The 70,948-nt window shown below is 42.9% G+C and overlaps 1 protein-coding gene and 1 pseudogene across 1 annotated transcript; both read right to left on the bottom strand.

Moving 5' to 3' along the window:
* Positions 1-15,373: 15,373 nt before the first annotated feature.
* On the bottom strand, positions 15,374-39,487 carry LOC130116350 (5-hydroxytryptamine receptor 4-like). The gene is made up of 6 exons (XM_056284268.1): positions 39,398-39,487; positions 38,706-38,861; positions 35,353-35,553; positions 33,861-34,014; positions 29,653-30,332; positions 15,374-15,467 (listed from the first exon to the last, which is right to left on the bottom strand). Exons 1-6 carry the CDS (start codon positions 39,421-39,423, stop codon positions 15,374-15,376), a joined length of 1,311 nt encoding a protein of 436 aa, XP_056140243.1. The 5' UTR covers positions 39,424-39,487.
* LOC130117023 (excitatory amino acid transporter 1-like) lies at positions 36,602-37,859 on the bottom strand (annotated as a pseudogene).
* Positions 39,488-70,948: the final 31,461 nt, after the last annotated feature.

Genomic DNA, 70,948 nt, shown 5'->3' with positions numbered 1-70,948 from the left:
TGGAGGCTCCAGTAATGACACAAAGGTCTCGGTGGCTGTAAATATAGCATGTGGTAAATTCAAGACAATAAATGTTTTTTTATTGTCTTGAATTTACCACATACTGTATTTACAGCCATTGTCTTATATTTTCCGGTGTCTTGTCTTCCGGTGTGGGAAGATGGCTGCGTGAATTCGCGTTTGCAGCGGCCTCACCCACTGCCGGTGTTGGAAGATGGTTGCACGAATTCACATTTATGGCGGCCTCACCCAGTACCGTCCATGCAGTGTCTTTGTCCATGTCTGCTTCTCTATGTTTTGTCTTCGTTTGATGGCTGGGAGAGCTGGTGCTGAATCGGCTGGGACAGCGGGGCAGGCTAGGCTAACTGCTAGCCCATGCAAACCGGCAGTTCCGATAACACGAGGGCGGTCTGGAGGCGGCCTCACCTTGCTTTGACTGTGGTGTTTTTAATGTCGTCGTGAGGAGTGCGGGGAGGTGTGTCGAGGGTGTCTGGCTGGGAGAGCTGGTGCTGGATTGGCTGGGAGAGCTTGGTCTGCTTCGTCCGGTGGGCCCAGGGACCATGGCCCCTGCCTGGAGCTGCACCCAAGGAGGAAAACGCTGAGGACAGTGACAGGATGTGGAAGCAGGGCAGGCTAAGCTAACTGCTAACTCATGCAGACCGGCGGTTCCGACAGTCATCCTGGCTGGCGTTCGTTCTCTTGGACAGTGGGGGGTTTTTTTGGATATATGCATTAGTTTGGATATGTGTGTTCTTGTAGTTTTTGGATGTGTTTTTGTCTTTGTGTTGTACTGCTGTGGACTGGGGGAAACGGCTTTTCGTTTCATTTCATGTACGCAAGTGCATGAAGTTAAATGGCAGATAACGTGTTTCTGGTTCCTGATCATAATCTCTCAATAAACTTTGTGTCCATATGAACTGATTCAGCTTGTGATTTCCTTACCTGGATTATTGAGCATGCATAAAGACATCATAGTCTGAATGTTTCCAGTCTGCACATGCCTTCCTGCCAGGTATAGACACACCAGATACTGGGTCTGGCCAGTTTAGAGGATTTCGCCCCAGGAATCCCATCTATTTGCATCCATCCTTGTTTGAAGTCCAGAGAAAACTCCTCTGCCCGACCACACGGCTCTGGATCTGCCGACCCACTCACTGGTTAAGGTGGCTGCTGTGTTCCTCTCGTTAACCTTAGTCTACAGTATAAGCTACTGCCACCATACCACTGGACCTGCATGGATAAATAAGAAAGTTAAATATTCTTAGAATATTAGCAATTCCTTGGAAAGCCTGCTATGAATAAACCATTCCTGTAGATCTCCGACTACGTTCATCTATGTTCTAACGTTACAGGGGAAAGCCAACGTATTGATCTTACCAAAACGTTCAGCAAGCCCACTCGGTTTATTTCTTAAAGTTAAAAACATGAACGGTTAATCAAACTTTCATAATTTTTAAAGAAAATGTAAGTTCTAAAAAAAAGTTTAAAATGCAGTAACTTCAGTTTCGTAACTTCAGTGTTGTAGTGACATCTAGTGGTGGAAGATAGACAAGTCAACCAGGCTACATTTTCCCAAGGAAATATCCGTGCGTTTGCCTGATGAACTTCATTAAATGTTTAGACTAATGAGAACTGGCGGCGTATAATATGCCCTCTTCACTGGGAGAATCTATCTATCTATCTATCTATCTATCTATCTATCTATCTATCTATCTATCTATCTATCTATCTATCTATCTATCTATCTATCTATCTATCTATCTATCTATCTATCTATCTGTGGGATTTATCACTGGAAAAAAACAATTTATGTGTGGGATATAGTTGAAAACAGTAATTTTCAGAATGAAAGCAGACTTTTTACTGAAAGTCAATCAAACAACACAGCAGTTATCTGTCGTAGAAGTTAACGTGTTTTTCAGAGTGGATGCTTGTGGATTGATCGATGCCTTACTGTAACTGTCTATGAATTGCCACATGTCGTTATAGCAGTTTAAACTTGGTTTGTATAAAAATTAGATTCTTTGCTAAAGTTTTGCCCTTCCTTGCATCGTCCAGCTGATAGATTTGGATGTTTCTTTGTTGTGTGTCTCCCCCCATTTTCTCTCTTGAAAATGAAGGACTGCCTTTGCTGTTTGTTTATGGCTCTTTTGGTTACGGCAGTTCCACTTTCAGGCCCCCGATCCCAGCCATGCCTTCCTCTTAATTTAAACTCGTCGGTGGTGTAATGAATGAAAGATGTTATTATTTTGAAGGTCCTGTCACTTGTTTAAATTGACCTACTCACGGGTGTACGTGCAGTGCGTGTGACGTATACAGGAAGTTAGACGCTCGTGTTATGAAGGTTGTATGTTGAACGAACGCTAGTAAAAGCTACACAGTTAAGAACCTACGAAGTCGGCTCATTCTTGAATTATTCTGTTACGGGTCTAGATAGATCGATGCCATCGGCTATCCACTAGTTTACCTTAGATACACATGACCCGCGCTCAGGAACATGTTACATCACTTTGAATATACTTGGCTGCACTGAGCAACTCGTGTGTGTCATTCTTTATAAGATAGCCTACTGAAACATGGTGCCAGAAGTGGGAGAACTTATTTCTTATTTTACTAGCTCGCATGTTTAAGTTTGTAGGCCTGAGTAGGTCACATGTCGGAGGATTCCGATTCAGAGCAAAGTACTTCTGCTGAAGACGTTGTCACAGAGGAGCTAACGCTAGCATTACCGGCGCCGATAGCATCACATACAATGGCAGCTAACGTGAATATTCCACCACCGTCCCCGATGAGCTTCACAGGCGATTGGAGTGTCAATTGGGACATTTTTCGGGCCGAATATGAAGACTACGTCCTCGTCACGGGCATACTTGGCAAGGACAAGAAAATACAAGCGGCTACTCTAAGAAGTGTGATGGGAAGTGAAAGCAGGCATATTTACCGCCACAATCTGAACCTCTCAGAAGATGATCAAGGGGATCCTGACGCCATACTGAGAGAGTTGGGGAAATACTTCAAGCCAGCAAAAAACACAATATACGAGAGGTACATTTTCGGGAGGTGCAAGCAGGAGGAAGGAGAATCGTTTGATACCTTTGTGACGAGATTGAGGGCAGCAACCTGTGAGTATGGACAGTTGAAAGATGAAATGATCCGTGATAAGATAGTCCTGGGAGTTGCAAGCGAGGCCGTTAGGCGCAGGCTGTTGGGAGAGAAGGATTTGAACATGGTCACAGCTATTGACATGTGTCGCGCAGCAGAGCAAACTGACATCCGTATGAGAGCAATGGAGTTTGCAACAACACCGCAGCCGGAGGCAGTGCATGCCGTTGCTAGGCAACCCAGACAAAACCAATGGAAACAGAGCAATCCACCCAGAACAGCAGGAGATGCAGGCAATTGCAAATATTGTGGCAGCTCGCATTCAAGGGGCAGAGAGCATTGCCCGGCCTTCGGGAAACAATGTAGGTCATGTGGGACACTTAATCACTTTTCTAAAGTGTGCTTAAAGAGCAAAAAGGGGCATGCTGAGGGCAAGGTAAACTGTGTGGAATACACAGAAGAACCCCCAGAGCATAGTAATGATGCAGATGATCTGTACATGTTTGAGTCAGTCGGCGCAGTGCACACCAAAGGAAAGAAGTGGTTTGTGACTCTGAAACTCCATGACAAGCCACAACAATGTCAGCTGGACTCTGGAGCCACCTGCAATGTAATGGGCTTTCAAGACAAGAAAAGGCTGGCCCCAAACACACCTCTCCGCCTGAGTGACACCAGACTGAAGCTGTATTCGGGGGAAACACTGAGCTCTATGGGCACCTTTGAGACTGACTGTACTGTGAGAGGCCAAACACACAAGCTCTCATTCGAAATAGTGAGGACCAGCCAACATCCTCTTCTGTCAGGCTCCACCTGTGAACGCTTAGGGCTCATGCATTTCACAATTCCAGAGGATGTGCTCAAAATGGAACACACACAACCAGGAGCCCTAACTAAAGAACAGCTTATCAACAGATACAGTGACGTGTTCAACTCCCCTGTGGAATCCGTGCCAGGGGAGGTCCATTTTGACCTTGATCCTAGTGTTGCTGCAGTACAGAGTGCCCCTCGCAATGTCCCAATCGCAATGAAAGCAGCAGTCAAAGCCCAGCTGGACAAGTACGAGGCTGACGGCCACCTTGCGCCTGTCACAGATCCTACAGATTGGATCAGCAACATGGTGATTGTTAAAAAACCGGAGAAGCTGAGAATATGCATTGACCCTAAACCATTGAACAAAGCCCTAAAGCGCTCTCACTACATCATGCCTACCTTGGAGGACATTTTGTATAAATTGCCCAAGGCCAGAGTCTTCACGTTAGTGGACGCTCGGGATGCATTCCTGCAATGCAAACTGGACTATGAGAGTAGCCTCATGACCACGTTCTGGACCCCCTGGGGGAGGAAGCGGTGGCTCAAGCTACCATTTGGAGTATCGGTGGCGCCCGAGGTATATCAGCGCAAGCAGCACGAGCTCCTCGCCGGTCTGAAGGGCGTTGAGCCCATTGCAGACGATATCCTGGTCGTCGGCTGTGGGGACACAGACAAGGAGGCTGGGGACGACCACGACGTCAAGCTTGCGGCGTTGATGGAACGCTGCCGCGAGGTCAAGCTTCGCCTCGGCCTGAAGAAGTTGCAGTTCAAGGTGGCTGAGGTGCAGTTTCATGGCCACATTCTCTCATCTGCTGGACTGAAGCCCGATCCAGAGAAGGTGAGAGCCATTATTGACATGCCGAACCCAACAGATGCCAAGGGCGTGCAGCGTCTCATTGGCTTCGCTAACTATTTAGCCAAGTTCATGCCTCATCTATCTACTGTCTGCGAGCCGTTGCGACGCCTGTTGGACAAGGACACACCCTGGCACTGGCTGCCTAAGCACGAGGCGGCGGTTCATGAGCTTAAGGCGCTGGCGACAGCCATGCCCGTCCTGCGCTACTATGATGTAACTAAGCCAATCGCAATCCAGAGCGACGCCAGCCAGAGCGGTCTCGGTTGTTGTCTCATGCAGGAAGGTCAGCCCATCGCATTTGCCTCGAGGGCTCTTACCCCCACCGAAAAAAACTATGCACAAATTGAGAAGGAGTGTCTCAGTATCGTCTTCGCCTGCCAGAGGTTTCACCATTACCTATATGGCCGTGACCCAATCACAGCAGAGACTGACCATAAGCCTCTGATCTCTATTTTCAGCAAGCCACTTCTCAATGCGCCCAAGAGACTCCAGAGCATGCTCATGACTCTGCAGAACTACGACCTGAGGGTAATCTACAAACCAGGCCCAGAGATGTTCATAAGCGACACGCTCAGCAGAGCTACGGCTGGATGCTCCGGCAGAGGGACTGCATATCAGCGACACGCTATCTGCTCTCTGCAACAAGAGCAGGAAGACATACAGCACGTGAACCAGGCAGAGTCCCTGAATGTGACTAACCAGCGGCTGGAACAGATCAGACGACACACCGACAGAGATGAATGCTTACAGGCACTGAAGAACACTGTTCTCGTGGGCTGGCCAGATGTAAAGGAGGAAGCGCCCCTCATCGCTAGGGAGTACTGGCCCTTCAGGGATGAAATCAGTGTGCAGAACGGAGTTCTGTTCCGGGGGCAAAAAGTCATCATCCCAAAGTCACTCCGCCCAGAAATGTTGACGCGCATACATTCAAGTCACATAGGGGGTGATGCATGCTACCGACACGCTCAAGAGACATTGTACTGGCCCAACATGCAGTCAGAGATAAAGGACTTTGTAAGCAGCTGCTCGACCTGCAATGTGTACGCCCACAATCAGCAAAAGGAGACCATGCTCTCTCACGAAGTACCAACCAGGCCATGGCAGGTCTTGAACATGGACCTATTCAGCTTCAGACAGAAAGACTATCTCCTAATAGTCGACCACTATTCCGATTTTTGGGAGATTGAGCTTCTACCCGACATGTCTGCAGAGACAGTCATCAAGCGATGTAAGGCACAGTTCGCCCGACATGGTCAGCCAGAGAAGGTTATTACAGACAACGGCCCTCAGTTCACAGCTCAGTTCACACGGTTCGCTTCTGAGTGGGAATTTGAGCACGTGACCTCCTCTCCCAGACACCCGAAAGCGAATGGCAAGGCCGAGTCGGCCGTGAAGATTGTAAAAAATCTTCTGCGTAAGGCCGCGCATGATGGTGAAGACCCCTGGAAAGCCGTGCTTCACTGGAGGAATACACCTACGGAAAACATGGGCAGCAGCCCAGCACAACGCCTCATGTCCCGCCGGTTGAAGACGTCCATCCCGGCGGCAAGCAAGCTCCTGGAACCAGCTGTTGTCGTGGGCGTCACTGAAAAGCTGCGCCACAGGAAGCAACTCGCCAAATCCTTCTATGACAGATCTGCCCGTGAATTGCCGGCACTTGAAATTGGGGAAGTCGTAGGGATGAAGCCCCTGCCAGGTGATAACACTGGCCGCTGGAGAGTCGGAACTTGTCTCCGCAGGGTTGCGCCGAGGTCTTATCTTGTGGACATTGATGGCTCCCTGTACCGTCGTAACAGGATCGATCTCAGAGTGGCTGAGCCAGCTGCACGAGCCGCGCACGATCCTGTTGAACCCGCTGCGGCACACACACCGGACGGGGATCCAGCTACAGAAACTGTCATTGAGACCCCTCAGGCTGTGTTCGAGCCGGGCCCCATCAGGTCCATGCCCAAGGCGCCATCTACTCCTGTTGGCGCTCCGCGTTCGGATGGACACACTTACACAAGGGTTGGACGGCTGTCTAAACCTCCACTGAAACTCACTATGTAATCTGAATAATGTTGATGGTTGCTATGTGGGAGAGAGGGGGAAAAGAGGAGAAATGTTATCATACGCTACTGTGGTTATTACACTGGTATGGGATATGAAGAGATTTACTGCTGTTGCACTGTTATTGGTTGTTCGTATATGAAAGTAATTTTATTTTGCACTAACTTCATGTGTATGTGTTTATACTTGGAAAAGGAGGATGTTACGGGTCTAGATAGATCGATGCCATCGGCTATCCACTAGTTTACCTTAGATACACATGACCCGCGCTCAGGAACATGTTACATCACTTTGAATATACTTGGCTGCACTGAGCAACTCGTGTGTGTCATTCTTTATACGATAGCCTACTGAAACATATTCTTATGTCAGTAAGATAAGGCGTCTACGGACATTACAGGTGGGTTGCAGACTAAAAATGCACGTTATTTTTATCCTCTAAGCAGTATCCTGCGCTATGGGGTAAAATATTGTAGCGAATTCGGGGGACAACGTAACCACAGGAACTGCCGCGGCCGGGAAGCGAACCCGTATCGCCCGCGCCGCAGGAGACATCGCTAACCGCCCGACTAAAGGGTCAGACCCGCCAGCCAGCGGCCAGCGTGTCTACTTAGCCATGCACGTTACACTAAGATAGGCTTCATTTTTTCTTTAGATAAAATAGTCGTTTTACTCAAGCAGGGAAACACAGTGTGATGTTTAGAATTCAGTGTCGTACCATTATTGTGTTTGAAATGATAACGCCAAGACAAGAGCCCACGAAGCACAGAATAATAATCACACTCGATTTATCAACAAGATTAAATGCAGATATCCATGTGATAAAAAAGACCACAGAAAAAAGGGCCTCTGAATCTTTCTAAAATGTTGGGAGAGAGAAAGAAATGGAGTAGGTATAGATGGAGAGCCTTGATAGAGAGGATGAGAGAAAACCAGAGCAAAATAAGATTTTAAACGGTGTCAACAAACAATCAAACCATAACTACCTCTCTTCCCTAAATGTAATATAGATCTACCCAGGCTTGCTTGTATTTCCGGTATCGTCTTTTAAAGCAAGATGTCTTAAATTACTGGCATTCTTCCATCTCTATTTTTCAAGCTTGGTCATTTGTGGCTTAGTCCTCTGAATCTAATGAAACGTGTTGCCAATAGCATGTGTTGTTGAATTTACAATACTGTGTCTAAGTGCAAAAACCAACCTTTTTATTTCTCAGAGACCAGCAGGCCACGGCATCTCTCCCAAAGTCCAAGATGCCTTCAGAGCTTTTCAAGGCTATTCCTCTTCATAATGTTGATCATTTTTGCATAAAAGAATTATCTAAGTCCATGTGATTCTGTACGCAGGTCATGAGATATTAAGTGATTTGGTACGAATGCACACTGTAATTTGTCACAAGTCGCATGTGTCTGCAGGGCACCATCTCGTGTCACTATCAGCACTCTCCTCCGTCTGCAGCTTGGTTTGAGGCCATCTTGCTTGGCATCTATTTGAAAACAGAACTCAATTTTTGGACTTAAAACACTGCTTCGCATCCCTGTTATCACATTTTCTTTATATGTCTTATAAATCCATATCATTTTGTTACCCCGTTTTAATGTTATATCCCTCTCTCACTAAGATGGGTGACTAATTTTTTTTTTAACGTGGTGATGGTGGTCGTGTGGCTCGGGTCCTGGGCTGTTCCGGGGGCGTCTGGACACTGCTTGGCCTCCTGCTCATCATATTCTTCATATATTTTATAATTCCATTACAATTCTGTTATCCTCTTTCAATGTTGTATTATGTAAATTGTGTAAACACAACATCTATTGCACGTTGTCCATCTTGGGAGAGAGATCCCTCCTCTGTTGCTCTCCCTGAGGATGCTTCTCCCCCTTGTTAAAGGGTTGTTTTATTTTAGGGAGTTGTTCCTTACGCGATGCGAGGGTCTAAGGACAGGTGTTGTGTTGCTGTAAAGCCCACTGAGGCAAATTTGTAATTTGTGATATTGGGCTATATAAACAAAACTGACTTGACTTGAGAAAACTATTTCCTTTACTGAAGTCGTGACCAGCAATCTGAGCATGCATAAACGATGTGCATGCACAAAAACCACGCATACACCATTTCCCACACATAAACTGGTATTCACAAAAACAGAATGTGCTGGTATATTCTTTAGACCATGGAGCGACCTGAGGATGATGTGATGAGGTGGAGATGAACTATGAGGTGAGAAGGAACCTTTTAGTAAAACATTATTTGTTTGGGTTGACCCAGAACCAGCTGCACTGATTGTGTGTGTGTGTGTGTGTGTTTTGTTCACACAGATTTGTAAAATGCCAATCAGAGGCACATTTGTTAAGGTAACACTGATTAATTACTTTTGTGTGATTAATTTTATCATTCGTTTAATTTACATTAAGTCAGGGTCAACGTTTTATTCAGCTGTTGATATTTCATTTTATCCTTAGTTGTGACGCACCTTGTAAAGTCGGTTTCGATATGAGCTCTACAAACTGATCATCAATTACATTGCTTTTTCTTTTTTTTTTTTTTTTATTTTCCCCCGTTTTCTCCCCAAATGTACCCGGCCAATTACCCCACTCTTCCCAGCCGTCCCGGTCCACCCCCTCTGCCGATCCAGGGAGTGCTGCAGACTACCACATGCCTCCTCCGATACATGTGGAGTCACCAGCCACTTCTTTTCACCTGACAGTGAGGAGTTTCACCAGGGGCACGTAGCGCGTGGGAGGATCACGCTATTTCTCCCCGAACAGGCGCCCCGACCAACCAGAGCAGGTACTAGTGCAGCGACCAGGACACATACCCACATCCAGCTTCCCACCCGCAGACGCGGCCAATTGTGTCTGTAGGGACGCCCGACCAAGCTGCAGATAACGCGGGGATTCAAACCGGCGATCCCCATGTAGGTAGGCAACGGAATAGACCGCTACGCTACCCGGACACCATCAATTACAATTCTGAGATATCACTGCTGATGGAGATTCAGTGACAGGTCCATGTGATTAATTAATTATAAAGAGCCGCACAGCCATGCGTCATGGTCCTGGCGAGGATGGCATCTCTGGGGTTGTTGGTGGACCTTGCAAATGTAGCTATATGACACCAACAAGTATTTGGAGATCATTCTGACTTTCTTGATAATGACGATAATTGGCTCATGTGCCACTTTAGGCTTCCAAGGCCTGTTCTCCTTGAGATGTGTGAGGAACTGAGCCGGCTTTAGAGCGCCAGACCCCAAAAAAACATCCAGTTCCTGTCAGTCTTTTGGATCCCTTGCAACAGGGATATTTCAAAAGGAGCTGTCGGACAGATCTGGGATATCTCAGTCAACATTAAGCCATGTCAGGCCCACAGTGTGGGATCGCATTATTAATTTAAGTCGGAGATGCATCAGATTCCCATACGATGCGGGTGGGCAGAATGCCATCAAAACACAATTTGCAGCAATGTCCGGTTTTCCAAACGTGATCGCAGCAGTTGACTGCACACATGTTGTAATAAGGGCTCCTCGGGAGGATGAATATTTGTTTGTGAAGTCAAGTCAAGCCAATTTTATTTGTATAGCTCAATATCACAAATTACAAATTTGCCTCAGTGGGCTTAACAGCAACACAACATCCTGTCCTTAGACCCTCTCATCGGATAAGGAACTCCCTAAAAAAAAAACAACCCTTTAACAGGGAGAAACAATGTCCAGATAATCTGTGAGGCTTTATCACTATCACTGGCAATCCCCCCACTGAGAGGGTCATTATGTACCACAACCTGCACAATCTGGACACTGCCTTTTTCTTGACTACATAATGTCCAGAACGCTGCATTGGCCTTCTGAAGGGAAGGTGCTTGTGCCTTGATGCATCTATCAGTAGATTATTATATAGCCAGAAAAGGTGTGCAAGATTATCCGGGCCTGTGCCGTTTTGCTTAATATGGCGCAAAAGAATGGTGATCCCTTCCCCCCTGAGCACCTATGACCTGATGAGCTCAAACAGTGAATCACATCCTTCTTAATGTGTAGGTTAGTTAAGTTTCAAATGTGTAATTCAAAGCATATAGAAAATAGGCTCCAATACTTACAAAAAAGTGGATTTTTTTTTACCAATTCTTTTAAACTGCTACTTAAATCAGACATAATCTATAACATCATCAGCACCATTGCAACATTGTCGGTTGGGTTTATAAACTCTCTCTGTGACTCCAACGCAGCATCTGTAGGGACACGCACGTGAGGCCGACCTGCAGGGTTAGGTGGTGGCACAGATTGCACACAAGCAATGGAGGCACCCCTGCCATGCACACTGGCACCGGCGGGAGATGCAGCCTCTCATCCATCTTCTGCGTCCCTGCGGAGCCTCGCCCGAGTCTGTTGAACATTTTGATTATTAAAAAAAATTCTGTTGAGCTTAATTTAACCATCTTAAAATAACAACCAGTATACCTTGTTCCATCTGTGCGACTGTGTCTCCCTCCAGGTCATCAACAATTCCATGCAAAGCAACATGTTGATCCACACCAGATAAAGCAGGGGTTGCCTGCCCTCCTCCTCTTGCCTTCACGTTTCCTTTGTGTAGATTGATGTGCTCTTTATGCCTCCCGTTTATAATCTGACCCTTTTTTTTCTGCCAGGGTCCTTTGCTTGGAACGTGCAGAGTTGGTGGTCTCTGTTACTTTTTGCCATTCTATATTTTTGTTTCTGTTTGTGATCCCAGAAGTGAGACCACCAAATACAATATCCTTACTTATTTCAACTTCTCCCTCAAGCTCCTCGAATTCACAATCGGTGAAATTGAAATGGAGGTTCTTTTCATTGCCATGCCTGATAACTTGGGGTGTAAACAGCATTTTTATATGCAAATGATTGATTAATGGCCTGTCTACATCCATTTATTTATGGCTTAGGGTGGGAGTGGAAGTTAGGCTCATGCACGTGCATACACAGTGACCTAGATTTATAAAACAAACCATGCGTACACACAGCTTTTAAAATCTGATGAAAAGAATGTGTATGCATATTGTCTATCTTGTGTGCGCACACAGTTTTAGTCATGAATCTACAGAGTTTTATGCATGTGGCCCCTGGTCTTCCTGTTATGCAGAATCTCATAATATGCAACGCGTCAAATGAGTCAAAGTTGCTATGTGTTACAGCTTGACTTTCCTGAAACATGTCTCTTGTGGTGGCCTGGCGGCCGGGCGGCCTGTCCAGGGTGTCTCCCCGCCTGCCGCCCAGTGACTGCTGGGATAGGCTCCAGCATCCCCGTGACCCTGACAGCAGGATAAGCGGTTCGGATAATGGATGGATGAATGTCTCTTGACTCGTGAGAATGTTAGTATGACTAGTAAATATCAGCAGGGGTTGCTGAATGGTGCTGGTTGAAACAAAGCAAATTACTTATGCCCCCCAACCCCCCTCCCCTTTTTCTGTATTAAAAAAACTGAGCTGTCTTTGTCTTTGCTGTTTGATGCCTTTAACCCGCCACAAAGCACTCAGAGTCATTAGCAAACTAACCAGCAATCACAGCAAAGCATATCAACTGAGAGTGTTCAACATTGGCAGACGTTTGAAAATGTGCTCTGTGCCGGCTACCCTTCTATTTGAATTTAATTTGTCAAGCTTGCTTTGATTTGTTGTAATTTACATCACTGACTGATAAAGGTCCTGATTTAAGCAGGATCACACAGACCCCTTAATTATGCAAACTGGTTCCCAACCAATCCAGCCATTGTGAGATAAATAGAAGGTGCTGTATTACTCGCCTAAGGACAGTATAGACCTTTCCCCAGCTTGCTAGGTAGTCTTTCTCATAGTCTGTTGAAGTTATCTAATATTCTTTGGCAGCCAACTGCAGGTTTCCCCGACTCATAGTGTCGCAGGGTTTGTCCTAGCTGCTGCTTACCATGCCAGCTCAGGCCTAAGCATAGTGTCATTGTTAAAATCCTGCCCCAGTACTTTGTTGCATATCTCTCTCTCTCTCTCTCTCTCTCTCTCTCTCTCTCTCTCTCTCTCTCCCTCCCCCATCCTTCCTGACGCTCTTGCTGCCTAGCTAGTAAGGATTAACATCCAAAAATAAAATAAAAATGAAAAAAATAAGGACCGAAGTTGAAAAAAAATGTTTTTGAATTCCTGTCATTGACGAGTCAGACTCAGTAGACCAGGACTCACTGGATCTAGATCCGACCTGGTGGTCTGTAATGAGGGTCATGAGCAAGAACTTACCTCATCCCACCACATGTCTGATAGAAAATAACTATAACCATGTTTTCATCCAAATGTCAAAAAAAATTTCAAAAAGTAGATAAGCGTTAGAACAAGCATAAAGCATATTATTTAATGTCTTCTTTTTTTTTATTTGGCAATTCGGTTCTGCTTTATTGTTCACAACTTTCAAAACTTGCATGAAAATACTTTGGTGTCAGTTGTTATGACTTAAGTCCTTTGGTGTTTTATAGGATACCCTGCCCAATATACACTACCGTTCAAAAGTTTGGGATCACATTGAAATGTCCATATTTTTGAAGGAAAAGCACTGTACTTTTCAATGAAGATAACTTTAAACTAGTCTTAACTTTAAAGAAATACACTCTATACATTGCTAATGTGGTAAATGACTATTCTAGCTGCAAATGTCTGGTTTTTGGTGCAATATCTACATAGGTGTATAGAGGCCCATTTCAAGCAACTATCACTCCAGTGTTCTAATGGTACAATGTGTTTGCTCATTGGCTCAGAAGGCTAATTGATGATTAGAAAACCCTTGTGCAATCATGTTCACACATCTGAAAACAGTTTAGCTCGTTACAGAAGCTACAAAACTGACCTTCCTTTGAGCAGATTGAGTTTCTGGAGCATCACATTTGTGGGGTCAATTAAACGCTCAAAATGGCCAGAAAAAGAGAACTTTCATCTGAAACTCGACAGTCTATTCTTGTTCTTAGAAATGAAGGCTATTCCATGCGAGAAATTGCTAAGAAATTGAAGATTTCCTACACCGGTGTGTACTACTCCCTTTAGAGGACAGCACAAACAGGCTCTAACCAGAGTAGAAAAAGAAGTGGGAGGCCGCGTTGCACAACTGAGCAAGAAGATAAGTACATTAGAGTCTCTAGTTTGAGAAACAGACGCCTCACAGGTCCCCAACTGGCATCTTCATTAAATAGTACCCGCAAAACACCAGTGTCAACATCTACAGTGAAGAGGCGGCTGCGGGATTCTGGGCTTCAGGGCAGAGTGGCAAAGAAAAAGCCATATCTGAGACTGACCAATAAAAGAAAAAGATTAAGATGGGCAAAAGAACACAGACATTGGACAGAGGAAGACTGGAAAAAAGTGTTGTGGACGGATGAATCCAAGTTTGAGGTGTTTGGATCACAAAGAAGAACGTTTGTGAGACGCAGAACAAATGAAAAGATGCTGGAAGAATGCCTGACGCCATCTGTTAAGCATGGTGGAGGTAATGTGATGGTCTGGTGTTGCTTTGGTGCTGGTAAGGTGGGAGATTTGTACAGGGTAAAAGGGATTCTGAATAAGGAAGGCTATCACTCCATTTTGCAACGCCATGCCATACCCAGTGGACAGCGCTTGATTGGAGCCAATTTCATCCTACAACAGGACAATGACCCTAAACACACCTCCAAATTGTGCAAGAACGATTTAGAGCAGAAGCAGGCAGCTGGTATTCTATCGGTAATGGAGTGGCCAGCGCAGTCACCAGATCTGAACCCCATTGAGCTGTTGTGGGAGCAGCTTGACCGTATGGTACGCAAGAAGTGCCCATCCAACCAATCCAACTTGTGGGAGCTGCTTCTGGAAGCGTGGGGTGCAATTTCTCCAGATTACCTCAACAAATTAACAGCTAGAATGCCAAAGGTCTGCAATGCTGTAATTGCTGCAAATGGAGGATTCTTTGACGAAAGCAAAGTTTGATGTAAAAAAAATCTTATTTCAAATACAAATCATTATTTCTAACCTTGTCAATGTCTTGACTCTATTTTCTATTCATTTCACAACATATGGTGGTGAATAAGTGTGACTTTTCATGGAAAACACAAAATTGTTTGGGTGATCCCAAACTTTTGAACGGTAGTGTACTCTTTGCAAGCATCTTTCAACTGGCTTTACATAGTTCCTCTAAGTTGTAAAATGTCAGTCATTAACCATTTCAATCATTTTCTGGGTCTGGCTTTGGACCAATAGACCCTCTAACCTCTGGCCCACACTCAATATCAGGGTATAAGAAATGTGACATGTAATAAATAACATCACTGCAAAGAATATATCCAATAAAATGATATCATCTTAAACTGACTATTCCCATAAGATATCAATGAAAATATACTCAAGACCACTTCACCAAGATGTCAAGACAACTTTGCTACAAACGAACAACCTTTTGTGCTGAATTGTCCATGTCGACCGACACTGGCGTAGAGCAGAGGTTGTAGAGACGACACCATTGAGGTACTACCTTTGAAAAGATGACACCATCAAGTCTCTGTCACTGTAACTGCAAAGATGACATCATCTAATTGCCTCCATTGTAAAGACGTCTTCACGGTCCCCCCAAAGAGTCTTTGGACTCCTGCTCACTGGCCAGTATTATGCGTCCATTGTCACTGTAGCTCCGGTTGGGCAGGAAGGATAGTCTAAAAGAAGAAAGAGAGAAACACGCCGGTGAAACGGAGGGTAAGAAAAGGATCTCTATCACGTCCTCCTTGTTTGCTTACATGTGCATTAGATATATAGATGTTCTAATTGTCTCAGGTAACAAACGTCTTTCACTCCAAAATCCCGGAATTTTTCTGGGTTTTCTAATCCTTCATAAAACTGATGAAATAAAAAAAAATCCCCCTTTCACACTTAGAATGAATCCTCTACTTCACATTCATCAAATTCCTGTAATTTGGTTATACGTTGACCTGAAAAAATGCTGTGTGGGTTAAGATTTCTGAATTGTTTCGATGTCTTGTTATTTTTTATCTATCCCCCCCCGTTTTTCTCCCCAATTGTACCCGGCCAATTACCCCACTCTTCCGAGCCGTCCCTATCTCTGCTCCACCCCCTCTGCCGACCCGGGGAGGGCTGCAGACTACCACATGCCTCCTCCGATGCATGGTCAGTTGCCAGCCGCTTCTGACCGTGAGGAGTTTAGCCAGGGGAACGTAGCGCGTGGGAGGATCACGCTATTGCCCCCACAGTTCCCCCTCCCCCCGAAACAGGCGCCCCGACCGACCAGAAGAGGCGCTAGTGCAGCGACCAGGACACATACCCACATCCGGCTTCCCACCCGCAGACACGGCCAATTGTATCTGTAGGGACGCCCAACCAAGCCAGAGGTAACACGGGGATTCGAACCGGCGATCCCCGTGTTGGTAGGCAACGGATATTTTTTTATATATTGCCAGTACTTCCACAACATGCAGAGCTGGGCTGTCATAGTGCTGCGGAGGAGAGATAAATATTTGGCTGCTAGAATGAAATCATTCTCTTTATATATATATATATATATATATATATAAATAAGAGAGAGAGAGAGAGAGAGAGAGAGAGAGAGAGAGAGAGAGAGAGAGAGAGAGAGATGCCCTGTGACGGCCTGGTAGCCTGTCCAGGGTGTCTCGCCGACTGCTGCCCAATGACTACTGGGATAGGCTCCAGCACCCCCGCGACCCTGAGAGCAGGATAAGCGGTTCGAATAATGGATGGATGATATATATACATATATATATATGTGTGTGTGTGTGTGTGTGTGTGTGTGTGTGTGTAGAAAACAGATATGCATTTTCATTGGTTGCGTGTTAAACATGATGTGTCAAACAATAGGTTCACACTGACATGTAGACCCATTCGCACCAACAATGCCTTGCAGGATTACGGCGTCATGCCCTGGAGCTTCTTTTTTTTTTGAGAGGGGCGGGGGGTTCTGTACCTCTGACCCTTTAACACCAAAGGCAAGCCCAGAAAAAGAACAGGACGTTAGTTGGTTGGAAGGGGTGATAATAGAAAGCTTATCGTTGATAATGTCAGATAGTTTTTTTTCTCTGTTGAAACATTTTGTTCTTGTCAGACAAGATAAGCGATAAGAGAGAGAGAAAGAGAGAGAGAGAGAGAGAGAGAGAGTGTGTGTGTGTGTGCGCGCGCGCATTAATCATGTGTTTTCCATCATAGACACCTTAGGGTCAGTGCTCCTTTTGGAGAATTTAGGTTAGTCCATCCTTGTTCTTGTCTGGCTGTTGGTTTTTGAGAAGGCAGCGCCTCGCAGATGACATGAGACTGATAGTGGCTGAGTCAGTAGCAGCGTGAGGGACGAAGAGGAAATAGAACAGAGAGACTAGAGAAAAACAGGCTGGTAGATATAATTTCAGAGGGTAAGATACACATAAGTTTACACACGCATGCACGCACGCACGCACACACACACACACACACAAACACACACTTGAATGAACATCCAAGAATGGATCCCTCTGGCAAATCCAGATGCTCTGTTTTTGACTTTGTAATGCTGCGACTCACTTTCATGAAGATGCACACATGCGCGCACATACACACTCACACACACACGCACAGACCCATGCGGCATGGGGAGTGTTAGGAGGAGACACAGAAAGTTAAACAGGAATGTTCTGTAACTTCTTTCTTCTGTTTTGGGTGTTTTCTGCTCGGGCAGTCTGTTTAATGTCTAAACAGACCACTGTCCAATTAACAGCCTGTCACAGACTTAAAAAAAATGACCAGAAAATGAAACACGTCTTCACTTGTCTTTGTTTGTGTGCCAACTGCTTGTAAAAAGGCTCATGATCTGCAGTTGATGTCATGTCCCAGCACTGAGAAGGGGACGTTTACTAGCAGATCTCTGATGGGCCCTATTCATGTGAAATGCACACGTGACATCCACCAGTAATTATCATTTAGTAAAACAAGTTTTTCAAATCGGGCCACAAATAGATAAAAAACAAAGTGTTCATCCATCTAGCGAAGCTTGTGACCGCTCATAAACTAAATAATTAATAAGATTGGTGCGCGTACAAGAAAGTAAAAGAGAAGAAGTGTTTTTGGTTAAGTGTTTCCCATACTTTTGTATTCATGCTTAACTGATTAAGTGTCTATTTCAGAAACTTCCCAGTTCCCCAAATAAAACACAAACACACAACATCAGTGGTCCCCGCCAGTTCGACTTTTTTAACTGAAAATGAGGAGATGATTTAATTTATGTTGATTTAATCATCTAACAAGAATTGTAAAAGAGATCCTTCAACAACCGCATTATTTTAGACTGTTGATCTTTTTGAGGTAAAGTACAATGAAATACTATAAAAGACATTACCATAATAAAATACATCTAATCTTACACTGACACATTTAGACAAAAGAAGTGTTTATTGTGCATGTCTGCCATTGTCAGAAATGAGTTCAGATTCAGATGGGATTGGCCTTTTTTTTTTTTTTTTAATTTGTACTTTCAATTAAACATGAACGATTTGATAATATAAAAAGATATACAACATGGGACACTAACTTCAGAGTTGTTTATCAAACACACTGCATATATTAGCCTCTGGTAAATACCGTATTTCCTGGACTATAAATCGCTGTTTTTTTGTTGTTTTTTTTTACTCGTCTGGCTGGTCCTGCGATTTACGTTCCAAAGCGACTTCTACAATTTAATTTTGTCGTACGAATACGCCGCATTTCAACTAAGGCCACTAGATGGCAATGTTTAATCTTGTGACTCAATTGAAAATACTGTACCATAGAAATTGAATAATAATAATAATAATAATAATAATAATTTTATTTATATAGCACTTTTTTAAAACAATGTTGCAAAGCGCTTCACAAAAAAAACAGATAAAAGCAGACAAGGCAAAAATAAGAGTAAGCTCAAATAAGAGTAAAAATAAAAACGGTATAAATAAAAACAAATATCAAACATTTGTAAAAGTTTTCACAAAAAGAAAAGTTTTGAGACGAGACTTAAAAGAAGCTAGAGACTTAGTTCGTCTTAGCTCAACAGGAAGAGAGTTCCATAGTGTGGAGGTTCAAACACCAAGACCTGGGAATAACTAGCAGGGCTCCATCTGCAGACCTTAATGGTCGAGGGGGGGACATACCAAGTCAATAAATCACAAATGTATGAAGGAGCAAGACCATATAAAGCCTTAAAAGTGAGCAGTAAAATTCTGAAATCAATTCGAAATATAACAGGGAGCCAGTGTAGGGAGGCAAGCACGGGAGTGATATGATCATGCCTCCTTGTCCCGGTAATGAGCCTAGCAGTGGCATTTTGTACCAACTGCAGATGGTGGAGGGAACCCTTGCTGATACCAGAATAAAGTGCATTATAGTAGTCAAGCCGAGAATAGATAAAAGCGTGTACAACTTTTTGCAAATCAGCAGCTGATAAAAATGACCTAATTTTGGAGAGTAGCTTGAGCTGGAAAGAAGCATGACTGAACAATGTGTTTAATTTGATTATCAAAACTGAGGTTAGCATCAAATATTACCCCAAGATTCCTAGCAGCCTGCTTAAGACTACCTGCCAGACCACCAAGATTAGTAAAAAAAACGGGCTGATGGAATTTTCGGGACCGAACAGAATGACCTCAGACTTATCATCATGAAAATTAAGAAAGTTTCTGGACATCCAGGATTTAGTGTCAGTGATGCAAGTTGTGAAATTTAATAGGGCGCTAGGATCTGTGGGTTTTAGTGACATGTATAACTGAGTGTCGTCAGCATAAAAATGGTAGAGCACATCATGATTTTGAATGACCTGGCCAAGGGGCAGCATGTATATAGAAACGAGAAGGGGGCCAAGAACTGAGCCTTGAGGGACACCACAACTCAACTAAGCCACCAAGGAGGTAGAGTCACCCAGAACAGAAAAAAATTCCTGTTGGTGAGGTAAGAGCATAATAAGTTAAGAGCCGAGCCCTTGATGCCAAGCCCTTGATGCCAACCCAAGTCTCTAAACAATGAAAGAGGATGTTGTGATCAACCATGTCAAAGGCAGCACTTAAGTCTAAAAGAACTAAAATCGAGCAGTCACCTCTGTCTGCATTCAGCAGTAGATCATTAGTGACCTTAACTAGAGCTGTCTCAGTACTATGAAGCGTTCTAAAACCAGACTGGAAACTATTAAGAACAGTATTGGTGTTCATAAAAGAAATCAACTGAGAAGAAATTACTCTCTCCAGAACCTTAGATAAAAAGACAAGTTGGCGATTGAATGAGGGTAGAACGCACACTGAACTGTTTGCCGTGGTCGTTTGAATAGTTCAATAGAAAATGGCAATTGTTGTTACCTTTTATGGTGACAACACACGTCAGTGTGGCCGTAAATGTTCCTACTACTCCACTTGTTTGGTCGTTACTGCAAAACCCCACTTCAGTGACTCCGCGACTTAAAAAATACATTTTTTAAAAAAGAGTCCACGACTTGCCGCAAGTTGATTTATACAGCAGTCAGCTGCTACAATGGTCACAGTTCTTCACAATGGTAGTGATTCAAATTAAAATGGCTGCCGCTTTGACCATCCTGCTATGTTGATTTGAATGAGAATGTCCGTTCTACTCATCAATTTCTGTGGCAACACTATTTTTTTTTCCTTACAACGCGTTTTTTTGCTGAGAGCGACTTGTAGTCTAGGAAATACGGTAAGCTATAACAAACTGAGTACAAATACTTAACAACCTTGCTCTGTTTATAAATCTTCAACTCTTTAGACCTGAAATTCATTTCTTGGTTGAAATTTCATTACAAGGTAAATCAAGCCTGAAAGTTGTCGTGTCTGATTTTTTATTTTTTCATAATCTCTTGACCTCACTACATCAATAGTTCTCATTTCTGGCTAATCCAGAATTAGAATAGCCCATTTGTGATACTGAATATACTACACTTGGTTTTTATAAGTTTGACAGCTAAAACATGCATATTTCAGAGATAAGGTTAACTGTAAAAATAGAAGAAAATTAACAAAAAAAATTAATGAATTCAATACAACCAAACATGGATAAATAGAACTGAGATACATGGTTTCTGTAGGACACTGGTGTTACCTGTACTACACTTGTAGCTATTAAATCGTTAGTTATCTCTACAGCAATAAAAACACTGTAAAGACCCCTTGATGAAAAACCCCATGTTTTCTTATGGCAAAACGTTGTTTTAACTTATACACAAATTCCAACCCTCAAAATAAGGAAATTCAGAGAGCCTCATTAAAGGTTCACTGAGGGGAATGTATTAGGATGTTTTGGTTAGTCAGAGAAAATAACTATTTCTGCTCTGGTGCCATTTGACAGAGCAAACTGAACCTCAAGCAGTGCCTTGGGTTCAAAATGAATTGCACTGTCATGGGCTGCTGAGCGTTACATCTAGATAGCGTAAACTGAAATACTGACACAGTTATTGTGTGCATGTCTGTGAGGCTGTCTCTCTGCACATTTCTGTTTATGCTTAAACTGTACATTTGAAACCATGACCATGTGCATTAGCATGCTTGTTGTGTGTGTGTGTGTGTGTGTGTGTGTGTGTGTGTGTGTGTGTGTGTATGTGTCCTAATTTGAACCTTTGTCAGTATCTGTTCATGTCAAAGACTGAAAATCAACTTCCAAAAACACATCAACTTAAGGAGAACTTGGAAAGCAAGCGATGAAGAGTGCGTGGTCCTTTCTTGGACACATCACTCTCATCAAAGGACAAACAAGCTTTACTCTGTGTGTGTGTGTGTGTGTGTGTGTGTGTGTGTGTGTGTGTGTGTGTGTGTGTGTTACTGTACATTGAGGAGGGAAACAAAACAAAAAATGTTCCTAACTAGTTTTATAGTATAAGCAAATGACATATGTAATAATATTGTGTATGCTGAAACTACGGTGCAAGTACTTGAAGTAGGTGCACTAGTTGCACCCTGACTTCTAACATTGGGCGCCTCCCTAACATTGCTCCCCCACCCACTCCGTCCCCACACTACATGTTCTGATGCACTAGAATGTTGTACACATAGACTAAGCTCAATGTATGTAAGATTAGTTGTTGAAAGCATCATAATGATCAACTAGAAATATAGCAGTGATCAAGCAAACAAAAGACAGACAGCAGAAGTGGATGTGTGTAGGCTACATATACACAGAGCAGAACAAGGTCACTTGGTTTCAGTCCTTCATACAGGAGACACAGCTGAGACTCACATGTAGCATGCATGTAGTAACCGAGACAAACAACATCTTCATAATACTAGCAGCACTGCTACTTAGACAGTTATTTGTTTTGCTTTTTTTATTGTTGTTTCTCATACCGGGTCATGATTTCAAGTACTCAGACTTGTTTTATGGACCTGGATCCGATTGAAACTATAATGTGATCAGACTAGGCTTACTCAAGGGCAGGCCTACAGTACTGCTGGTTCTGCCAGGTAAGTAATAATTTTCACCTGCAGTGGCAGGTCTAAAAACACACCGATTCATTGTGAGGGTTCATTTCTTGAAGTTCCACTTGTTCTCATGTAACAAAGGGAGGTATTCCTTAATACACTTCCTCGAGAACAGACTACCAAGGTACTGAATTTGCAGTGTCATCCAAATTTCTTGCCCATTCAATCTATGTCTGGAGTATGAGTCTACTTCTGAGAATAACCCGGATAGCAAGTCTAATGCCACCAGGGATAGGCAACATGATTCAGAGGGGGACAGTGTGGGGGCAGGTCTTTCTTCCAACCAAGCGGTTACACACCTGATTCTATTAGTCAACCAATAGTCTTTGCTAAGGACCTTGATTTGTAGACTCAGGTGTGTAACTGCTTGGTTAGAACAAAGACCTGCACCCACACCGGCCCTTTTTGTTCATGTTGTCCATCCCTGGCCCATCCAACTACCAAACAACCTGCATAAATTGCAGGGCATAATTCATATACTGACCACTGTATATAGAGTTTAGGATTATGAATAATGGTAATGAAATATTTTTCATATGTAAAGCACCTTTCCAGATCTTGGGGCGATCAACCGGTGGCTGAGTTGTCAGACTTTATTCCAATTAGCAAAACAAACAAGCCAAAAAAGAAAAACCCCAGGAAGACAGATGTACATGAGTAGCGGAAGCCCAAACATGCATGCAAGCTTACACTCAACTGGAAGGAAGGTACTTGTCCTGCTATAATTAAGACAGGTCAATTTCATTAACATGTAAATATAGTTGCATGATCTCTGCATTATGTTACTCTTAAAAGATAGCCTGAGTAAGTTGTTTTTCTGGTCTCCAGTCATTTATTGTCCACTACAGTCAATTACCTGGAGGTTACAGGATGCAGGATGTTTGACACTTGCAGCCATAGTCAAAACCAAACACTATATTTGGCACTGAGACATTATGCAGCAGACTAAGCCATTCATTTTTTATGCATAGTGACAAGAATAAAATATATAAACATAAAAATGATATGTACCTGTTGATTACAGGATATAGTCAAGACAGTCGCGGCGAGTCAGTCACAGCCAAACTCTAGTGGATTAAATAAGTGGACTAAAAAAATTTGAACAAATAAAATTGATGAGATATGCAAAAGTCAGTTAGCAGCCAACAGCCACTAAAACCTAAAACATGCTTACAAATGCACATGGGGGTAAAATAATACATAACACTGGTAACTCACTGGAGCTAAATAAGTCCCATGAGAGGGGAAAAAAGGCCAAGTGAAGTGTGTTAACAGATATACCAATGTGAACAAAAACAATTTGACACTGCACTTTCTGGCCCATAGCATTTGCATTGGGCACAATGTTTAATAATGTGTATGAGTTATTAGTAGTATTTAGCGCTTACTGTGTATAGAAGTGAAGTGTGCCTAATCTCAAAGCTCAAAGCATGTCTACAATGAACAGAATGGAATGAAAACAGAGAAGTCACAACTGGGAGGGGAAACTGTTAAACTATGAATCCGCTTGAGGAACAGACAGGAAAAAAAAAAACAGAATTTGGTACATTTAGGGTAAACGTCTTCGCGTGTGTGTGTGTGTGTGTGTGTGTGACGGGTTGTCGTGCATACAATATGAACAATAAGATGGGACTTTATATGTCTGTGGGTTGTTTGTGTGTATACAGTGTGAAAAATAATGCTTGAGGATATGTATGTGTCTGTCTGTCTGTCTGTCTGTCTGTCTGTCTGTCTGTCTGTCTGTCTGTCTGTCCATTTTCTGCGTGTGTGCTTGTGCACCCATGCCTTTGCAATGGACTACTTGGAGAAAAGTTAAACAGTGCAGACAAACATGTCCCCTCTTCCATCACCCACTTCACTGTATGGGACTGAGCGCCAAAGAAAAAGCTGTCCTATAAATCTCAGTCCCTACCATCAACAGCTGCCCTCTTGTACGAGCTCTCTCAAATGGTTATGGTTAAAATTATCCTATACTATCCCACAGATGAGGAATATCACCACATAACACTTTCACATGCTACTTGTTCCTTTCAAACCATGACTAATTCACATATGATTTCCAATCATGCCATGGATTACTGGTTATATATTGACCTATATTTTGTTTTTTGTTTTTTGGTGAAAGTAGTTTTGAGTGGGTGTAGTCACTGCAGAGTTAACGCTACAATGTCAAAACTCGAGGTTTGCATTCAATATAAAACCACAACTAGAATTCCTTTTTGTAGCAAGAAAACAACGTGATTGCATAACTATTAAAGGATGGCCCCAGCTAAACCATTCACATCTGTGTGCAGCTTTGGTCTCTGTTTTCATTTGTGTGACAGTTACTGTGTCTTACTGTGTAAATAAAGACAATTAAGTAGAGAGGAGCCAATTGGGATGAAAAATAAAATGTTTATTCAAGCCACCTGCTGTAATGATTTGGAATGTATATTCATGGATTTACTCCTAGTGTCTTTGCGAACTTTATATATGTCTGTTTTATTACAGGGATATTTATAGGCCTGAGCCAAATTTCTTGGCTGCACATCTTAATTTTTGTTAAAAATTTCTTCTATTTCATGTCTTTTATTCAGACTTTAACATTTCACACGGATAAAATTTAGCAGTTATTTAAGAAAATAAACGGACAAGCCAAGTTATGTTCCTTTCTTCTTCCATCAGTCTATAATCTTTGGCCTACTGACAACAATGTCTCTAGAGTCGAAATGTATTTTTTGCAACTAAATCCGTGACCATTTATTAAAATGTTTAAGGCTGCAGTTAGCGATAAAAATGGACAAAAACTGGAAATAAATGATGGGAAAGATTTAAAGACAAACAAAGACAGGTTTTGTTATAGCCCAGCCCAGTACTGCTGAACTAGTTGGACAGTTGGTATGGTGACGTAAATTCTTCCCTGGCTCTTGATGACTCTTAACACTAGAACGACAGGGGTTTCACTCCTACCTAAAATGACCATGGACGGTAAAAATGACAGCCGGTTTTTAAACTCTATATTTTGTCAAGATAAATACCCAATTGAGCTATTAATGCATTGCATATATTAGTATGTCTGTTAAGAAAAGGCTGACATCAAAATTAACACTTTAACAGCTATAATACTATTTTTAAACAATTTAAACTTCAGAGAGACATGGTCAAACTTGAAAAACAAAATTGAAAACACATATTGTTAATCTAACAAACATAACAAGGCCTATAAAACGTGAAATAAAAAAAGAAAATAAAAAAGAACTGAAAATAACCATCTAAACAGTCCCAAATAACGACCGGAACTTTAAAAAACGACCATAGGCGGTCACAATGACCTCCCACGGTTTTTAAACTCTATGTTCTGTCAAGATAATTACCCAATTGCGATGTTAACGCATTGCGTAAGTTAGTATGTCTGTTAAAAGATGACACCAAAATTAACATTCTAACAACTTTAATATTATTTTCAAACAGTTCAAAATCGCCGGTCCCTTACAAAAAAGTAGTTTATTCAAGTGTGCTATTAGTATACTTATTTTAAACTAAATATTAGTGAGTATACTTTCAGTTTACTTTTTAAGTACTTATCAGAGATATGCTAAACAAAATTATACTTAAGTACACTTGAAGTTTACTTAATAAAATAGACTTCAAGTATACTATTTTATGTAAGGGGTGTCCAACACCTGTGAATACTGCAACGTCTCGGTGGTAGTCATGGTACGTCTGAAACGGCGCCTGTACCCAGACATGTTGGCAATATTAGCTGATATACAAAACGGAAAACACATATCGCTAATCTATGAAACGTAGCAAGGCCTATTGACCCTTTGCACGTGACGTCATGTCCCACTCGCGGGGAATACGAATGCCATGACGGACGGCAGAAGACTTGGGCGTCAAATTTAAGACAAGCAGGCACGTTAGCTATAGTTTGACATTTCGTTGTTTGAAGCTAGTTTTATTTTACTTTTATTTTACTTTTATGGTACGATGGTGATTTCCTGCTGTGCCGTGCAGTGTGCCAACAGACAAGGCCTGAACCTGAACTGACTATATATATAATTATATATATATATATATATATATATATATTTTTTTTTTAACCAAAATTATGAAATTTTTAATTTAATTAACACATTTCATGTGAAGAGGGAAGTATTTTTGCTCATAAGAACAATAAAATTCTGAGATTTATGTGATATTTTTAAAGTATTACCTTACATGAATGTGAGAAATGGTCAGAGTGGACATGAGAAAATGATTGTAATTTAACAAAAACAGCTAAAAATATACAAATTGTATATTTATTATTTAATTGTATTTTGCTTCATGCTAACCAGTACACTTGAATCAGTGGCTTCAGACACTGAAAACATTACTGACAGTTTTATTATGCCTCCTTGTCCCCTTTGAATGTTGTGGACTCAAACTTAACACTTTCTATGGAATTACCCAAATGCTAGCTAGATGGCAAGACTGTGTAACCTACTATGAAATGGCAAGGAAAGTATGAGCTGCTTTTGGTTACAGTCGATTTGAGTTTTGATGGCATCCTAGGGGAAATAGGTTAAAAACATACATAGCTGGCTAGCTATGTCTTACCTTTGCCATTATGAGGTACATCCCCCTGCTGTGGGCGTAGCACCGCGATTCTGTAACCTAACCAGCTACAAAGAACTGGTAAGCATCCAGACTTTTGTATGCTTAGGTCAGCACCTGTATATGAGGACACTCCGTTGGTAACATAGTGGTACAGATCGTGTGGATTGAACTCGGGCAGAGTGGACGATTTTGCTAGATCCATGAACACATCGGTAGGAAGAAGGTACGGGTCGGTAGCTAACCCTGCTATCGCTAGCTTCTCCACACATCGCTCTTGTGGCGTCCTACAAGGTGACTCACTTCACAGGACAACTCCACAACATTACTCTGACTATTGGTAGCCATCACGTAAATTTAAACTATAATAGCTACTTATCCGTCGCAATATTTTGTTTGTTTTTGTTGTTCGCTTTTGAATTTCCCGGTCTATCACTTACTGCCGTCCGTCATGGCGCAGACTCCCTCGTCACGTGATAATTGTGACGCGTCTGCAAAGGGCGAATAAAACATGAAATGTAAAAAATAACTGAATGTTGCGAAGGAAATGACGCGACCAACACACGTGACATGACGCGCACGATGGCGCGAAAATTACGCGCGGCCATTTTGACCGCTCATGGTCGTTTTAGGTAGATCTTATCGTAACCTTTTTTGTGCAATTGATCTAAAACTCAATTAAAGCAAATATATGCAGTTTCAGGAAAATTCGGGGAACAACAGGTCTGTATCTTCTCCCCCCTCCCCCACAAAGTTATTAAACTTTGAAAAGCCAAAACGGTCAAAATCACCGCCATGATCGTTCTAGTAGTTTTTGAATTTCCGGTCGTTGTTTGGGACCGTTTAAATGGTTATTTTCGGTTCTTTTTTTTTTCTTTTTTCTTTTTTTTTTTACATTTCACATTTTATCGGCCTAATCCCAGCTAGCAGGGAATGTTCCCACAACATTGGCTAACATTCCCTACAGGTTCTGATTATGTTTTAAAGAAGATGTTTTCATCTAATGTTCAAAGAACATTTTAAGGATGTTTACCATTTCAAATAATGTTCCTATAACGTTAAACGTTAACAAAGGAAAACCGTTTCAGGTGCAGCATTCAGATGATGTTTTGGGGATGTTGTTGAGGTAACAGATTATAAAATGTTCTTCTATAAAACATTCCTGCAATGTTACATGATAACAAAGGAAGAACATTTTTGCAAAGCAACATTTTGAAAATGCTTTCAGGATGTTATCAAGGCCTGAAATTACAGCACGTTTTTCTATAACACGTTCCCAGAATGTTATCCTAGGAGGTTCTGTGGACGCCATGAAAACTTCCCGCTGAAAACACTCAAGAGAACATTCTGCGATTGTTTTACTAACATTGTCAGAACGTTTTTATAACAAAAAATTGCTAGTGGGGATGTCACCAATGATCCTGTGTGTGTGTGTGTGTGTGTGTGTGTGTGTGTTTCACTGACTTTTTATTAATAAATTAAAAACTTTATTGGTAAAAAGTGAGATATATGTATACTATATAAGCTGCCCTGTAATGTTCCTGGCGACCTGTCCAGGGTGTCTCCGACCCTGAGAGTAGGATAAGCGGTTCGGATAATGGATGGAAGTTTGACCATGTCTCGCTGAAGTTTGATTTTTTTCAAAATAGAGTTATAGTTGTTAAAATGTTAATTTTGGTGTCAGTCGTTTCCTAACAGGCATACCAATACATGCAATGCATTAATATCTCAACTGGGTATTTATCTTGGCAGAATATAGAGTTTAAAAACCGGCGATCTTTTTGATCACCCATGGTCGTTTTAGGTAGATCTTATCATAACTTTTTTGTGCGATTGATATAAGTTATTTTAATGCAGATATATGCAATTTTAGGAGCATTCAGGGAGCAGCAGGTCTGTATCTTTTTTTTCAGTTATTAAACTTTGAAAATCCAAAACAGTCATAATGACTGTCTTCTTCTTTTCACCTGACAGTAAGGAGTTTCACCAGGAGGACGTAACGCGTGGGAGGATCATGCTATTCTCCCCAGTACCCCCGCCCCCCCCGAACAGGCGCCCCAACCGACCAGAGGAGGCGCTAGTGCAGCGACCAGGACACATACGCACGTCTGGCTTCCCACCCGCAGACACGGCCAATTGAAGGGAAACCCGACCAAGCCGGAGGCAACACGGGGATTAGAAGTGACAATGCCCATGCTGGTAGGCAACAGAATAGACCGCCACGCCACCCGGACGCCCCCGAAAGATAATTTCCATCCAGCTACAGGAGATGCATATTTGATGACAAGTGTAAACGAAAAATTGAATGACTGATTTACTGAAACCTGTTTGCATACAATTTGGATACAAGTCACATTAAAATGCCAGGTGTAGGGTCCGCGGTGGCGTAGCGGTCTAAGCATCGGCTTGGTGTCGATGCAGTTGCCCACTGGGGACTGGGGTTCGCGCCCCGGTCTCGTCAGATCCGACTATGGCCGGACTCGATAAAGCAGCGATCATTGGCAACGCTGTCTTCGGGAGGGGGGCGGAGTCGGCTTGTGTTCGTCATGTGAATGCGTCTCTGTGTGTGTCGGAAAAACAGTGGTTCGGCTTGGATTCGCCTTGTCACGAAAGTGGGGAGGCGCTTTCCTTCGAGACTGCCGGCCGGAGAGATGCAGTTGGCGAACGCATGCAATACGAGGGTGGGTGTTTGAATTAAAATAGGGATCAATTGGCCACTAAATTAGGAGAAAAAAGGGAAAAATCAGAAATAAATTTAGAAGAAAAAAAAATGCCAGGTGTAAATGGGGTCTCAGACACACCAGATGTCCGACCTTCTTACCTTAGCGCCATAGACGTCCCATTGACAGATGCAGCAGAACAAGCCCTGCCGTTGTGTCCATAAGAGTTGCTCCCCTGTCGTGGGAACCTGTCATCTCCACAGCAGAGAATAACCAGAAACGCCCTTCGAAATGCCCGGTTCAGGAAGGCATAGAGGAAGGGGTTGATGCCTGAGTTTATGTACCCCAGCCAAAGCCACGCTGTCCACAGCTGCCACGGCACTGAGTAGTGAATGAATGGGTCGACCACATTGGTGATAAAGAAAGGTGACCAGCAAAGACAGAAACATCCCATAATTACTGCCAGCGTCTTTGCTGCTTTGGTCTCTACACGCATGCGGCTGGTCAAAGCAGGTGACGCCTTAGCAGAGGAGGAGATTGTTTTCATGCTTAGGTTGTAGCACTCTGCCTGGTCCAGGGCATCAGAGGACCTCGCAGAGGCACTGATGGAGGGTGTACGGGGGAAGACGCCTGTGATTGGGGCAGAGCCAGCACGCTGTAATGTCTCAATTTGCCTCGCGTGACTCATGGCAGTGACATAGATTCGCTGGTAGGCCAAAAGCATGAGAGCGAGAGGAATATAGAAGGCCACAGCAGAGCAGATCAGAGCATAGGGACGGTTGACCATGAAAACACAGCTGGTGTCATTGGAGCCTCCTGCCATCGCACGCTTCTCTTCAATCTGGGGGAGGCAGGAGACAAAAACACAAATTTGGCAAAGACAAAACATGCTGAAAGGCTGATTTCAAGATTTTAAATGAAAGGAGCAGGAATTCACTGTTTCATGCACACCTCTCTCCAATCTGGGACAGAACAAAGTCTTTCCAGAAGTTGCTAGAATTAATGAAATGGTACCCTTTATAAAGAAACACCCTTATATTCAAGCCTGCTTTTCAAAATGTCAACGATAATCAACACTACACTTTATTAGATTTATGTGTGTGGCTATAATTTCATATTCTTTGCTTTACAAAAAGTTGTAATCAGATCTACCATTTCACCCTTTTCAAACGAGCCTTTTTTATTATTTTCCCCCTTTTTCTCCCCAGTTGTATCCGGCCAATTACCCCACTTTTCCGAGCCGTCACGGTCGCTGCTCCGCCCCCTCTGCTGATCCGGGAAGGGCTGAAGACTACCACATGCCTCCTCCGATACATATGCAGTCACCAGCCGCTTCTTTTCACCTGACAGTGAGGAGTTTTGCTAGGGGGACGTAGCGCGTGGGAGGATCACGCTATTACCCCCAGTGCCCCGTCCCCCCTAACAAGAGATAGGGTGAGGAGCTCAGACACCCGGAGGGAGCTTGGAGTAGAGCTGCTGGTCTTTTGCATCGAAAGGAGCCAGTTGAAATGGTTCTGGCATCTGATTAGGATTCCTCCTGGGCGCCTTCCTTTGGAGGTTTTCCGGGCACGACCAACTGGGAGGAGACCCCAGAGTAGACCCAGAGCTCGCTGGAGGGACTACATGTCCAATCTAGCCTGGGAACGCCTTTGGATCCCCCAGGAGGAGCTGGAGGGCGTTGCTGGGTAGAGGGATGTCTGGAGTGCCCTACTTAACTTGCTGCCACCGCGACCCTACCCCGGAAAAGTGGCTGAAGATGAGATGAGATGAGATATTTTTTTCAGATTGTGAAATCATATCATGTCCCCTCCCTTGTGAAGATATATTTAACGTGTTCAACTGCGAAAAAAGTATCCATGGAATAACCCTTGCACTTCCGCAAGTGTAAAGAGTTGGTCCATTGTTCCACAGCCAGGACAGAATCCACATTGTTCCTTCTGAATCCGAGGTTCAACAATCAGTCGCAGCCTCCTTTCCAGCACCTTAGAGTAGACTTTCCCCGGGAAGCTGAGCAATGTGATGCCCCAATAATTGGAACACACCCTCCGGTCCCCCTTTTTGAATATGAGAACCACCACCCCCAGTCTGCCACTCCACAGCTACTGTCCCTGACCTCCACACGACACTGACAAGGCGTGTCAGCCAAGACAGCCCAACAACGCCCAGAGCCTTCATTATCTCAGGGCCAATCTCATCCACACCCGGCGCCTTGCCACCGAGGAGCTTTTTAACTACCTCAGAGGCCTGTTTTGACCAGTTCATGTTGCACTGCAATAGGCCTATTTGTACTGGGAAGATGGCCGTTTTGCTTTTTTTATGTTTTGAATAGTGCATGATAGTATTATTGAATGCTTCATTCATCATTTTGTAAAGTAAATAAGAATGATTTTCAAGTTCAACTATTTTTGGGTTGAGACTTAATGGCCCCAGACACAAGTGGGTCCTGAGGCTAAACCAGTTAAGAACCACTGGCTTAGTTGCTTTAATCTCCCTAGCCATTAAGTTGGATAATTGTCTTCATGAGCATCGTAGAGAGAAAGCTAGCCATCCTCCATCTTTGCCCTTCTCTCGCTCATCCCATCCACCTCTTGCGAGAACTAGCCCTTTCCCAAGCCTCCATTGCACTTCCTGGCTCTCCGATCTCCCTCTCCCCAGCTGAAGAACCCATGCAACTGTGGGGAGCCCGCCTCTCATCGGCTGATGCCAACCTTGTTCCCCAAGCCAGCATATCCATTCACCCACTCGGAAGTTCCCCCTGATACCTACACCCTTGATGGAAAGCTCCTTGCTCAAGTAACTCACATTATTGAGCCCCAGCACCTCATCTTCTGTGGCAATCATTGTGAGTCCATCCAGTTCCACATCATCTCCTCCCCTCATACCCCCTTGGTCCTCAGTCAACCCTGGTTAAAACTACATAATCCCCAAATTGATTGGTCCACCAATAAAGTTCAGAGCTGGGGCTCTTTTTGTCATTCATCGTGCCTGAAATCTGCCCTAGTCCCAACAGAGGCCACTGCTCCCTCATCGGGCACTAAACACCCAGACCTGTCAACTATTCCCTCTGTTTACCATGACCTGGTAGAAGCTTTTAGTAAGCAACGGGCTCATTGCCTCCACATTGCCCTTATGATTGCAACATTGATCTGCTCTCAGGAACTCCCTTGCCTTCCAGCCATCTGTTCAATCTGTCTCGCCTTGAGAGAGGGCATGGAGTCTTACATCCATGACTCCCTAGCCACAGACATCATAAAGCCATCATCCTCCCATGTCGGTGCAGGTTTTTTCTTCAAGAAAGACCATTCATTACACCCCTGCATTGACTACCATGGTTTAAATAACACAAGTTAAAAACAAATATCCCCTTCCTCTGATTATTTCTGCTTTTGAATCACTCCAAGGAGCCACCATCTTCTCTAGACTTGACCTCAGAAATGCCTACTGCTTGGTCCAAATCAAGAAAGGAGATGAATGGATAACTCCCTTCAATACCCCCCTTGGCAACTTTGAGTATTTAGTCATGCCCTTTGGATTAACCAATGCCCCTGCTGTCTTCTTCTTGTCAACAACATCCTTCATAATTTTCTGAACTGGTCAGTTTTTGTTTATCTCGATGATATCCTTATCTTCTCCCGGAACATGGAGAAACACATCCAGCACGTGAGACAAGTTCTACAAAGACTACTGTACAACAAACTGTTCGTCAAGGCTGAAAAATGTGAATTCCATGTAAAATCTGTTGGGTTTCTAGGATACATCATTGAGAGTGGGCAGATGAAGGTGGATACTGGAACGATACAGGCACTGGCAGAGGGGCCCATACCCACATTCCTGAAACAACTCCAGCAGTTTCTGGGTTTCACTAACTTTTATAGAAGATTCATTTGAGACTACAGCTGTGTGGCCACGCCTCTTACCCAACTCACCTCTTCAGCTACCCTCTTTTCTTGGACCACTGAGGTAGATGCTCCGTTCATCGAGATAGAGACACTTTATTTCAGCACCTGTTCTCATCCAACCAGACCCCTTATGTCAGTTCATCGTGGAGGTTGATGCTTCACATACAGGGGTTGGAGCTGTTCTCTCCCAGCACTCAGCTTGTGACCAGAAACTCCACCCCGTGCGTTCTTCTCCCACCGAGGCCCAAAATGTCCTAACTTTACAAAAATGTCCTCACTCTGAGGGTTAAAATCTAACTCAAATTGGTCCACACAAAGATAGAAGTACAAGTACACACACAAAATGTTGCAATAGATAGACAAATTGAGATGTTTGCCATCTTTGAAACTTTGCTTGAAAAGATAAAATGTATTATAAAGATAAAATTTGACTGATGAATTGATTCTGATCTTTGCTGTTAAAGACTCACTATGCCTTCGATGCCGATTGTGTTCCAGTTTTGCATGATGGGTAGGAAGGAGATGAAAGAAGAGATGAGCCAACAGCCTCCCAACATGGCTGCCACCCTCACGGGGGTCATCTTGTGTCGGTAGACCAGGGGCTGGCAGCAGATAGCATAATATCTGGAATGACAGGCGCGCGCACACACACACACACACACACACACACACACACACACACACACACACACACACACACTCTGTGGCAACCTGAAGCCACTGCCTGTGCTAGTGGTATCTTTTACACACATACAAACATTAACAGTAATGTAACAGGGTAAATGATTGTGTCCCTTTTACTTTTTTATGTACATTCGATGAAGAAGATGGTGCATCCGAAGTTGGCTAAATACTTCCTGTTATTATTGTCGCTATTCCTAAATTTGTGCTGTGAATGTTGTTGCCATTTCATGTGTCATAACTAAAGCACTCCTGTATGATTTATTGCACATTCTGTTCTTCTCACCTCCCACTGTGATCTGGTTTTGTCAACAAAAAAAACCTTCATTGCAATAAGTTTCCTGAGAAACTAGATCCTGAGATGATACAAAGAGCTTACAGTAATCACTGTGTGAACTTTTAATCAATTACATGAAGAACATAGGCTATTTGATATCAGAAACCAAAAAACTGTAGTGTCAGACATGGCTTTGGGTATCTTTTCATTTTTGTGGGACAAATCTGAATTGGGTTGTCTGTGTTATCTGGAGCTCACTGAAAGACTAAACCTTTTGCCAATATATGTGAGGCATTTTTATTTTGGATTTCCCCCCCATCCCCCCCCCCCAATTGTATCTGGCCAATTACCCCACTCTTCCAAACCGTTCTGGTTGCTGCTCCACCCCCTCTGCCAGTCCGGGGAGGGCTGCAGACTACCACATACCTCCTCCGATACATGTGGAGTTGCCAGCCGCTTCTTCTCACTCGACAGTGAGGAATTTTGCCAGGGGGACGTAGCGTGTGGGAGGATCACGCTATTCCCCCCAGTTACCCCTCCTCCCCGAACAGGTGCCCCAACCGACCAGAGGAGGCACTAGTGCAGCGACCAGGACACATACCCACATCCGGCTTCCCACCCACAGACACGGCCAATTGTGACTGTAGGGACGCCTGACCAAGCCGGAGGCAACACAGGGATTCGAATTAACGATTTCCGTGTTGGTAGGCAACAAATTTGAGGCGTTTCTTAATTGGAGAGGAAATCGACAAAACCGAGGCATATTCCTTTCAAAGAGTACTGGATTCTTTTGTGAAGACACATTAACTGATGAACTTTAAAAAAAGCTTTTTATATATATATATATATATATAAATAATTGTAAGTTTGTGTTGGTAAAAAGTGTATTTACACTGCATTGTTTTTTTTTACAGTTAACACATTCCATAAACACAGTAACAGACACATACATCAAAAGACACTCACACATGCGCGTGCGCACACACACACACACACACACACACCTGTCTAGTGCGATGCAGCAGAGATGCAGTATAGATGCCGTGGTCAACAGCACATCTAGAGAGGTTCGGACCAGGCAGAAGATCGCCCCGTATCGCCAGTGTCCAGTGGTCAGCTCTATGGCTGCAAAGGGCATAACCACTAGTGCCACAAGCAGATCAGCAAAAGCAAGCGACACAATGAAATAGTTTGTTTTCTTCTTCCTACAAAATGAGGGACACAGAAGATAAGACAGTATGACCAACCTGGATTTGAATAAATAGAGTAAAATAAAATAGAATGGAACAGAATAGAATAGAGGCCATGATAATGGGAGAGTGGATGATCTGAAGAGAAGAGAAGCAAAGAGAAGAGGGACTCTATCCTATAGGGGAAACGAATAGATTCTGGCTCGCTGTAAAATATTTTTGTATTTCATCCACAGATGGATGAAAATTCTCATTCTGAGTGGGTGTTGTATCTGACTTCATCATACCTGCCAACACCACCAAGCCTTCTCCTACAACTGCCTGTAAAATGTTTTCTTCTTAAGTACTCACTGTACAGATGTAAGGTTTGGGCAGATTTGAATGTGTTGTTATGAATTAACACATATATGTAAGCTGTTTGAGAAGTCCAACTTCTTGCCAGAAGAGGAATGATTCCATGTGAAAACAGAAATATATCACTCAGTAGTATTTCATACAATGCATCTGCATGAGACATTACATACTATACTAATATGATCTGATCCAACGTGTGTGTGTGTGTGTGTGTGTGTGTGTGTGTGTGTGTGTGTGTGTGTGTGTGTGTAAAAAATCCAGTGAGGCAAGTCAAGTCAATTTTATTTGTATCGCCCAATATCACAAATTACAAATTTGCCTCAGTGGGCTATACAGCAACACAACATCCTGTCCTTAGACCCTCTCACTGGATAAAGAACAGCACCCTAAAAAAAGTAAATTTAAAAAAGTAAATTTAAACACATTTAGATAAACCATGAGGAAACGTTTTTCCTTTGAACTGGTCTGGCTATGTGGACCAACATTTAGGGGAAAAAAAGTGACAATTTTGGTTTTCTTGGCATACGAGCTGATAGGTTTTCCAATTATCTTCTCTGACTGAGTTGCCAAGCTCAGCATCCTGACTTTGCAGCTCTCCATGGGAAAGGTGCTCAACAATGCCAGCCCCAAGTGAGTCACCCAGCACATTGACGGTGGTACGAAGGCGGTCCCTGATGGTGAGAATCGTTTTTCCTTTGAACTGGTCTGGCTATGTGGACAAACATTTAGGGGGAAAAAAGTGACAATTTTGGTTTTCTTGGCATACGAGCTGGTAGGTTTTCCAATTATCTTCTCTGACTGAGTTGCCAAGCTCAGCATCCTGACTTTGCAGCTCTCCATGGGAAAGGTGCTCAACAATGCCAGCCCCAAGTGAGTCGACCAGCACATTGACGGTGGTACGAAGGCGGTCCCTGATGGTGAGAATCTGGCCCATGTTGAGGTCCATGTCATTGACCTGCGTGATAAAGGTGGCTGCCACAGCCTCATAGAGGGCAGTGCCATCCATGTTGATGGTGGCACCTAAGGGGAGGACGAAGCCTGTCACTCTCGTATCTACCCGGTTGTTCTCTTCTAAACAGCGGAAGCTGATTGGCAGGGTGCCAGAGCTGGAAAAGGTGCCCAGTGCAGTGATAAGAGCCTGGAGAATACCACCAATGAAGCTGTAGGGGTTCTTCCTGGTCACCAGGAAGTACAGCAGCGGCAGTACAAAGAGGCCATGGATGAGGAGGCCCACAATGACTGATATGGCATACATCTCTAGTTGGCCCCCTACCTTGGCCAGGTCCTTCATCTCCACGATCTTCCCCACTATCAGGAACATGATCCCCACTGGAGCATACCCTATAACGATGGCGACAAGCCTCATGATGGCTTCAACTGGCCCTGCTGTTTCATGTTCCCAATGACCAGTCCAAAGCACATGGAGAACACTGCCAGACTCAAAGCATTTATCCCATTGGAGGAACCAGACAGGGATGATCTCTACAGTCTCCTGTATGGTGTGCAGCACCTTGCTGAGGTTGACGCTGAGGGCAGCCTCTGTGGCATTGAGGGAGTCGGTGAGGTTTAAGGCCACTGTCACATTCCTGGTGTGTACTACCTTCTTTTACATTGTTTTATACTGCTTGAAGCAAGCTTCCACCAGATTAGGAGGAAACATGTTCCTGATGAGGTCTAGAAATGTGTCAGCAGCCTGTACTGGTTCTATGTTCTCATTGGATGCCACAGGGCTGTCCCTGCTGCCCTTCTCTGACCATATGATCATGACCATGATGATACCGATGAACACGAACCAGGGTGGTCACCATGTAGTTAACCATAGCACGCACACCCATCTTACTGGAGGCCTTGCTGTCCAGAGAAGACATGCCTATGAGAAAACTGGAGACAATAAGTGGTAACACCAACATCTGCAAAATCCTCATCAGAAGTTCCCCAGGAAAGGCAAAATACTTGATCTGAGACATTACAAGCCTGTTTCATGCCATAAGCAATCATCAGCTGTCAATAAATCTACTCGAGAAAAAAACATACCATTTACTTCCTCTTCATGCACATCATGTGCACAATATCCAATGGGGTAAAGGAGAGGTGTGACATTCAAAAATTAATATATATATTCTGGTACTGGAATCCGCAACTTATTATTGCAACCGGTCAGACTCGTAACAACCACTGTCTGTATTCAAATTGTATGGAAGAACACTGCTCTACTCCACTTCTCTATTTTATGGCAATATAAGATTTGGATTTCTTTTTGTTTTGTTGCATAGGTTTGTTGTTTTATTCTTCTTTTTTTTGTCTTTTAGTGCAATGCGTCTCCTACGAGTGCAGTACTACAGATGTTAATACTGTACGGTAAAGTTTCACTATATACACATACAGTATGACCTTTTTGTACTTGTTACTTTTTTGAACTGTGTACAGAAAGATACCGGTCACCATAATTCCTTAATGAAAGACACTTTTTTATAGATTCTTAGTGTTTTCAACTTTTTCACACTGTGTACATGCATATCCTAATGTGGCATATTAACAAGTAAAATATATAAAGTTGTGTGCCTCAAACAACCTCATTATAACTGAAAACAACACACACAAGAAAGTTGATGGAAATTTTTAACACTTTAAACTGAATATTTCATAATAATCTTTTCTCTTTTATTTCATTAGGTAAGCAGTGCTTACCTAATTATTAATTAATATTTTTTATACATTTTGTATACAATAAATAAATATATATAATTTAATATATTTATATAATTAATAAATTTTTAAAAAGAAAAGAAAAACATTCGCTGGGATGATCTTACCGTAGATGCCTATCTTTGCACAGTGCTACCATGACCAAGAGATTTCCAAACACTGTCACAATGATGATGAGTGAGAGGAATATGGTCAGGACAATCCTCTCCACCGTGTCCAGGACTTGTCGTTGTTGTTCTGTGTTTAATACGTCATCCTGATATCTAAACAAACACAATTTTGTCACATCATATTCTGAAACTGAGTCTCGTTAAACATCACCATGGTCACGTACTATTGCATACTAAGGCAAGTCAAATTTTTAAGTTACCAGGAAATTGACCTGATGCTTCACTCACAACAACACTAAGAGCTAAATAAAAATGCAAGGCAGGTAACATGAATAGTAAAAGATTAAAGTAAAAAACAAAAATCCAATGTAATATAAAACCCAAAAGTAACATAAATTGTGAAAAGTAAAATGAATACATACATAAGTATAGTGTTCTCTGTATTCTAGAAATGTCATATATATATATATAGATAGATAGATAGATAGATAGATAGATAGATAGATAGATAGATAGATAGATAGATAGATAGATAGATAGATAGATAGATATAGATAGATATATAGGTCATTTCAGCATAGACCAATATCTTCATTTTAAGTTGGTATTGGACTATCTGAAGCAAAGCAGACCAAATGTTGTGGAATCTGGCTCAGACTGCTTAAACAGTAATGTACAAAATCACCTACAGAGTCGGTGTTGATGCTGTTGCCATCACTTTTCATCTGCATGGAGGTTTAGGAGAGGAGAGTCATCATCACCCTGCACTCTGGCCCTGTTCCCAATTACACATACGCACATAAACACACACACACAAAGTCTAATTCATGAAGGGGAACTCACCAAGTCCGGTCAAACATTTTTTACAAAGCCCATTTTAAACAGAGGTTATTTAAAGCGGTGTACAGCATTATTCCATGTGTAACAAACAACTGTATAACCAGATAGTTTTTAAATGATTTTCTGAAAGTTATTATAAATAAGATCAAATAACTGTGAACCAATGTGTTTCCGTTAGCTGGTTTTAAGTGTGTTTGAATAGCTAATCGTCACCAAAAACATTCAAGACAGAAAAACAGGCAAGGTCAATAAGTATTAGTTGGCATTGGGAGACTTTCAAAAAACCCGTTTCCATTGCCCATTATTACATACTCTCTAGAAAGACATGCCAAGATTTCCACTTCAAGCAAGTGTGGAAAAGATGGTATATTTAGGACTTCTTTGAGAACATTTCCATCCCTTTTAATCCTAAACTTCAAATTTGCATTACAAAACATTGATGGAAAGAAAGTAGATGAAGGCGGCTTAAAAATAGATATGATATGGTCAGTTTTCATTCTCTTCGATAAAACAAGCAGCAGCGTGTTGTATTAACTGAAGATGCCACACCTTTTTGGTTGGACCAGACCAGCAGGCCACCCTTACAAACGCGAATGTCCCTAACTGACTGACTGACTGGGCGACCACGTTAGTGACTGACTGAGTGATCAGTTTGACACGATTGGTCCGCTGGATCAGGTGACCAACAACGTGACTGACGTTACACGACCGACAACGCCCCTGGTAAACGCCGGAGGGGAAGTTTCCCTGTTGCCCGTCGCTCTTTCAAAATGAATCGGCGCAGGTTCCCGCTCATTCCACATTTATGCACACTAACAAACGGAACGTATTGCTGCTAAAGAATACTGCTGAAATGCTAAGCACGGAATATTTTGCTTTTCTTTATACATCTGGTTATGCATGCAACAGTCCGGCATAGAGCAGAATAGGAGAGAAAACAGTCCTCTATGCGCCGAGAGGCATGATGGAGAGCACACAGTTAAAGCACCCCAAATAATAGTAATTCTGACAAAACACTCAGGCGAATTCCCACAGAACTGATTGCGGCTGCTGATAGCACCGTTAATTGAACTTCACATGCAACCGCTATCTACCCCATCTGATTCACAAAAGATGTTGGCGCTAATGATATTACAGTACAAACACGCCCATGAGGTTTTGCGGCTGAGTGCAATTACCCCTGTGGCAAAGTGCAAATGGTGGTTTTTCACCAAGAACACAGCTTGGCAGGCTCAATGTCATCCTTGATGTCATCAAATGTAGCAAGAACTGTTTGACCTGGCAACCTGTATCTGTGAATGATTTCGGTCTCAGTTCAATCACGATGCCTTCACCTGGCTACAGTCACTGCTGCCTTGATCACTGGAAAGTCTGGGCGCCAATTACCACCAACTTTCTGAAGACACTAATGATTTTCACTCTAACTGCGTGTGGCTATTGGAGCCGGTAATTGTGAATTGGACTTGTTTTGCAATGAGGCTGATTTGCATAGGAAGGGGCCAATTTTGCACCAAATTTATGCATATTACCTAATTTGAATACATACAAATAGCACCGAGACACAGCTTGGCAGCATAGTTAGGGGAGCGTTTCATCCTTTGTGCTGCTTTGAGAATTACACAGTTTCTTTTTCTCTTATTTGTGCATATTTAGTGGCCGCAAAAGCCATGCAGTCCTTTTGTGAATTCGCCCATCAATACAGAATGAGTCTGTCGGGATCAGACTACACAAATTCAGCCCAATTTTTACACGATGTTGTCGTCGCCGACAAATTTCCAACGTCGGGCCCGATTATAAACGTCGGGAACAACGAACGGGCATCTTTATCTTGTGTAGTGTGACATAGAACAGTGGCGTCTGCATAGTTGGTTTTGGGGAGGGGCCAACAGGGGACAGTGCCGTTGTAATAAAGCACATCATAGAAGGTATGGATGGGGTACGTGTGTTATGGATGACATCGTGCTATGGGGATCCACGCTGGAGCAGCACAATGAGAGGCTCATCAAAGTGCTCCAAAGCATCCAGAAATATGGACTAAAGCTGAACGGAGCAAAATGTCAGTTTGGTGTGAACGAAATCACCTTTCTGGGAGACAAGCTGTCAGAAACAGGTGTGGAGCCAGACAAGAGCAAGGTGACAGCAATACTGGAGATGTCCAGGCCCGAGGATAAAAAAGGTGTTGAGAGTGCTGGGAATGTTCAATTTCATCGGCAAATTCATACCAAACCTATCCTCAAAAACTGTGCACCTGAGAGGGCTGTTGCACGACAGAACTGAGTTCATTCAAGTGGACTGAGGATCATGAAAAGGAATGGACAAGACTGAAAACCACTCTCACAACAGAACCAGTGCTGATGTCCTTCGACCCGTCCAAAAAAATAAAGATATCCACTGATACACTGAAAAATGGGATTGGAGCGGTGTTACTACAGGCTGATGGAGAACAATGGAGGCCAGTCGCCTGCGCGTCAAGAACCATGTCCATGGCTGAATGTCGCTATGCACAAATTGAAAAGGAGTGTTTGGGACTGGTATATGGCTTTGAAAAATTCCACAGTTATGTCTATGGCTTACCAACATTCGTGGCAGAGACAGACAACAAGCCATTAATAGCCATCATCAAGAAAAACCTCAGCGAGATGTCACCGCAAATTCAAAGACTGATGATGAAGCTACAACGCTATGATTTCAAACTGATCTACACACTGGGTAAGCACATTGTGCTTGCTGATGCTCTGTCCAGGGTGATGACACAGAGTGAAGCACGCAACGGGAGCTCCACAGAGACGGATGTGACTATCCACGTGGACCTGATTACTCAATCACTACCCGTGTCTGACATGAAATCCAAGCAGATTGCAGCTGAAACAGAAAAGGACACAGGCCTACAGAAAGTCATCAAGAATCTGAATGAGGGTTGGCCTAGAGGTGAATGTCAACAGTATTACAACATCAGAGCTGAGCTGAGCGTCGTCAATGGGCTTCTACTCAGAAAAAACAAAATTGTCATTCTTCAGTCACTGAAACCAGAGATGCTGAAAAGGCTGCACGAGGGGCACCTCGGTATGGAGAAATGCAAGAAAAGGGCCAAAACAGCTGTTTATTGGCCAGGAATCAATGCAAACATCAATAGGCAGGTCTCAAGCTATGAGACCTGTCTGAAGTATCACGCAAAACAGCCAAAAGAGCCAATGGCAATCACAGACCTACCAGACGAGCCGTGGCAGAAAGTTGGGACTGATCTGTTCCACCTGGATGGAAAGAATTACCTGCTAGTGATCGACTACCTGTCAAATTATCCAGAGATGGCGCTGCTTCCCAGCATGTCTGCTACTTGTGTGGTTAGACACATGAAGTCAATATTTGCAAGACATGGAATCCCACAGATCGTCTACAGTGAAAATGGACCATGCTATAGCAGGAAAGAGTTCCAGGACGTGTGACCTCCAAGCCCCCTGTATGCCCAGTCAAATGGTAAAGCCGAAAAAGGAGTTCACATAGTCAAATAGCTGCTCAAGAAAGCACAAGACAGCCGCTCAGATCCATATCTAGCTCTGTTGAGTTACCGAGCTTCGCCGCTTAAACATGGCAAGTCTCCTGCTGAGATTCTGATGGGACGTAGGCTACGCACCACGCTTCCCTGCACTGAAGAGCAAAAGAAGCACAAAGAGGATTCTGGCAGAGGATGCCACACGCTACTTGATGCACAGGTTAGCTGAGTTGTCACAGTACTTAATAAATAGTTGTAATTGTTGAACCCAAGTTTCTTCATTTCTAATTAGAAACATTACAGTGTGAAAGCTATCTGATCTAAAATCAGGAAGTGAACGCTATTAATGATGTTTTGGGAGTGCAGGAATGAGGAGACGCAGAGATCGAGTCAAGTTAATGCCGTTTGCTCGCCACACAAAACAACACCGGTACAGCACTAACCCTCGTGGCAACAAGCTAATGGCTAGGCTGTCGATAACATGGTTCCACCTCCTAGGAAACTAAACCGTGCTACGTCATAACTCTGAAAGTATTCCTTAAAGAAGTAGCAGCCCCTGGTGAATCTATCCTCCATTGTTTATCACCACAATGTATAATTTGTTTGACGGTCGCACAATCATGAGCAGGAAAGGTGCGCTATGGTCAACGGAAGAAATGTCCTTTTTATTAAAAATTAGGGCTGATGACCGTCTAAAGTGTCAAATGGAGAATAATCACAAACATGCCAATATCTTCGAATTGTTCAGCGAGCAGCTCAAGCAAAGGGGGGTTCTCGGGGTCCATGGAGCAGTGTCAGCATAGTGAAAATGCCAAACACCATTATTTTGGTGCTGATAACATATTAAAAAAAATTTTTTTTAGGAAATTTGTTTCTTTTATTCATCCCCTTGGAGAAATGCACTTACTGCAAATTAACCCATCCTAGCTGTGATCTGTATAGCTAGGAGCAGTGGGCTGCCGCCTTCATGCTGCGCCCGGGGACCAACTCCAGTTCTTTTCCGTTTGCCTTGGTCAGGGGCACAGACAGGAGTATAAACCCTAACATGCATGTTTCTTTTGATGGTGGGGGAGACTGGAGCACCCGGAGAAAACCCACCACAGCCACAGATAGATAGAACATGCAAACTCTACACAAAGGACGACCTGGGATGATCCCTAAGGTTGAACAACCCCGGGGATCGAACCCAGGACCTTCTTGCTGTGAGGCGACCGCGCAAACCACTGGGCCACCATGCCGTCCCCAAAAATCCCCTGCGGCGGCGGGGCGCGGGGGGCGCCGGTTCCCTCCACCCCCCGCAAACCTAACCCTAACCCCCCCGGGGGGGGGGTTAGGCTGAGGGTTAGCTACGTGGGTTACATACGAATTTTTGTGCATTACTTTTCATAACGTTTTCCTACGACCAGGGAATGAGAACAGCCTGCCTAGCGACATTGGTAAATAAAAGCTGCATAAAAGCTGCATCCTTACGTGTCGATGACGTAAACGGACCAGGGCTTTGCATCCAAATAATGTAATGTGAAAAGAGACCAGCGGGGGGGGGGGGTAATCACACTGCTGGTCCGAACTCGGGTGCAGGTTCTAACCTCATGATTGTGCGATCGTCAAACAAATTACACATCATCAGTAGCGTTTACTTACTGGTTTTACATCGGATAGCTTTTCCACCAAATGCGAACCGCACCGGAGTTCAGGTGAACCATACCCCAGACCCCCATTTTCTGGAGGACTCGATTATGGTCCCTTGGTGTGCACCCGAGTTCGGAAAAACAGCTTTCACATCAATAAAACAAGCCAAACTAACGGCTCAAGCGGATCCAAGTCCGCACCAAAAGCTCTAACGTCAAAGCCCCCTTAGAAAAATGAGAGACGTCTGCAGATAGAAATAGATGAAAGAGGAGGGGGTTAACAGATAATTAGAATAGTTATAATTACATTTAAATTAAGGTCTTTTTCAAATCAAACATCCCAAGATATGAGTGGAAAGTATTGTTCTTGCAACTGCATTTATAACCTTTTTTTTTTTTTACTTGACCATAGCTTAACCATGTCATGTGATATGCTACTTCAGTACATTTTAACAACAACTATTACTACGACCACTACAGAAAATTGCAGATGATACTTTAATAGCCAGGAACTCACATTATAGACACTACCACTGACTATCACTGTAACAAATTGGCCACAATTTCAAACATTGACCATACACAGTCCAGCCATATACCAGGTTTTGACCTTGTATTGTTTTAGGTGGACCAGAAGGACAGTGTCAAGCAGACAGCAGTAAAGTAAACTGGGGAAAAAAAGCATGCACCAGTTTCTCTGTTCTCTGAACTAGACTGTGAAAGGAATCCCAGAAAGTTGAATCAGCTCATCTGGACACAGTGTTTAGTTTCCCTTTTGTGATAGTTTAGAGATAGTGAAGAAACAGTCTTATTACATAAGTGTTGGGGGTGGGGGGGGGCAGACACCAGAGTCAATGATGACACAAAAGTGTGGCTTTCATATTAGGTTGATATTCCCTTAAGGAATAAAATTGCCCACCCTACAACTAAACCCATTCCCCCCAAACCCATGCCAAAGATCACAGACTAAATCTTGATAAAATGAAATATTTACAAATAAAACAGGATGCCATAGAAAACAATACCCCCCACCCTCTTTATGGATTCCACCCCGACACATGAAAATGTATTGATCAACACAAGCGGTACCCCTAGCAAAGCAAAATCCAAGATGAGATCTCTTCTTTGTCACCTCTAAGTCTCCTTGACAAGAAAGGAGCACTTTTCAATGTCAAAAACAAGGCTTTGCCAGTGAGCAACAGATATTTTCTATGGAGTTTCTGTTTGTAAGACAGCGCTAAATCACTCGGGTGCATACAAAACCCTTATTTTACAACTAAATGTATATTGACCGACAACACGTTCCATTTAGGAATCAACAGCCTGAGGGCACAGCTTTAAGATAATAGTGAGGATTATGTACACATATACCTCAGGCCATAGTGCTGCACTGCCGGCCAAGCAACAGCTAACCTGTAACAGTAGGTTAGGTGGGACTGTAACTGTTGAAGAACACATGAGGGACTTTCATTTGCCATGTTTCCACTGAAATGTTAAACAAATTTTGAGCCAAATTTCAAAAAGTGTGCAAGGACCACAAGGGTGAGTGTTAACAAGCACTTGTCCTTGGTAAAATTAAACACACACACACACATAAACACACACACACACACACACACACACACACACACACACACACACACAATCGCCCCTCTTATTCACATGTCCTTATCATCACACATTTTTTTTCATCACTAGTGAGCATAAAAACATTTCTTTTTTATACTTTGGCGTTTTAATACTTCCAAACTCAAAATTGTCATAGAAAATAGCTCAATTGAAACTTAGTTATGGACACAACCATAGGGACTGTATACGACATGTGCTGTGGCTCTATCTTTTTTATTGCTGTTGTCCTGTGTTATTGCACTCTTGGGTCTACACATCAACAGACTCTCAGTATCAACACCCGTGCACTTCGATGCAATTTATCCGCATGTATGGTATATTATCTCTCTGTCCCTCAAACAATTCATGACTTGCACTTAATGACACTTCCACTCTTGCACTTAATGTACGATCTGAGTTGTGAAAAAAAAATTTTTTTAGTTTCCTACCTGAATTCGTTATATCCCTCAACTTTTTAAACAAAGTAATGTGGATCCGATTGACATCAAATTCAAAATTTGAATACGGAAAGCAACCATTTTCATCGATCAAGTTTTCATCTCCGCTCTGAGAATCGCCACCTTACTGTGATGGAGGGTTTTGAGTGTCCCGGTGATCCTGGGAGCTGTGTTGTGGGGGGCAATAGTTCCTGGTAGGGTCTCACAAGGCAAATTGGTTCCAAGGGGGGGGGGGGCAAACTAAGAGCGATTCCGAAGAAACTCAGTGAAATTACAACAGCAGAGCTACAGCACTTCGCCCAGAACAGGGAAACCGGAGCTCCCATCTGGAGCCAGACCTGGGAAGGGAGCTCACGGCGAGCATCTGGTGGCCGGGCTTTGGCCCATGGGGCCCGGTCAGGCCCAGCCTGAAAAAAACAACTTGGAGCCACCACCCCATGGACCCACCACATGTGGGGATGAGCATTGAGGGAGGGTGCGATGCAGGTCGGGCAGCAGGCAAAGGCGAGAACCGGGGCGTGCCGACTTCCGGCATCACAGACTGCTCCTTGGGACATGGAATGTCACTTTTCTGGCAGGGAAGGAGCCTGAGCTGGTGCGGGAGGTGGAGCGGTACCAAGTAGGTATTTTTGGACTCACCTCCACACATAGCATGGGCTCTGGTACCAAATTCCTGGTGAGGGGCTGGACTCTATACTTTTCCGGAGTTGGCCAGTGTGACAGGCGCCGATTGGGTGTGGGGATACTCACAAATTCCCGGTTCAGTGCCACCATGTTGGGGTTCTCCGCGGGGGAAGAGAGGGTCATCTCTATAAGACTGCGAGTCACTGGAGGGAAGGCTCTGACTATTGTGTGTGCTTATGCACCGAATAGCAGTTTGGAATATCCAGCCTTCTTGGAGTCTCTGGGCGGTGTCCTGGATAGGGTTCCACCCAGGGACTCTATAGTTCTGCTGGGGGACTTCAACGCTCACGTGGGCAACGATGGAGAAAGCTGGAGGGGCATGATAGGGAGGAATGGCCTCTTCGATCGGAACCTGAGCGGTGCCTTGTTATTGGACTTCTGTGTGAGCAATGGATTGGCCATAACAAACACAATGTTCGAACATAAGTTAGTTCATAAGTGTACTTGGTACCAGAACACCTTAGGCCGAAGATTGATGATAGACTTTGTGGTCGTATTATCAGATCTGCGGCCATATGTTTTGGACCCTTGGGTGAAGAGAGGAGCAGAGCTGTCAACTGATCACCATCCTGGTGGTGAATTGGATCAGATGGTGGGGAAGACTGCCAGACAGACCTGGCAAACCCAAACGTGTAGTGAAGGTGAACTGGGAATGTCTGGTGGAGGCCCCTGTCCATGAGGTCTTCAACTCCCACCTCTGGAAGAAGTTCTCGTGTATCCTGAGGGAGGCTGGGAACAAGGAGTCTGAGTGGGCCATGTTCAAAGCCTCTATTGCAGATGTGGCAGGTAGGAGCTGTGGTCATCAGTGTCTGTCGAGGTGGCAACCTAAAAACCCGCTGGTGGACACCGGTGGTGAGAGAAGCTGTCAGGCTGAAGAAGGATGCCTTTCAGGCTTGGTTGGGCCAGGGGTCTCCTGAAGCAGCAGCAGCAGCAGACAGGCACTGGGAGGCCAGGGGGATCGGCAGTCGCAGAAGCAAAAATTGGGTTGTGGGAGGAGTATGGTGAGGCTATGGAGGAGGACTTTTGGTTGGCCTCGAGTAAGTTCTGGCAAACCATCCAGTGACTCAGGGACGGGAAACACGGCTTAACTCAGGCTGTGTTCAGCTGGGGAGGGGAACCGCTGACCCGGACTGGGGATGTTGTCGGGCAGTGGAAAGAACACTTTGAGGAGCTCCTGAACCTGGCTAACACATCCTCAGTTGAGGAGGTAGGCGGGAAGCCCCACCCATATCCCTGGCAGAGGTCTCTGAGGTAGTTAAGATGCTCCTCAGTAATGTAATGGAAAGATACAAACTTATATAGGTTCTGCTGTAACCTTGGTACTGAGACAAATATAGTGGAAAAGTACAGAGCCACTTGTTTCTAGTTAGATGTCATGTACTGCTCACTTGTTTTGCCTACAACTTATGTTTTGCCTACAACTGACCCTTCCACGGATGTCAGCGCATCCTTAGTGCTGAGACAGTGGCTGCATTTTCCATGACAACCTCGGTAACTGCCTCTTCTTTAGTCTAAAAGTGCCTTTTCTCATAAAAACAAGGATGGCTGGTATGTGGCCTTCCCATGGCAGAAGGGGGAGTAGCTTGTACCTGCAGATAGAGGAGGCTGCTCCCTTTGTTTGCTGTCAGCAGAAAACCACATTCCATCCTGATATGCAAGTTGTTTGTCTCACCCTATAAAAAAATAATGGAACTAATACTCTGGGCTCATTCTGGCCTTGGCGAGACTGAGTCCACGTGTGTGCAATTTTCTGTGAATTAAACTTGCTCAGAGAGACAAGAATGACTATTTGCTTTTTATCACAAAGTTTACCACCCCAGTTGCAAGGCACCGGGTGTGGATGAGATTCGCCCTGAGATGCTGACATTGTTGGGCTGTCTTGGCTGACACGCCTCTTCAGTGTCACATGAAGGTCGGGGACAATACCTGTGGAGTGGCGGTTCCCATATCTAAAAAAGGGGACCGGAGGGTGTGCTCCAATTATCGGGCATCACACTGCTCAGCCTCCCTTGGAAACTCTATTCTAGGGTGCTGGAAAGAAGGCTCCAGCCGACTGTCGAACCTCGGATCCAGAAGGAACAATGCAGATTCCGTCCTGGCCATGGAACAACGGACCAACTCTTTGCCCTTGCAGAAGTGCTGAGGGAGGCATGGGAGTTTGACCAGCCAGTCTACATGTGTTTTGTGGATTGGAGAAGGCTTACAACTGTGTACCCTGGGACACTCTGTGGGGGGTACTGTGGGAGTATGGGGTACTGAGGCAGTTGCTACAAGCCATCTGGTCCTTGTATAACCAAAGTGAGAGCTGTGTCTATATTCTCGGCATAAAGTCAAGCACATTGTTGGTGGGTGTCAGACTCCACCAAGGTTGTCCCTTGTCTCCGATTCTGTTTGTGATATTAATGGACAGGATCTCAAGGCGCAGCCAAGGTGAGGAGTGTCCGTTTTGGGACCTCAGAATTGCATCACTGGTTTTTGCAGATGATGTGGTTTTGTTGGCTTCATCAGAACGCGACCCCCAGCGTGCACTGGGGCAGTTTGCAGCCGAATGTGAAATGACCAGTATGAGAGTCAGCACCTCCAAGTCTGATGCAATGGTTCTCTACTGGAAAATGGTGGATTGCTCCCTCTGGGTTGGGGATGAGTTGTTGCCTCAAGTGAAGGAGTTCAAGTATCTCGGGGTCTTGTTCACAAGTGAGGGTAGATGGAGCAGGAGATTGACAGGTGGATTGGTGCAGCATCAGCAGTAATGCGGACGTTGTACCAGACCATTGTGGTGAAGAGGGAGATGAGCCGGAAGCCAAAGCTCTCAATTTACCAATCAATCTTCGTTCCAACCCTCCCCTATTGTCATGAACTTTGAGTAGTTACCAAAAGAGTGAGCTCGCGGATACAAGCGGCTGAAATTAGTTTCTTTTGTAGGGTGTCTGGGCTCAGCCTTAGAGATAGGGTGAGGAGCTCAGACATCCGGAGGGAGCTCTGAGTAGGGCCGCTGCTCCTTCGTGTCAAAAGGAGCCAGTTGAGATGGTTCGAGCATCTGAGTGGGATGCCTCCTGGGCGCCTTCCTTTGGAAGTTTTCCAGGCACGTCCAATTGGGAGGAGACCCTGGGGTAGACCCAGAACTCGCTGGAGGGAGGTTTACTGTATTTTGCTGACTTGATGTATATTCGTTACCGAGCAAGTCAGGTGGATTCACGAGATCACGAGATCACGTAAATCCATCTTGCCAGGCTTCAAGTAATGCACTTGAGGTCGAACCACGTCTTTTGGATCAATTGGCGTCCTATGAGGAACTTCTAGTTGCAATGGGCATGGTTTAGGTGTGACGAAAGCGAGAAGTGACTGTTCATTCGAAAACAACGATGGCATCTCCTAAAGAGGTTAGCATAGATGCAGCTATAGCACCTGTTATATCAGAACGAGTATTTCTTCATTGAAAGAAGAAAAATACGGTACTGAAGCCTTTTCTCAATGGAAAAGATGTTTTCGCTCTTTTCACGACTGGCTTCGGAAAGAGTTTGATTTGATCTGATTGGTTGAAGTTAGCCCATGATTGACTGTGATAGATAGTTCATCCAATCTCCTGGCAAATATTTTTTGAACGTGCCTGCCCTTTTCCTGACAGTTTCCAAGGACAACTTCTAGCGGGTCAGGTTAGGATATTCAAGTGCTAACAATACAATTTTACGTAGGAAAACAAACAGATATACAAACATGCACAAATGTCAAATCATTGAAAATAAAGATAAAATAGCTCTTGATTCTCAGCTGAACCTGATTTAATTCTTCCCTTTTGCACTACATAAACATGACAGAAAAGGCAGAAACAGATAAGGAAATCATTTTTAAACAAACAACTAACACAAACCCACACATTGTTCATCCAAACAGACAGCTGGGTACGTAGATAGATACCCAGTTTCAAAGAATTTAGGAGTTCCCTTTGATTGATAGTTTGAGAAAAACACCTAAGTAAACGACGACAGGTGAGAAAGCGTAGTTTGAATTATAGCCCTGGAATTGGACGATTACAGTACAGGTCTGTAGTATGTCTGTCACTTAAATGTTGTTTGCCCAGTAACAGATAATATGAGGGAATAAAGTACTGTTTCATTGCATGAGTTTTTTTTGCAAGTTTTGAAAACATTGGTCAGGACATCACAGCAGACCCTAAAAGTGTGAAGACATGTCCCAACTTACATCTGCCCCTATGCACAGCCCTGATAAATCAAAATTTGCCAAAAAGGATTAGCTAAGACGAAGTGAACTAATACATTACCACTTATTGCTCTTCCTTTCAAACTGACTGACAACTTGTCCCAGTGACATTATTAGTGTTATAACGTAAAACACATTTTTGCAAAGACTTTATATTGTTTTAAATTCTATTTTGAATTCATGCATGGTATCTAAACAAGTCATCTTATTGGATTTTTATGGCCTAAAAGCACATGTGAAATGTGCTATACAGAGTTTTTTTTATTACAAATAAAGTTTATAATCAACAACAGATGCCGACACAAACACACCAACATTGGCATATATGTGCTCCCACATCCAGTAAAATGTTGGTTTACGGAAAAGTTGCCAACAGATTACTTAAAATGGTCCTTAGATTCTCTGTCTGCCTTTTTTCTCAATCCCATACACCCTCACAGACACAAACACACATGTGGATAAATGCAGTGACATCATAGAATTTCCCCTATTTGTGTATGGGAATCTACAAACCAAAATAATCTTATGTATGGTATTTTTTCAATGCAAGGGGTTTTATGAATCATATCAATTCAACAAAGCTTTTATTATAGCCATAGCAGCATTTGCTACCACAACAAATGGTTAACTGATTCTTCTTGACTTTCACTTGTTTGCTTGTCAAGTGGAGAGTAAACAGTTCACACATATTCTCACACATCAGATTGTGAGAGGACTTGTGCAGGCGTGTGTTTGTTTGTAAGATACTGTAACACTGAAGTAGGCTGCATTGAAGTATTTAGACAAAAATGCCTCTGTATGCCAAGGCATTACTGCATGCATGACATTCTCTGTGTGGGTGTGCATGTATGTGTACATGCTTGTACAGTAGTATGTGCAAAATGTTGTTCAGTAATTTGTGTTTTTAGTGAGAGTGAATAAAGGTATTTATGCATAACTATGAGCATGTGCATATGTGGACTTGTGTATGTATACATGCAGTAAGCACACATTTTGGCAGGGGGTGTTTTTATGCATGAGGGAGGTACTTGTTCCCATTGCAAAGACAAGTGAGGGGTGCTATGTAACCTAATCAACACATTTTAATTTGATTGTCTTTATTCGATTTCTGAAACGAATTGCAGGAAAAATCCTCATTTGTAGAGTGGCTGAATCACAGCAGCCGAAAAAAAAGGCAAAGTTCCCCTCCAGACATGTTTTAAAGTTTAAAAAAATACTCTGAGCTTATTAATATATTGTTTAACATGGTTTTCCCACATAAAAAACAGTAACAAAAAAAAACTCTGCGAAAGGGCTGGAAGCGCATTTGATCTTTCTCCCTCATTGAGAAACTCAGGATCTCTGAATATGGAAATATCAAGGCCTCGCGCCCCGCCCACTGGTTGACCAATCAATGAAAGAGCGGTGCGCATCAAGATGGCTAGCATTAGAGCCGGTATCAGAGAGATTCAGCCATACATGTTTGAGCCTCAGTCAGACCCAGACTCACCAAAATTGGCGACTAGCAGACTAAGTGTAGTTAGCATCTTTTATTTGTTTGTGTTGTTTGTTAGCTTGTAACAGCCAGTAGCTCACACAACAGTGGTTGTGATCTGCTACGATGTTGGTGTTTTCACACGTTCACATTGTTGTTGTGTAATTATATACCAGATGTCCAATCAAAGTTTGCAGAAAGATATATTCCATCTGACAGAGATTTTTATATTACGTGTAATATCTGTTTATCTTGATAGCCAACCAAGTTTGCCTGGGAACTGGCTCATTGGCAGTAGTCTAAAATTGAAAACCTCTGGAATGTCAGGGCGAGGCGGTCCGCACCGCACTATAGTTCTAAGAGTTTTGTTTGGGACCAAGCCTGGAAAGCACCGGAGGGGGGAACCCCCCGCCACCGATGGCTCCCTACGCCATTGCCGCCGCTCCTTAAGTCCTTGGAGCGCATGACACAGAGCGGCTGAAAAACTGAGTGGTGACACTCCCATAGGCTCCCATTGTAAAAAAATGGCGGAGATTTTTTCCAGCCAGCTTCCGGGTTATGGGGACCATGAATAGTTCCAAACATTGATATTCATAGCATTGCTTTCCATTGCGTATCAAGCCATTTCAGAGGTAAATTGATAAGTTAGGAGGTAAGATTTTTGATAATTCACTCCATTTACTGCATTACCTGTCATTAGTATAGTAAATACTGTTATTCTTATATGTGCTCAATTAGCTGTTCAATATTTTAACTTAATTATTGTTAACATGATGACCAAACTCAGCTACCAGGCTAGCATGTTTGACGAATTTCTGTCAAATCAGTTTTTAATACATCAAGGAATAAAGGTTAATGTTAAGTAGGAATGTAGGTTTATGATTACAGGTTGTTAATGATTACAGGTTGTTAATACACCTGAATGAAATTATTGTATGAATAAAATGTATGGACAAGTAGGACTTTGGCTATCTGATACTTGCTAGTTAGCTCGCTAGTTTTAGACAAACTATGAGGAAAATCCTACACAACATATAACATATTTAATTCAGTTATTTCCATTGGGGAACGTTATATATTACGGTGTTCTGGTTATCAACAGGTCTGTGATGGCAGTTTGCTGTACTGCTACCATATATTGTTACACCTGAATAAAATTAATGTTACAATATTTGGCTAACCGGTTATTAATTTGTTAGCTCGCTAGCGTAGTTTTAAGTTGCCTTGTATTGGAACTCGTGAGCTCCTGATCAGGACATGCCCAGTCGGGTACAGAACTCGGGAACTCTGCGCTATCAGTAAATTTCCACTTTCAAGGTTTGTAATATCAGTAGGGCATTCAGCTGATGAACAAGGTAAACACACCAATATGATAACAGCAGGAGAAGGTATGAGGTAAACCGAGAATGGGTTCTTTCTGGAATACATTTCATTACCATCTTTTTCCTAATTAATTTGTGGTGAACATTGCATATGTTGAGAGAGGTTGCCATGGTCATTGTGTATTATTCAGTTGGACATTTTTTGTGAGTGTGCAGGGTTATTTACTCTGATATTTATTGTATGGATTATTGTATGGATAACTAAAATGGACAGATTGTCCATGTTATGACCTAGTTGTAAATGCCACTGCTCAGTTCACGCTCTACAATATACGAAAAATCAGACCTCATCTGACTCAATATGCCACACAACTTGTACAGGCTCGGATAATTACTTTATCTATCAAATACACTATCAAAAGTTTGTGGTTCTTCTCACAGATCGCTACAATGCATGCATTTGTTGTTTCTGCAATAGCAGGACAGCTTGAGCAGAGGACACAATGCTTTGGCCGGGTATAGTATCGCTGTTTGCTCATAGATCATTAATTAGGCATATATCTTGTCATAAAACAAACAAACCAACAGTATCCCTCTTTTATTCTTTAGGCTATGGTGGTAACAGGGAGGAATTATTAGTTAGTCACACCTGGTAAGGTGTGCCCAGGCCATGGAGACCTACCCTTACCATACTCACACTCAATTTTGCCTTGTCATCATGTTTACATTGCCATACCATTAAATAAATTCTTCTGTTTATTGGAAACCTAAGTTTGTGCCAGCCTCCCTTTTATGTTGCAGGCTCACCAGCCAGGCTGTAACATATTACGATTGTTTTCTTGAATGCAGTTTGTTGCCTTGTATTTTTTGCACTTCTGATCAAACTTGCTTATTTACAGTGAGCAGTTATTGGTATTCATTGATTTTTATTCGCCATTATGCATGCTTACATTGTATGTGAAAGTCAGGGATCATATCAGGATAATATCAGGGATGTGTGGTGGAGCTAGGGTTACCACCTTTGTTTCATCAAAAAACTGAACACCAGCACACAGAATGTCCACTTGCTAACATGTTCCAACATCAAATGTTTGACAGGCAGTGCAGGTAAGTGATGTGAAGTGCAAGTAGATCAAACCCAATAACATAGCTGATGGGTAGTGTATGTCTAAAACCGTTGATATTATCAACAGGAATGTAAAGGGAAGTTGATTGATGGTTAAAATAAAGCCGACTACTACAGGAAACTTGGTTATATAATGTGTGCTAACATAGTGTATGCTAATATGAACGAACAAACGAACGCTTTCCCTTCAAAAAATAAATCTGATATAAGTAACTTGTGAAGTTGTCGCTCCGCCACGCCACATACCAAATTAACATTAAAGTATATGCAATAAATGTAAAAGCAGTTAAAAGTACAAAGAAATGGTTTCATGTTTCATATTTTAGTATTTACCATTTAATATCGCACTCACTGCTGTCTGTCCCATAGGAGAACTTGACAGTGCGGGGATTGTTTGGAACTATTGACGTGTACATGAACCACATGATCAATCAGTGTCGTAACACTGTCAACGGCTCTGGCATGACATAGCCTCTCCAACAGCAAGCCCTATGTAGTGCCTCTTCGTGGCGACACATGGTAACTGGGTACACCTTGGGCCCTGGCTGAACTACAAGGGACTCGGAGGAGGTCTGGCCCCTAGACATGCAGTACGCAGGCCCACCAGTGTGTGGATATCCCCTGCTGCCCATGAACCAGCCCCCAGCTATGGCTTTAAATAGTGCCACTGCCTAGTGAATACCTCGGGAGAGGAATAGACTACAGGAGTAAACCCCTACACAAAATCAACGTCCACAGTGCTGTTGTTTTTTGTTTTGTTTTTTTCTTGTCCTTTTGCGTCTGTTTAAGTCGGAGAGTACTACTGGCGTCGTGTGTGGCTGCCGCTTCTCCTTCTCATAGCACCCCGTTCCCATCCACCCCTGTATGTATGTGCTATGTTTATCTGTTGTCTTGTTTCACCGCCGTTTATTGTAAAGCGACTTTGAGTGTTAGAAAAGTGCTATTATTATGACGATGGACACACTGGAGCGGGGGGGGGGGCATGTGAGCCTGGTCGAGATCGAAATCCACACTAGAAAAAGAGGTTTACATTGCACACTGTGCCGTTTTTCGAGTGAAAAACGACGCACCTCAGGCAGCTGTCATTGTTTCATATGGCTGAACTTTGAAATGTTAGCTAAATACATAGTTTACAGTTTTTTTCTATTGCCAAACAACTAGCAGCAGCTCGCAAAAAGCTAACATAGTAAATGCTATTTTTAAGTCAAGTCAATCTTATTTGTATAGCCCAATATCACAAATTACAAATTTTCCTCAAGGGGCTTTACAGCAACACAACATCCTGTCCTTAGACCCTCGCATCGGATAAGGAACAACTCCATAAAAAACAACACTTTAACAGGAAGAAAAAAATAGAAAGAAACCTCAGGGAGAGAAACAGAGGAGGGGTCTCTCTCCCAAGATGGACAAGTCACAAAGGAAATATGTTACATGCAAAAACCTTTCATTTCAGTTGAGTAAAAGAAATACGTAATGTACACTGATCAGCCAACGCATTAAAACCACCTGCCTAATATTGTGTAGGTCCTCCTTGTGCAACCAAAACAGCTCTGACCTGTCGAGGCATGGACTCTACAAGAACTCTGAAGGTGTCCTCTGGCACCAAGACGTTAGCAACAGATCCTTTAAGCCCTATAAGTTGCGAGGTGGTGCCTCTGGATTGAACTTGTTTTTCCAGCACATCCCACGGATGCTTTATTGGACTGAGATCTGTGGATTTGGAGGCCAAGACAACACCTTGAACTCTTTGTCAAGTTCCTCAAACCATTCCTGAACAATTTTTGCAATGTGGCAAGGCGCATTATCCTGCTGACAGGTGTCTGCCATCAGGGAATACCGTTGCCATGAAAGGGGTGTACTTGATCTGCAACAACGTTTAGGTAAGTGGTATGTGTCACAGTAGCATCCACATGAATGCCAGGACCCAAGGTTACCCAGCAGAACATTGCCCAGAGCATCGAACTGCTTCTGCCAGTTTGCTTTCTTCCCATAGCGCGTCCTGGCAAAATCTCTTCCCCGGGTAAATGACACACATGCACCCGGCCATCCACGTGCTGTAAAATAAAATTTGATTCATCAGACCAGGCCACCTTTTTCCATTGTTCCCTGTTCCAGTTCTGATGCTCATCTACCCATTGTAGGCACTTTCGGCGGTAGACAGGGGTTATCATGGGCACTCTGACCGGTCTTCGGCTACACAGCCCCATACACAGCAAGCTGTGATGCACTGTGTGTTCTGACACCTGTCTATCATAGCTAGCATTACAATTTTCAGCAATTTGAGCTACAGTAGCTCTTCTGTGGGGTTGGATCAGACGGGCTAGCCTTCACTCCCCAAGCACATCAATGAGCCATGGGCACCCATCACCCTGCCGGCTGACCTTCCTTGGACCACTTTTGGTAGGTACTGACCTCTTTATATGGGGAGCACCCCACAAGACTTGCCGTTTTGGAGATTCTCTGACCCAGTTGTCTAGCGATCACAATTTGGCCCTTGTCAAAGTCACTCAGATCCTTATGTTTGCCCATTTTTCCTGCTTCCAACATATCAACTTCAAGAACTGACTTCACTTGCTGCCAAATATATCACACCCCTTGAAAGATACCACTAAAATGAGATAATCACTGTTTTTCCCTTACCTCTCGGTGGTTTTAATGTTTTGGCTAATTGGTGTACATACAGACTCCCGCTCACTGTCGCAGTCCTAGGATAAATAGTTGGTACAGCATCAGACTTCAAAACTAATTTCTTGTGAAAGCCCAGTGACTTTTGCAGTATGGAAACACTCCTCACTGAAATGAGAATTGCAGATACACAGTCCCTCCAGGTTTGTAGGCATGTGAACCTGATGTCTGTAAATAAATTCCAACCATTTCAGCAGTATAGTGGGATTTTTTGGTAGATAGTGGAAGGAAGCTCCAGGGTTCGGTTTACATCCCAAAACTGCATTCTACCATGTTTGCTGTCAAAACTTTAAATACGCTAATGCAAACTTGCTCTCTGTACTGACAAGTCTGCTCTGCACAGGAATTTTCAGGTTTCTTTGCCCACCCTTTATTTGCATATTAGACAGTGATTGGCTTTCGGATTTGTGATGTACCAAAGCTAGTTTGCCCGGGGTATGTTTGAATCTCAGGTTTTAGGGAAGTGCATAGACATGCTCCTCCTCCAGGAGAGGAATGGGAAAACACCACTGTAGTGACAAACTTTACACAGATACAAGTCAGTCAAGGCCAGACATTTTAGGGGACACAAACATAAGATAAGCACATTTTTGAATGGAGAGGTACTTTAAAAGATTTTACCACTAAAATACCTCTTTAAAGCATAAATAAGCACTCATCTCTGACTGCTCACATTTAGAATATTATATAAAAAAAGGGCGTTGTAGATTTAGAGGACAGTGATGGTGGCGTCGGTTAGACTGAAGGTGACGGTGTCCTCGCCCTAGTTTTTTACAACTCTACCCAGAGTTTAATTGGCTATCACCAGCATCTCACCTTTCTACTTGCCTCATATTTTATATGTATGACGCACTGGACCCCACATATTTTACCTATGCGTCATGGGTTTTGGCGTCTTTGATGCTCCGATATTAGGTGGGCAATTTGAAGGGTGTTTATCACAAAGTGCATTTTCCCTAAGACCTAAGAAAAACCATGGATTTTCTGCCTCAAACAGGTCATTTCATTTGAATTTATCATAAGGGCCATCAGTTCTGTAGGCCCATATCAACAAGTTTTCCGCTCAAAAAGAATGCAAAAAAAAATAACTTTTTCATTTATATTTAATTTTTTAAACATGTAAGCTTCTTTAAGATAAGGTTTTTACCACTAGCAGAAATGAGTGATGATGGGCCTGGGTAAAATTATTGATCACATACCCATGATTAATATCAAATTGATCACATATTAATGCAAATTGAATTATGCACTTATTTGACTAACTGAAAATTTTACCTGATCCCAGGACTAACAGCAGAGTAGGACAGAACTGACAGCAGCCTCTCCTGAACGACAAGCCCTCTGCCGACTAAAAAACAAATCCAATTTTGGAAGCTTATCTCTCAATCTCATCAACACGCTTTTGATTTCTTTTCTGTGCACCACTTTTGTCTTTATATCTGGAGGACATTCTGCTCCTCCTCACTTACAGAAGTTACAGATTTTTTTCACCTGCTAGCTAACTTTTGTATCCAAGGTAGCTGGATTGCATAAATGGTAAATAAATGGTTAAATTGACTGCATTTATATAGTGCTTTTCTAGTCTACAAACCACTAAAAGCGCTTTACAGTGTATGCCTCACATTCACACAAACATTCACACACTGATGGTGGAGGCTGCCATGCAAGGCACCAACCTGCTCATCAGGAGCAGTTAGGGGTTCAGTGTCTTGCTCAAGGACACGTCAACACACTCTGCAGGAGCCGGGGATTAAACCAGCGACTTTCCGATTACTAGATGACCCGCTCTACCTCCTGAGCCATGCCACCCCATAAACACTCATGGATATAGTAATCGTGACAGTCGGTGAACAATAAAATTACACTATTTTGTTATGCCACTTTCCCAGCAGTCTTTGGCATCATAATGAAAAGAAATGACATTTTCCACAGAAATGTAAAAGTTATAATGAATTTATTCTATTGTTAGTCAATGGGTCTTTTATGATGGTTTAGGCTATGTGTTGACTGTTGGTGAGAAGAGAAACCATGATATATAAATGCTGTCCACGATATAAAGGTCCCAGACTACTCCCGCATCAAATCGTAATGCATATGGCTTGTAATGGTGCCTTGTAAGGTAGGTGCATGTGGCCAATGCTCAAAGCTCAACTAGCAGTTTTTGCAGGGCCCCCTACAAGCTGCGGGCCCAAGTGTGACAGCACCCCCAGCACCCTTTGAAAATAAACCCCTGGTTTTAACATCAACGTTGTAATAAGTGATATTTTTTATATCGACGATGATTAAAGTGAATCCTTGTAATGTTAAAGTATCACTAAGAACACCACAGTCTACAGTTTTCCTGAACCTGAGATGGGCTTTCACTTTCAGGTCATTGTTGACATCATTCGGCCCAAAGATGGCACCTCTCCTCCACCATTATAAAACGGAAGGTGCTCATGCAACTCATAAATTGAGAACTCAGTGTAGGGTGCATGCAAAGCAAGAGAGCAAGATTGAGATGACTTGGACATGTGTGGAGGAGAGATGCTGGGTATATTGGGAGACGGATGCTGAATATGGAGCTGCCAGGGAAGAGGAAAAGAGGAAGGCCAAAGAGTCCGTTTATGGATGTGGTGAGAGAGGACATGCAGGTGGCTGGTGTGACAGAGGAGGATGCAGAGGGCAGGAAGAGATGGAAACAAATGATCTGCTGTGGCGACCCCTAACAGGAGCAGCCAAAAGTAGTAGTAGTAGTAGTAGTCTAGGGCGCATGAGTAGTTTATTCATAGTTTTATAGTAGAAGGAGAGGTGCCATCTTCAAGCTGAATAATGTCAACAATGAGCTGAAGTGAAGGCAAAGCCTGTCTCTGGATAAGGAAAACTGTAGACTGCTGCATTGATCCTCATTGCAACAAGCAATCCTTTAACATTACAGAGACCCATTTAATGTTTTCTTTTTTCTTTTCTTTTTTACGTTCACTTAGAGGATCCAGCACCCATACTGAGAGTTTACACCTGAGTAGTGTCTTGATTCTTAATTGTTCAAAATGTAGAATTTAACTTTAGTTGAGCAACTTCTCTATCTTGAGAAAAGCTTTTAAGCTGTAATTAAAACCTTTTTGTGAAATAAACGATTGTTCCAAACTCTTTACTATTATTCTTCTCTGGAGTTTTTCCGTATCATTTAGATGCAGAAAATAAGAAAAACCTTTTTAGTGGACGTCAGCCAGAGAACTATATAGCATTCCAATGTGTGAACCATGACACTGCTAAGTCACATTTAATAAATGCAACTGCATGTTAGTTAGATGCACAGTGGCCATGCGGCCACACATTAATTTAATGATAGCGTCATGACCACACATTGAATACACACCTAACGATGATAAAGCAGGCAAAATATGATACATTGACCATCACAAACACCTCATGTCTCAGGTCCTCTGCCACAGAGTCCATTCTATGATCCACTCCATACATTCACTCCAACCCTTAACCACCACCCAGCTGCAGTATGTGTGACACAAAAGAATACATGCAAGTCGCTCCACACGTGCATCTCGATTCACAAATGGAGATCCAACAATTTAAATTACCACTATGGCACCGCAATTACGTTAGTGCTAAAAATATGAAAATGTATTTAATCTCACACAAATGATACGTTTATTTATCTATTTATTTACGTAAACCCCAACAACACATCGTTGATTTGTGGGTGGAGATTTAGCATATTTATGTAAATTTATGTTTCTGTTTATTGTAGACAGAATTAATATAGATGTGTGTAGTTTATATTAATCTTTTTCCATTTATCTTATTCCATGTACTTGTCAAGTGTGATGCTGAATTCCCCTGTAATTGCAGCACGAAACTTCACTGCTCCGAAATTGAATACTTTGTCATTTCAGATGTCTAAAAAGAGTAAAACTATTTTCTTCCAATGCTGTCAGCAATTATCTGTACTGCTGAAGTATTTTTGAGCAACCAATTAAACTAATTATTCATAGCAATTTGCTCTGGATGATTTAGTTACCTAATTTATAGATTCAGTAAAAATAACTATGGGAAAAGGGTCCAGAATGTAAAAATTGCTTGAAATAGTGTTTGTGACAAAAATAGTTTTTAACGCAAAACTAAAATGACTTGTGGTGTAGTCATCCATTTCTAATCAAAAAGCTCATAATACGTAATGTAATTTTATATGATTAAATGGATCTTCTCTTCCCCTATCCAGAGTGAAATGAGATGATTAAAAAAAAAAGACATTTGATTTATGAGGATGGACTCAGAAACAAAAGACTGAGAACAGGTCACCTTGTTTTAAATAACTGCAGTCCTTGACAACAGCCTCATTTAAAAGAAAAGAAAACGGACTAAAATAACATTGTCTTCACAAGCCTCATTCAAAATGTATTTCTCGTGTTGTTAAAGACTTATCTCAGAGACATGACCATAACGTGTTGATCTTGAATTGAATTACGCTTTCCGCTAAAATTGGATCTTTTATATTTGGAATAATAAGAATCTAATATTTTTATTACTGTATAAATAGGCAACCATGTGTTGAAAACAACTTTGGTGTTGAAACAGAGCTCTCACACATTAACCACACATGCTCAAAAACACAAGTTCACATTCGTTTTTGCTAAGCAATTTGCTATGAGCTATATTTTGTTAGTACCGGTGTATATTTAAACTTAATTTGACCTGAATGGGGAAATGGTTATCATCCTTCTTCATGGAGAGTGGCCTCAAATGTCTGAGAGCTCCAACATGAAGTCTCCAGACGGAGGAGACCGGGGTAACCTGTCGCCCCAGGCCTGATTACCATGACCTGAGTTTGACTTTGGCTACTATGCATCTCAGTCCTCGTCTCACTAGCCTAAATTTCTTTTTCATCTAGGCTGTCTTGTCCGTTAACTAAGAAAAAAAATAGTCGCTTAGGGAAGCATACCTTGCCCCAGCAACTATAATTAGGCTTTCATGTGAAACTACTTTGTCTAGAAGAAACACTTATCAGCAACAGCGTCCTTGCCAATATTTTGTCTCGAGTTATTACAGCGTGTCTTTTCTTCTAAACGTCATACATACAACTAAACCATTTTAGTTGATAGTATCACACAATCTGCAATAATATCATAAAACTGGGCGGCACGGTGGCCCAGTGGTTAGCGTTGTCGCCTCACAGCAAGAAGGTCCTGGGTTCAAACCCCAGGGTTGTCCAACCTTGGGGTCATCCCAGGTCGTCCTCTGTGTGGAGTTTGCATGTTCTCTCCGTGTCTGCAGTAGGTTTTCTCCAGGTGCTCCGGTTTCCCCCACCATCAATAAGACATGCATGTTAGGATTAATACTCCTGTCTGTGCCCCTGACCGAGGCATGGCAAGACAAACTGGAGCGGGTCCCCGGGCGCTGCACAGCGGCTGCCCACTGCTCCTAGCTACACAGCTGGGATGGGTTAAATGCAGAGAAGAGTTTCCCCACGGGGCTTAATAAAGTATATAAAAATCAAAAATAAATGTAAAAAAAAAAACCACAGACACACATGCTCATAAAACATCAGTTGCTTTTGTTTTTTGTTTTTTTTCTGTCATGTTTTGTTTCTCTCGAGTCGCACACAGATTTGTTGAATGCTTAGCTGGATGAGTAATTTTACAAATGGGAACACGTAAGTGAAGCAGCTAGTCTCTTTGTAGGGAAGAGTGAGCCTACCGTACTGCATGTAGTCTGGGTAAACACAGAGTAATATATGTTGACATAAAACAGCAATATCTATATATGAATGGGAATATATGAATGAATTTATGTTAGGGAATGTATGTTAGCATAAGAAAAAATAACGCTCATGGGATCATGTGTGAGCCTGTGTGGTCCAAGTAAATGTCAAATGAGAGAAAAATTATGTCCCCATTGCATGAATCCTTCAGAGAATAAGACAACCTTTAGCCGACATCTGTAGACATTTGCATTTGCTTTGTAAAACATTTAAAAACCTATCATCGATTGCTGGCCAAGTTCAAGATGTTTTTGTTGTTTTATTCTCTATCAACCACTTTGGCAGATTACCAACAACCATCTGGAGATCATTTGTCCAGGCTGCCATATTCGGTGCAACGTATAAAAGCTACAGTTTTAGAGTAAAAGAAGTCAAATAAGAAAATTTGAAAATTGCCCTGTGTCAGGTCAGATTGACTGAAATGGCAAACCAGGTTTCGTGGTATCAGTCTGTGTTCGAATGTCATTTCAATTTTTGACATTTTCAGGCGAAGTCTAAACCAATCCAACAACCCCAAACCTTTCCAAAGTCTGCTTTAAAATATATATTCCTTTCACTGTGTATTTCACAAATATAAGGCAGTAAATTGTGGCTATTGGTACAGTAACAAAGTGATGCAATCTCCCCTCTGCGGACTTCATTTATATCCATCTAACTGGCTTGGAGGGACGTTGTTTAATTGGACTGAAGGAGCTCAAGAGAAAAAAATTGACAAGACCAGTAACGAGGGAAAAGCGCTTTTTTGTGCATAAACACGGTTCAAATCTTTAAATAGTGCAATAAATTTGGCCTGTAATTTTGTTGACCTTGGAATTAAAGGTTGCAATGAGATTATTGTACTTCAGAAACAGACTTTTCCCACCAAAAACAAACACATTAAGGATAACTATGATGGAGATATACTCTAAAAAAATGGTGAATTGACTTTTACCCCAAAGAAAAAAGTCGATTCCTGCACACACATATCATGAGCTGACGTTCGGGGGGAATTGGTTTCCTGCACCACACAGGAGACAAAAGCAAGTGGTGTTGTGTGTTGTCTTCTACTCATCCTGAATCAACTTTTATCACCAAACCGTTTTGTATCCAGACATCTTGGATGCAAACGCGTGCACCATCTATAAAAGTGGATCTATTTGTTCATCTATCGGCAAGGGATGCACCCAAATTTCTGATAAAACCGAATGCCCAGAGGAAAAATTTGTTTCTCTCCGGCATGATTTTCTTGTCTCATAAGACTGTTTTGAACTCGTTTTCATTGTCGTCTTGTTTCTGAGCCATTTCGTCTCGACCCCCATCAGAAAGAGGTAAAAGCTGAAGTTGAACTTTGAGGCTGGCCAAAGAAAAATGAACTTTGTGAGACAGATTGGGGATTTCAACATAAAAGTAATGAGATTTATATGCGATATCTCGGACACATTTGACAAATTGCGTTCATCTCATTTTCTTAAAGACAAGAAAAACACCCGTTGGACTATTTTAAGATATCGTGCTGTAATCAGAGAGATAAATCTGTGTTTCTCAGGGAATATATTGGGAATAAATGAGAAAAATACCGTAAATCTAATTATGGCGGATGATCTGCTGTGGCGACCCCTAACGGGAGCAGCCGAAAGTAGTAGTAGTAGTAGACCGTAAATCTAATTATGGCACTGAAGAAGGCTCATTTTCAGCGAGAGGTGATAAAGTAACAGCAAATCAGAGTTGATACAGAAGAAAGCTCCACTTTGACTTTGCTTTGCTATGAGTGCCATCTCAAACACATCATGTCATCTTTGGTGTAAAATTAACAATTAAATAAATACTCCACTGCTCAAGAAACCTGGCTTTTCCACGGGGGTGTGTGACTACACACGCTAGCCCACTGCACACACTACTGGACTGAATTGCAACTGGGAATGGAGATGTGCATTTTGTGTGAATAGATCAGAGGTGAGTTTAATGGGTTGTGAGTGGGTAATTGAGCGTGCTGGGATCAGTTACAATGAGGGGGGCACTTAGTAGATTTTATGGTGCAGGGGGGTTAAAAGGAGAAGTATGGAAGAAACTACATTAAATGAACCATGCACTCACACAAACAAGTAAACACACATATAGAGCACATGCAAATACACACACATGAAGACGTATGGATTCCCCATACACAAACGCATGTACACCGCACAGCCACACACACATGCTCACAGACTCAAGTACACCACCACATGTATAAACACACATACCAAACTTACACACACACACACGCAATATCAAGTATATGCTCACAGTTGTTCTTTCTTCTTTCCCACAAGGTACAAAACATCTTCCACAGATGGGCACACAGAGATAGAGAGCGAGAGAGAGAGAGGGGGAGAGAGAGCGAGAGAGAAAGAGAGAGAGGCTATGGAAATAATCCATCTACTTCAGCCATCACCAGCTGTATGATTCCCAGTGTGTTTAACTGGGGTTGATAACTTTTCCACTTTCTCATGGCACCACTGTCTACATCAATGTCTCTTCCTCCACATACGTAGTCTGAAAATGGAGCACACATATAGTCATACTTTTTATGGATGATATCAGATACTCTGTGTTTCCCTCTACTATAAAAATGTTGTGTTCAGGTCTTTTTCTCTTTTGCTGACACCAAGGCCAATTCTTAGCGAGTGATATGTACGTACACTTTTAACTTGAACCTCCATTTACAGAGACACATCACTCACTAGGCTATTTCTTAAAACAACAAACAAAAAATCGAGGGGGATATGATTTATAATGTTTGCTGATGAAGGGATTTGACTCGCCCTCACCTATTTATGATAGACGGAATACCCCCCCCCCATTTTTCTCTCCTATTCTACCTGGCCAATTACCCCACTCTTCTGAGCCATCCCGGTCATTACTCAACCCTCTCTGCCGATCCAGGGAGGGCTGCAGACTACCACATGCCTCCTCCGATACACGTGGAGTCGCCAGACGCTTCTTTTCACCTGACAGTGAAGAGGATCACCCAGTTCCCCCTCCCCCCCGAATAGGCACCCCGACCGACCAGAGAAGGCGCTAGTGCAGCGACCAGGACACATACCCACATCCGGCTTCCCACCCACAGACATGGCCAATTGTGTCTGTAGGGATGCCCGACCAAGCCGGAATTAACACGGGGATTCGAACCAGCAATCCCCATGTAGGTAGGCAACGGAATAGACCACCACGCCACCTGGATGCCCATGATAGAGGGAGTTTAACATGTGGTCAGTTTCACACCTTGTTAACTTTGCAACATACCTGGGCTCTCCTCTGTTTATTTTCTGCTTGGCTAATACTTGTACTTTTTACCAAAGGTCATGCCAATGTAGCAGGTGTGTGTGTGTGTGTGTGTGTGTGTGTGTGTGTGTGTGGTGCACAGGCACGTGCATATGTCTGTAGCCAGAGGGAGAAAGCCTGGATTTGTGACACTTGGACACCGGACAATCTGTGTTGTTGTTTCTGTGAACCGTTGCATTGTTTCTCATACATAGCTTATGGATCAGTGGGTTATTAAGGCTGTGGAGTGTGGAGGGTATTTTGAACTGACTGAGTGCCTGGCTTTAAAGGGGAACAGTTGTTTAATAAAGCCCTCAGTTTCCCGTGTATCCTTTGGTTGTTCCTAAACCTCGACACAGTCGCAGATAGCCTTATGACCAAATCCTCGAACAAGTTAAGTACTCGGTAAAACACACCGATTCTCATTTTGATTCCCGTAAATATTTCTTTTAGGCCAAAGTATAATCCAAACAGAAAGATTCAAACAAATGCGTTTCTTTCCCCACTGCTTGCTACGCTACTCACCAACAGAGATTTAATCAATAAATCTATTTATAGAATCAGTGATAACTGTTTTAACAACCTGGAAGCCTGTTACTTTCACTCTAAGCTAAAATACAATTGTTTGCACAAGTCTGAAACTTAATGGGAATGCACTGGGGTATAAATATAGAAATTAATGTGCAGGACTAGTGGCAGATGTTTTTATGGAGTCATGGCTGTATTGGAATTAAATCCTATTACTACCTACATAAAGTGTACTGCGTTGAGCTATCTAGAGGGGTTTAAATTTGATGATGTTAGTTTAGGATTTGTTCAAATTAATCCTGTGACCTGATGCTAAAATGTATTCTCTACTTGTCTTTATGCCCGGGGACCTCTGTAAATAAGTCATACAGTTGATGCACACTGCCAGAGATCAACCCAGCTTATAAGTGGATGCAGTAGCTCTGAATGGAAGCATCTGACTGCTGCATGCAATACACCTTACTGCTGCTCTGTGTAGAAAAAGTTGTCATTTTGGGAGGCTACATGGACAGTTCATTCGATGAGATCCAAATTTTCCACAGTGATTCAAAGTTCAAAGAAAAATGTATCTTTGTCTTATCGCTGTTGGCGAACAAGATCCAAAAATTTGATTCTCAGATGTGTTATTTGGGGAGACATACTGAAGAGTTGGTTTGGACAGTGAGAAAGACTTGGCTAGCCCTTCCTGGCCTTGGGAATCACGCTAATGAGTTGGCCTTGGTACAGCTGACCTACAATAAAGCTGAGGTCTGAGGTAAATTAGTACTACCACAGTGGACTATCATTAGAACAGGGAGATAACTATTTCTGGTAAAAAAAAAAAATTTCACAAAAATCAGAGGCCAGAGCAAGCCCCACAAATACTTATGTGACTCACTATGGGATACCGTTTCAAATATATATATAATCCAGTGATTCAAGTAAATTCTTTATGAGACAGTACAAGCCTGTTTCATGCCATAAGCAATCATCAGCTGTCAATAATCAGCTTGTTATTGACAGCTGATGATGGTTATATGTTGAGCACTTTCCCTACCATTGAGTGTTTCTTTTAACAAAGTTATATATATATATATATACACACACATGTATATCAATATTGATATATTGATATTCCGTTCCTTATTTGTTGAGTACTTTTATCAACACCATTGACGGTTTCCGGGAAAAAAAACCTGCTATATTATATATATATAAAATATCATCGGTGGTCACTCAGGGTCGAGTATGACAGTCCCCCTTCTGAGTCCCACTGGGTCTTCAGGTGGGCGTAGAGGCCAATCTTGTAGCCACACAATGGGAGGACTCCTGAGCGTGACAGCTTTTACGTGGAGTGGCTGATGCGCCTGCAGCCACCACCCGATCCTTGGCAGGGGGTGGCCAGAGTCCAGTGGCATGGAGAACCAAGATGATTGGGGACCACCCTCTGTTGTAGCCTTCATCCACCTTCACTGCCATTGTGACCTGGAGACTTCTTCCGTTGTTGAGGTCTTTGTTGGATTACGCTTCATCTGGAACCTCCCCCTTGACCTATCCACCTTGGGTGACGCTACCAGGAGCCAAGCTCCGGACAGCATAACTCTTGGGATTATTAGTACATGCAAGCTTCTCTACCACAACAAGGTCAGGAATCAGGAACACTTTTTCATTTCACTTCATGCACTTGTGTACATGAAATGAAACAAAATGTAGTTTCCCCAAGCCCACAGCAGTACAATACAAAGACAAAAAGACATCCAAAAACTACAAGAACACACATATCCAAACTAACACATATATCCAAACTAAACCAAAAAAAATCACTGTCCAAGGGAGCGAACACCAGCCAGGGTGACTGTCGGAACCGCCGGTCTACATGGGTTAGCAGTTAGCTTAGCCCACCCCACTTCCACGTCCTGTCAAACTGCACTCGGCGGTTCCTCCTCAGACGCAGCTCCAGGCACAGGCCATGGCCCCTGGGCCCACCACAGGAAGCAGACCAAGCTCTCCCGGCCAATCGTTTCCACTTGGTGGCAATCCAGGAGAATATATTGTTATATTTTGTAACTTCTTCCTTCACCTTAATTCTTCTAATTAGGTTTATCGGAATCAAAACATGGATACTTGTTTTGAACTCCAACTCTTTTGCTGATGTCTCCACTGTGGATGTGTGTTACATTAAATGTCTTCCCCTAGTTACCTATCTCTACCAGAGTTCCTCTTAAAGATACAGTACACCATTCAGGACACGACATCCTCCTTTTACTTGGATATAAACTCTTATCCTATAACCAAATTTTCTCAGCTGTGTAAAATGTCCAATTACAAATGCAATCAAAATAATAATCTCCAGAATCTTCTTCTATTTCAAATTTTCTATAATCAAAACATTTGACTTAAGTAAGGACATAATCCTTCAGTCTTTCAGGTGGGTTCCTCTCCCACAGAGGCCTTAGAGGAGGTGTTAAAGGTCTGCTGTGTTCAGCTTGCATGGCATGACATCTGGAAGAGTCTATAGCCGATTGTTGCCCTGAGTTCAAACCAGCATTCCCATCTTCCAATTTTCTGTCCCGTGTTGGTCTCCTGTTCCCTCTGTGTTGTACTTCTTCACACGGGTTGTGTTTCTGCTGTACTGAGCTCTGGTAGGTGATTCAATCGTTGCTTTGTTTCCATTTTTACTGACTACTTTATGTGGTATATTGCCAGAAGTTATACTGAACTTATCCACCTTCTCTTGTCTCACCAGGACATTATCTCCAACATCCACATCTGAATATTCTGTTTTTCGCTGCTCATCAGCATACGGCTTGTATTTCCGTTTCTGTTCTGCATCTTTATCACATACAGCCAAATCCATGTGTGCAGACGTAATTTCCGGTAACTTGCCGTAACTTGCCTCTCATTTTCCTGTTGAACAAGAGTTCTGCTGGGCTTTTGCCTGTTGTGTTGTGTGTAAATTTAAATTCTGATACTTTCTTGGTGCTTTCTGTTGCCTCTCCTCTGTTGTCTTCAGACTGTCATCCTTGCACTTTAGAATTCCATTTTCATCTTTTCAAATTCCTCCCTTTGACTTTTAAGCTCTAATTTAGAAGTTTGGTTTTCTTTCTCCTGGGAGTGCAGTTTTTCCTCGGTCTCGCAAACCACATTATAATTCTGAGTG

This window comes from Lampris incognitus, chromosome 8 (genome assembly GCF_029633865.1).
Source record: "Lampris incognitus isolate fLamInc1 chromosome 8, fLamInc1.hap2, whole genome shotgun sequence".
Lineage (NCBI taxonomy): Eukaryota > Metazoa > Chordata > Actinopteri > Lampriformes > Lampridae > Lampris > Lampris incognitus.
Note: the sequence above shows the minus strand (reverse complement) of the source record. Positions and strands in the feature narration are given on the sequence as shown.

What these genes read in the sequence shown, in the direction of transcription:
- LOC130116350 (XM_056284268.1), bottom strand. Translation starts at nt 39,423, where the DNA reads ATGGCAACAGCATCAACACCGACTCT. An exon ending in ACAGCATCAACACCGACTCT is followed by an intron (nt 38,862 to 39,397) that starts GTAGGTGATTTT and finishes GTGTTTGTTTAG; the next exon opens with ATATCAGGATGACGTATTAA. An exon ending in GGGACGTCTATGGCGCTAAG is followed by an intron (nt 15,468 to 29,652) that starts GTAAGAAGGTCG and finishes TTCTTCTTTTAG; the next exon opens with ACTATCCTTCCTGCCCAACC.